Source organism: Staurois parvus, unplaced genomic scaffold, assembly GCF_062004578.1.
Source record: "Staurois parvus isolate SC_StPar_1 unplaced genomic scaffold, SC_StPar_1.0 ptg002841l, whole genome shotgun sequence".
Taxonomy (NCBI): Eukaryota; Metazoa; Chordata; class Amphibia; order Anura; family Ranidae; genus Staurois; species Staurois parvus.
In genome coordinates, this window is record NW_028320637.1 from 1 (window position 1) to 58778 (window position 58778).

A 58778-nucleotide genomic window follows, 5' to 3' on the forward strand; every position below is an offset into this window, starting at 1 on the left:
AGAGAGAGCGAGGAAGAGAGAGAGAGAGAGCGAGGAAGAGAGAGAGAGCGAGGAAGAGAGAGAGAGCGAGGAAGAGAGAGAGAGAGAGCGAGGAAGAGAGAGAGAGAGAGCGAGGAAGAGAGAGAGAGAGAGCGAGGAAGAGAGAGAGAGAGAGCGAGGAAGAGAGAGAGAGAGAGAGAGCGAGGAAGAGAGAGAGAGAGAGAGAGCGAGGAAGAGAGAGAGAGAGAGAGAGAGCGAGGAAGAGAGAGAGAGAGAGAGAGCGAGGAAGAGAGAGAGAGAGAGAGAGCGAGGAAGAGAGAGAGAGAGCGAGGAAGAGAGAGAGAGAGAGCGAGGAAGAGAGAGAGAGAGAGCGAGGAAGAGAGAGAGAGAGAGAGCGAGGAAGAGAGAGAGAGAGAGCGAGGAAGAAGAGAGAGAGAGAGAGCGAGGAAGAGAGAGAGAGAGAGAGCGAGGAAGAGAGAGAGAGAGAGAGCGAGGAAGAGAGAGAGAGAGAGAGCGAGGAAGAGAGAGAGAGAGAGCGAGGAAGAGAGAGAGAGAGAGCGAGGAAGAGAGAGAGAGAGAGAGCGAGGAAGAGAGAGAGAGCGAGGAAGAGAGAGAGAGCGAGGAAGAGAGAGAGAGCGAGGAAGAGAGAGAGAGCGAGGAAGAGAGAGAGAGCGAGGGAGAGAGAGGGAGCGAGGGAGAGAGAGGGAGCGAGGGAGAGAGAGGGAGCGAGGAAGAGAGAGGGAGCGAGGGAGAGAGAGGGAGCGAGGAAGAGAGAGGGAGCGAGGAAGAGAGAGGGAGCGAGGAAGAGAGAGAGAGCGAGGAAGAGAGAGGGGAGGAAGAGGAGATAGAGAGAGAAAGAGGAGAGCGAGAAAGAGAGAGAGAAAAGAAAGAGGATAGAAAGAAAGAGGAGAGAGAGAGGAGAGAGGAGAGAGAGAGAGGAGAGAGAGGAGGGGAGAGGGGGAGAGAGAAGAGAGAGAGAAGAGAGAGAGAGGAGAGAGAGGGGGGAGAGGGGAGAGAGAGAGAGGGGAGAGAGAGAGGGGAGAGAGAGAGGGGAGAGAGAGAGGGGAGAGAGAGAGGAGAGAAAGAGAGAGGGGGAGAGAAAGAGCGCGGGGGAGAGAGAGCGCGGGGGAGAGAGAGCGCGGGGGAGAGAGAGCGCGGGGGAGAGAGAGCGCGGGGGAGAGAGAGCGCGGGGGAGAGAGAGCGCGGGGGAGAGAGAGCGCGGGGGAGAGAGAGCGCGGGGGAGAGAGAGCGCGGGGGAGAGAGATAGCGCGCGGGAAAGAGAGAGCGCGCGGGAAAGAGAGCGCGCGCGCGAGAAAGAGAGAGAGCGCGCGCGAGAAAGAGAGAGCGCGCGCGAGAAAGAGAGAGCGCGCGCGAGAAAGAGAGAGCGCGCGCGAGAAAGAGAGAGCGCGCGCGAGAAAGAGAGAGCGCGCGCGAGAAAAGAGCGCGCGCGAGAAAGAGAGAGAGCGCGCGCGAGAAAGAGAGAGAGCGCGCGCGAGAAAGAGAGAGAGCGCGCGCGAGAAAGAGAGAGAGCGCGCGCGAGAAAGAGAGAGAGAGCGCGCGAGAAAGAGAGAGCGCGCGCGAGAAAGAGAGAGCGCGCGCGAGAAAGAGAGCGCGCGAGAAAGAGAGAGAGCGCGCGCCAGAAAGAGAGAGCGCGCGCCAGAAAGAGAGAGCGCGCGCCAGAAAGAGAGAGCGCGCGCCAGAAAGAGAGAGCGCGCCAGAAAGAGAGAGCGCGCCAGAGAGAGAGAGCGCGCCAGAGAGAGAGGGAGAGCGCGAGAAAGAAAGAGAGATAAAGAGAGAGCGAGAGAGAGAGCGCGAGAAAGAAAGAGAGGGGGAGAGAGAGAAGAGAGGGAGAGAGAGAAGAGAGGGAGAGAGAAAGAAAGGAGAAAGAAAATAACAGTGTCAAATATTAGGTGGTTGGTAATGTTCGTTTCACTTCACCGTCTTCCCGCCAACCTGGTACATACATGCGTCCCTAAGCAGACCCTGTGCTGTGCGCTCTCCCAGCACAGTAACAGGCCGGTACCGGGAAGCTCCTGATGCATACTAGTGATTGAAAGCTTTCTGATCATGTGACTGCCATTCACATGGGTCACATGATCGGAATGCTGGCCTCCACCTCCCGACATATAGGTCCTGATAAAGGGCGGGGAGGTGGTGGCAGGTAGGGGTTAAGTCTCATTTATATACGGAACATAGACATCAGATACAGCCAACGTTATCAGGAGATAGACTTTCCAATTCTTCAGGGATTATAGAACTGTCCTGTCCCACTTACAGGAAAAAAAAAAAAAAAGTTGAAAAATTATAATTTTTGGTTATAAACTAATTTAGGTTATTTTTTTTTTTTACTAAAAAGATAGATGAATAAATTTTGGCCAAGATTTATGAAGGAAGAATATTTATTTGCAAAATTGTACAAGAAAAACACTTTTTTTTCAAAATGTTTGGATTTTTTCATTTATATAGCAAAAAAAATAACAATCCCAGTGGTGAATAAATACCACCAAAATAAAGTTTTATCTGTCTCAAAAAAATGCTAAAAAATTCATATGGGTACAGTGTTGCATGACCGCGCAATTGTCAAAGTGTGATATCGCTGAAAGCTGAAAATTGGCCTGGACTGGAAGGGGGGGAAAGTGTCCGGGCAGGAAGGGGGGGGGAAAGTGTCCGGGCAGGAAGGGGGGGGAAAGTGTCCGGGCAGGAAGGGGGGGGAAAGTGTCCAGACTGGAAGGGGGGGGAAAGTGTCCAGACTGGAAGGGGGGGAAAGTGTCCAGACTGGAAGGGGGGGAAAGTGTCCAGACTGGAAGGGGGGGAAAGTGTCCGGACTGGAAGGGGGTGTTCGTGTCCAGACTGGAAGGGGGGGAAAGTGTCCGGACTGGAAGGGGGTGTTCGTGTCCAGACTGGAAGTGGGTAAGCTGAGCGTCAGCATTACCTAACCACAGTGAGATCTAGCCCCAATCCAGACATTGCAAACTTTGACCTAGATCATGTCACAAGCTATTATTTAATCCCTGAGGGGAGGGGGGCTGGCCCCCGAAACGTGTTGGCTGCATCTGATGCTCTTGCTCTATAAACTTTTTTAAATGAACTTACAAAGAAGAAGACTGTTTTCACTAGGCGCTCCCAACCCCATATCCAACCTAAAACATGGCTGCCTCATGGCTGATAATTGTAATGACATCAGACGCATCAGAATGTAATAACACAGAACTCTAAAGTGTATACAGACAACACATTGCAGGCAGTGGGGAAAAAAATAACTTTTTCTCCTGAATTTCTGCATGATTTCACTTTCCTGGGATGGCAGGCCAGGCAGCCATTGTTGTCACCACAAACACTGCAGACGGGTGTTTACAGTAGCAGCAAGACATGGAGACTTTCCCCCGGCAATGTGCAGCTTTACACCCATTCAGTCCCAGCGCTGAAAAACTAAATATAAAACAGCTGAAGAGTGAATTGGATCGCTAAACTGATGCTGAGCTCACCTTGTCTTTCCTGATAAAGTCGACCTGACATGTGACAACAAACTGCAGCTGTATCATTTTAAGAAAAACTCCAACTCCTATCAATAAACAGTCATCCTTAAACTCCCGTTCTGTGCCTAAGGCTGAGATGATGTCATCAGTGTGTTCCTCAGTCTCCTCCTCCCCCAGCAATCAGACCATTAGGCTGAGATGATGTCATCAGTGTGTTCCTCAGTCTCCTTCCCCCAGCGATCAAACCATTAGGCTGAGATGATGTCATCAGTGTGTTCCTCAGTCTCCTCCTCCCCCAGCAATCAGACCATTAGGCTAAGATGATGTCATCAGTGTGTTCCTCAATCTCCTCTTCCCCCAGCGATCAGACCATTAGGCTGAGATGTCATCAGTGTGTTCCTCAGTCTCCTCCTCCTCCCCCCCCCCCGATCAGACCATTAGGCTGAGATGATGTCATCAGTGTGTTCCTCAGTCTCCTTCCCCCAGCGATCAAACCATTAGGCTGAGATGATGTCATCAGTGTGTTCCTCAGTCTCCCCCTCCCCCAGTGATCAGACCATTAGGCTAAGATGATGTCATCAGTGTGTTCCTCAATCTCCTCTTCCCCCAGCGATCAGACCATTAGGCTGAGATGTCATCAGTGTGTTCCTCAGTCTCCTCCTCCTCCTCCCCCCCCCCCCGATCAGACCATTAGGCTGAGATGATGTCATCAGTGTGTTCCTCAGTCTCCTCCTCCCCCAGCGATCAGACCATTAGGCCGAGATGATGTCATCAGTGTGTTCCTCAGTCTCCTCCTCCCCAGCGATCAGACCATTAGGCTGAGATGAGGTCATCAGTGTGTTCCTCAGTCTCCTCCTCCCCCAGCGATCAGACCATTAGGCTGAGATGATGTCATCAGTGTGTTCCTCAGTCTTCTCCTGCCCCAGCAATCAGACCATTAGGCTGAGATGTCATCAGTGTGTTCCTCAGTCTCCTCCTCCCCCAGCGATCAAACCATTAGGCCGAGATGATGTCATCAGTGTGTTCCTCAATCTCCTCTTCCCCCTAGTGATCAGACTATTAGGCTGAGACGTCATCAGTGTGTTCCTCAGTCTCCTCCTCCCCCAGTGATCAGACTGTATATTGGAACTTTGTAGCGAATCATAAAGGAGAAAGGCTGCAACAGGGGCTGATCTGTGTCAGACATTTGCAAACACAGGCAAAAACTGCACAGGCATCAGGATGTACATGACAGTGTCATCTCTGAGCCAGCATCTCAGTTCGGAAAATAGATGGTGACCCCAGATGATGTCCGAATAGAGATCCCTGATGCAAGCAGCGGGCTGGCTCTTGGGAGGAGTTATGCAAATATCAAAATGCCTTGATGGGTGAGTGTCAGTCTGGAGGAGAGGACGTTCCTAGGCAGGCTGCATTTGTATACAGACCACCCTAAGTAATGACTAAATGTGATGCAGAGCCTCCATGATTGAAAGAACTGAAATCCAAGAGGCGGGGCCAGGAGTCAGGCTGGGGAGGAAAAAAGCTAGATGATGCTGGGCGTCCTCTAGCCAGGAAATGGGGCGGAGCTCTATCTGACTTGCTGCACCTTCTAATGCACATGGTGAGAAGCTCACAGTGTGCAATGAAATCAGAGGAAGCCGTTTCAGTCCAGGAGAGGATTGGACACTGCACGAGTTTGGCGGTGGATTTCAGCCAATTACTTCAGATTAAATCTGCTGATCGACTGTGTCCAATCACATCACAAAGTTCTGTGTGCCAGCCGCTCGGCTTTTCTGTGCAGCAGAATCTGCAGACCCCCAGCAGTCCTACCTGTTCCTCGGTCCAGCAGTGTCCTCACCGTCTTCTCTCCCCGGAGCCGGCATCTTTAGTGTGGGCACCCGGCTGTGACAGCTTGCAGCTTCATGTCCGGATGCCCACTGCACATGCGCGGGAAGCGCTGTGCTTTGTGAATGGCCCCGTAGTCTTCTGAGACCTGTTGCTTGTAACGTATGGGGAGGGAGGGGGAAGGACAACTCCGTGGAAGTGGGAGTGGGTACCTGTCAAATTCGTGTACCCGCTCCCCCCCCTCCTCTCCCGAAAGGTCCGCAGTCTCTGGTCATCTCCTGTACTGTGTCTGCAGTCTCTGGTCATCTCCTGTACTATGTCCGCAGTCTCTGGTCATCTCCTGTACTATGTCCGCAGTCTCTGGTCATCCCTGTACTGTGTCCGCAGTCTCTGGTCATCTCCTGTACTGTGTCCGCAGTCTCTGGTCATCCCTGTACTGTGTCTGCAGTCTCTGGTCACCTCCTGTACTGTGTCCGCAGTCTCTGGTCATCTCCTGTACTGTGTCCGCAGTCTCTGGTCATCCCTGTACTGTGTCTGCAGTCTCTGGTCACCTCCTGTACTGTGTCTGCAGTCTCTGGTCATCTCCTGTACTGTGTCTGCAGTCTCTGGTCATCTCCTGTACTGTGTCCGCAGTCTCTGGTCATCTCCTGTACTGTGTCCGCAGTCCCTGGTCATCTCCTGTACTATGTCCCCAGTCTCTGGTCATCTCCTGTACTATGTCCGCAGTCTCTGGTCATCTCCTGTACTGTGTCCGCAGTCTCTGGTCATCTCCTGTACTGTGTCCGCAGTCTCTGGTCATCTCCTGTACTGTGTCTGCAGTCTCTGGTCATCTCCTGTACTATGTCCACAGTCTCTGGTCATCTCCTGTACTATGTCCGCAGTCTCTGGTCATCTCCTGTACTACATCCGCAGTCTCTGGTCATCTCCTGTACTACATCCGCAGTCTCTGGTCGTCCCCTGTACTGTGTCCGCAGTCTCTGGTCATCTCCTGTACTGTGTCTGCAGTCTCCGGTCATCTCCTGTACTATGTCCGCAGTCTCTGAAAAATACGGTAATTGTCAATAAAAGCCTTTGGCACTTATAAAATTCTTGTCATTATACTTCATTATATCATAGTAACATCTGACAAAAAGATCTAAAAACACTGAAGCAGCAGACTTTGTGACAATTAAGATTTGCGTCGTTCTCAAAACTTTTACAGAAGAATGGCCTGGTCACGAAGGGGGTAAAACCTGCCGGTGGACAATTGGTTAAGCTGAGAAGTGGAACGTACGTCATCTGCGGCTGATGAATTACTAATTATGTTTACGTTTTGCGAATGTTATCATGGAAAGAAGATAGAACCAAAAAAAGAAATCCGAGACCAAAGATTGATGAGTCTGTTTGCTATACAAAGGCTGCTCTGGTAATTATAGAGGCGCGTTCCTCCAAAACAAAATCCATCTGGAGCAGCTCCATCACATACTATCCTATGAGGATTCAAATACAGAAAAATACCGATTTCCTTTATCTTCAGATCTGACAATACATTTCCGACATCCTGAGGTTGTTTCAAAAGTCATATTCCATATATTTAAATCTGCATCTTTCATTAAAGTAGAACTCTAGGAAAAACATTTTTTTTTCCCATTTTGGATAGACTAAGGGAGGGTTATAACAAGTCAGGTTTTTTCGACACTTGTGTCCCATTGCAGAGATTTCCCTTCACTTCCTGTCCCATAGCCCAACAGGAAGTGAGAGGAAATCCCTGCAAATTAAGGGAACTCCTTGGGGACTCAGGTCACCAGAACCAGTGTCCTGGTGGGAAGATTCCCCACTCTTACTTTTCTGGGGACAACCCAAAATTTGGAATTTTCTTTACTTTCACTTTCAATGATAGAGGGGGTGAATCTCCCTAATGGGAGCACAGACAGCAATAAAAACTGACAGGGGGTCTACACCCTCTGCACTCCATCCAAAACTAACAAAAAACATTTTTTCTTTATTTACACTTTAAAGCGGAGCTCCACCCAAAAGGGGAACTTCCGCTTTAAGGACTGCTCCCCAATAAGGATTGGCACCTTTGGGGAGCGGGTACCCGAATTTGACAGGTACCCGCTCCCACTTTCGGTTCGATCGCCTAGGCCAGGGGTAGGCAACCTGCGGCTCTCCAGCTGTTGCAGGACTACAAGTTCCATCATGCCTGTGCAAATCATAGCTGTAGTTTTGCAATGTCTCATGGGAAATGTAGTTCCACAACTGCTGGAGAGCCGCAGGTTGCCTACCCCTGGCCAAGCAGATCGGAAGTGGAAGGTGTCCTCCCTCCCTCCCTCCCTCCCTCCCTCTAGTCTTTTGGGACACGTGACAGGTTCCAGAACACTACAGGACCATTCATGAAGCACAGCGCTACTCGTGCATGCGCAGTGGGTACCCGGCTGTGAAGCCGCAAGCTATTACAGCCGGGTGCCCACACTGAAGATGCTGGATTCCTGCAATCCAGGACGGCCGGTGACACGGGCTGCGGGGGACACACCGAGGGACAGGTAAGTGGCTGTTTTTTTTAAAAGTCAGCAGCTACAGTTTTTGTAACTGCTTTTATTTTTTGACAGAGTGAGTGTTCTTTCATTCTCTATCAGGCACCGCCCACTCCATCAGGCTCCACCCACCCCAGTGCAAAAGTCCTCAGCCATGTGCCGGTCAGTGTGGCAGACGTAGTGGCCAGGGAGAGAGGGCACTGAGGAAGGGGTGTTCAGTATGGACAGTCCAACCCCAGTGCAGACATCGAAAGGCTCATGTACCCGTACATGAATCGGGCGCAAGCGCTAACACTTTTGATTCTGCGCCCTGCAGGAATTCTAAAGGATGTCTAGAATATTCCTTTCCAGAATAGTTTTTGGCGACAGTGCTGATCCTATAAGACATGGGTTCAAAATGAAGCGCCATTCATCCCTTTACCCCTCCACCCCCCACAAGACTTTACCCTGGCTGGATTCTCCCCATTCCGCAAGTATCGTTCCCTTTCGTGGACTTTCTCGGCGATCTCCTGGGCGAGGTGGTACGTGTCATCGTAGATCGATAACCTGCATCCAGAACACAAATAAAACTCGGTCATACACCAATACCTTCTCTACTGAAACCAAAACACGTGACTTAAAGCTGAAGTGTAATATACACATACAGTAGAATACCTGCCTTGGCTCCCCCCTCCCCCCCCAAAAGGCATGCAATAAAAAAAATTTGAATCGGAACCTTTTGTTTTAAAAAAAAAAAAAAAAATACCCCTTTTGAGACCCTGTGACATCAGTACTTGGTCTCTCCCCTGCTCTTTGCTCCGAGGCTGGTGGAAAGGGGTCAGAAGGTTCCTGTACATTTTGCAGCCTCTGATCCCTGACATTCATTTAGATGTGCATACTCCTCCCTGCTGGCCATTGGGTGCTGCAGACTATAACTGTGTAATATGTTGATCAGATTTGTAATCAAGCAACTAATCAGCAGATTGTACCTCTAAAGTCTGCACCACCCAGGGAGCATGCCCATCTAGAGGGATGCCAGGAATGTGTTCTTTCATATAACGTTCAGGAACAAAATGACTGATGGCAAAGATTTGCAATCAAGCAACTAACCAGCATATTGCACAGCTAAAGTCTGCATCACCCAGTGTGCATGCCCATCTAAAGAGATGCCAGGTTTGTGTTCTTTCATATGAGGTTCAAGAACAAAGTGACTGATGGCAAATATTTGCAATCAAGAAACTAATTAGCATATTGCACAGCTAAAGTCTGCATCACCCAGTGTGCATGCCCATCTAAAGGGATGCCAGGTTTGTGTTCTTTCATATGAGGTTCAGGAACAAAGTGACTGATGGCAAATATTTGCAATCAAGAAACTAGTTAGCAGATTGCACTGCTAAAGTCTGAACCACCCAGGGAGCATGCCCATCTAAAGGGATGCCAGGTTTGTGTTCTTTCATAAAAGTTCAGGAGCAAAATGACTGATGGCAGAGAAAACTAACAGCTGTGAGAGGATAATGACATTGATGACAATTGAATTCGATCATAAAGGAAATGAAGGAGAGAGTAATTAGTTTCAACACAGGAAAAGACTTACTACAAGTCACATATATACGTGATTGAGATTAGGAGCGCGCAGAACACCCGTTAAGGAGCACAGTGCGCCCCTCCTGTGACCGCTGTGTTCACCGGACACAGCAGATCTCGATTACCCGGTAACTGGGCATCGTGTGATTGTTATGATTGGTTATAGCGATCACATGATAACAATGTAAGCAACCTGGCATGAACAGCCTGCTTACTGTTGTGATCAGGGATTGGCCCACAGCGATCGCATGGTACCTGGCTACCTGAACCATGTGATTAGCTTAGCCAATCATAGATCCCAATCAAAAGAAATCTGTTCTGAAACCCATTCATGACAGCTAAAGCTATTGCTTATATATATATATATTACACACTATATTGCCAAAAGTATTGGTCGGCCGGCCTTTCCACACACATGACCTGTAATGGCCCCCCAGTCTTAGTCCGTAGGGTTCAATATTGAGTTGGCCCCGCCCTTTACACACACATGACCTTTAATGGCCGCCCAGTCTTAGTCCGTAGGGTTCAATATTGAGTTGGCCCCGCCCTTTCCACACACATGAACTTTAATGGCCCCCCAGTCTTAGTCCGTAGGGTTCAATATTGAGTTGGCCCCGCCCTTTACACACACATGACCTTTAATGGCCCCCCAGTCTTAGTCCGTAGGGTTCAATATTGAGTTGGACCCGCCCTTTGCAGCTATAACAGCTTCAACTCTTCTGGGAAGGCCGTCTACAAGGTTTAGGAGGGTGTCTATGGGAAGGTTGGACCATTCTTCCAGAAGCACATTTGTCAGGTCAGGCACTGATGTCGGGGGAGGGGGCCTGGCTCGCAGTCTCCACTCTAATTCATCCCAAAGGTGTTCTATGGGGTTGAGGTCAGGACTCTGTGCAGGACAGTCAAGTTCCTCCACCCCAAACTGGCTCCTCCATGTCTTTATGGACCTTGCTTTGTGCACTGGGGGCAGTCATGTTGGAACAGGAAGGGGCCATCCCCAAACTCTTCCCACAAAGTTGGGAGCAGGAAATTATCCAAAATGTCGCCTTAAGAGTTCTCTTCACTGGAACTAGGGGGCCAAGCCCAACCCCTGAGAAACAACCCCACACCATAATCCCCCCTCCACCAAACTTTACACTTGGCACAATGCAGTCAGGCAAGTACCGTTCTCCTGGCCACCGCCAAACCCAGACACATCCATCAGATTGCCAGACAGAGAAGCGTGGTTGGTCACTCACAGAGAACACATCTCCCCTGCTCTAGAGTCCAGTGGCGGCGTGCTTTACACCACAGCATCCGACGCTTGGCATTGCACTTGGTGATGGAAGGCTTGGATGCAGCTGCTCGGCCATGGAAACCCATTCCATGAAGCTCTCTACACACTGTTGGGCTCATCTGAAGGCCACACCAAGTTTGGAGGTCTTTAGCTATTGACTCTGCAGACAGTTGGCTACTTCTGCGCACTGTGCGCTTCAGCATGCGCTGACCCCGCCCTGTCATGTGACGTGGCCTACCACTTGGTGGCTGAGTGGCTGTTGTTCCCAGTTGCTTCCACTTTGTTATAATCCCACTAACAGTTGAGCGTGGAATATTTAGTAGCCAGGAAATGTCACGGATGGACTTATTGCACAGGTGACCACCTATCACGGGACCACGCTTGGAGTCACTGAGCTCCTGAGAGCGACCCATTCTTTCACCAATGTTTGTAGAAGCCGTCTGCATGCCTAGGGGCTTGATGGTATCCACCTGTGTCCATGGAGGGGATTGGAACACCTGAATCACATGATATGGAGGGGATTGGAACACCTGAATCACATGATATGGAGGGGATTGGAACACCTGAATCACATGATATGGAGGGGATTGGAACACCTGAATCACATGATATGGAGGGGATTGGAACACCTGAATCACATGATATGGAGGGGATTGGAACGCCTGAATCACATGATATGGAGGGGATTGGAACACCTGAATCACATGATTGGGAGGGCGGGGCCAATACTTTTGGCAATATAGTGTGCGGATATATATATTTTTTTTTCTGTTTTACATACTGTCAGCAGTCAGTATCTCTGATCCCAATGTTTGTGGCCTCTATAATAAAACGCGCCACGTTCCATTCCAAAAGAGGTTCTGGAGCTTCTTTGGGGTGTTTCCCGTACGTGGGGGGGGGGGGGGGTCCTGCCGCACTTGAGTCCAGCCTCAAGTACTATTAAAGGTTTGCCCGAGCATGGCTGGGGGAGGGGGGTGTTGTTATGGTGATGTGGTAGGGGCAGTGCCCTCCCCCCCGTCGTGTTCCCCCGGAAAACTCTGCTCTGTACTTCTGGGTATGGGGAACTGTGCGACTTCCTATCCCCCCCCCCCCCTGGCGCCATGTTTTGTGGTCACATGGGGGAGGGGCGGTCATACCTGCGGTGTAAGCTCTGACACGGAGCGTACACAGGCCCGAGGTCTCGCGACTCACATCCACCAGTGGCTGGCGAGCTTTTACAGCGGCCAATGAGAAAAGGAAGGCGAGGACGCGCACTAACCGCCGTGACAACGTGTCGGGGCAGAACAAACGCGTTGTCAACCCAGTGCAACCCCCCTTGAACTGATTTCCGATAAAACCTGAGGTGGGGGCTTCCCCTGACTCTTCAGCTGCTGCACAACTACTCCCAGCAGGCCATGGTGGGGCTCCCTAAATCAGCACCCGCTCCCCAGCCCCATTTACCCACCAGGGATCCGGGGCCATCGCTCCAGCCACTACACACCGGCGACACTTCCTGTTTGTGTCACGTGACGGACGGCGCGGCCGGAGGGACAAACTTATCCGGGAGAGGAAGCGCGAAGTTGGATCTGTGGTCAGTGTGGGCTGGGAGAGGAAAGGAGGACACCTAGCGGTCACTGGAGGGATTGTCATTATATGTTTTCTGCTGTAGTCCTCATGCACACGGGGCGTTTTACAGCGGCTGGTTTTGGCTTTTGACGTTTTTTCTACAGCCAGTAAACCCCCCCAGCATGTTATCCTATGTGTCCATACACACATAGACTGGAATCAACGTTTTTTGGCTGAAAAAAAAAAATCAGGACTAGTGCAATTCTAGAGGAGTTTTTTTAGCTGTAAAATGCTCTAACGCTGAAAGACACGACAAAATGCGGTAAAACGCAGCAAACCAGCATGGTTGGACTTTTTTTTACCAAAAAAAAAACATTTTTTTGGTGAAAAAAACCTCTAAAAAATGCAAACGTGGAAAAATGTGGCAAAATAATGCAAACCGGCGTTTTTGATGTTTAATTGACCCATAAAGAACCCACCTGCACTCTAGCAACAGAAGAATGCTCTGCAATTGAGAATCCGCCTTCGTCCTAGCAACAGAAGAATGTTAGGAGGTATCATTGAGAACCCGCCTGCATCATAGCAACAGAACATAGTTAGGCAGCGTTACTGAGAACCCGCCTGCATCCTAGCAACAGAAGAATGTTAGACAGCTTCATTGAGAATGCACCTTCGTCCTAGCAACAGAAGAATATTAAGCGGTACCATTGAGAAACCACCTGTATCATAGCAACAGAACATAGTTAGGTAGCGTTATTGAGAACACGCCTGCATCCTAGCAACAAAAGAATGTTAGGCAGCTCCACTGAGAATCCACCTTCTTCCTAGCAATGGAAGAATGTCAGGTGGCATCATTGAGGACCCGTGTCCCGTGTCATTTGCATAACTCCTCCCAAGAGCTTGCCCACTGCCCCATCAGGGTTGATGACTCCCCACAAGAAAAATATACAATATTTGAAATATATTTAAAAAGTATTCTTCCCAAATATAGTGACATATATTTGAAATGCTACAATTTTGGCCGTATTCAATATATTTAAAAAAAATATATATATATATATATACTGCATGCTGAAATGCGTTTTTATTACAGAATATATGAAAAATATTTTAGAAAATACATTTCAAATATACTGTATGTCTTTAAAAATACAAATCTACATTTTTGGAATGCATTTACAAATATATGTAAAAATGACTTTTTTATGTTAACAAAATTGTTGCATTTCAAATATATTGCCAATATATCTGGGAAGAATATTTTAAAAATATATTTAAATATTTTGGTTTTCTTCCATATGGGTCTTGAGAGGGTATACTGAGGCAGGGTGCTGTGATGTTTTCCGGAAGCTATGTACAGCACCCTGCCAGCCCCTCCCACTAGCCATGATCTGCCTGCATTGCATAGAGAAACACAGAGACCCAGCAAGGTATAAAATAAGGTATGTAATGAAAAAGGAAATTTTTTTTTCTTTAAATGTCATTAGCATGTTGATGGTGGGCGGGAGAAGGAACCGGGGAAGGCAAAACATAAACATAATAAACTTCAGCTTTAATTTAAAACGGTCATGTTTACAGAAAATTGCCGGATTTTAAGTGCCAGGTGTGTCCTTGTTGTGACATACATGAAATGCGCTGTGATACCTGCGATATTGCAACACTGCCTGGAAATATCAACACAGCCGGCGAGTATACACAACACGGGGTCATGATCCCTCGCCGAGCACTTCTGTACCGCGGTCCTGCAGCGTCCTGCGATTGCCGGCGGTTACCTCCAGCTGATTGGATCCCATGACTCTTTATTTTTAGCAAATTTCCACTTAGCGTTTGGCACCTGGAAGTGAAGGTCATAGAGGAAGGGGTCAGCGGATCACGTGTGGCTACAGCCACTGCGGGCGATTTACACGAGAAGGGGGAGTCACTGCATCCTTCACATGGATGACTTCCTCGCAGGGGCGGACTGACAACTCATGGGGTCCTGGGCAATAGGGGATCATGGGGCCCCTGTATCCTTGCCCACACTCCAAAAAGCCTATGAAAAAGGTACCAGGGGCATCTCATGGGGCCCCCTATTGACCCCGGGCCCTCGGGCAAGAGGGGATCATGGGGCCCCTGTGTCCTTGCCCACACTCCAAAAAGCCTATGAAAAAGGTACCAGGGGCATCTCATGGGGCCCCCTACTGACCCCGGGCCCTCGGGCAATAGGGGATCATGGGGCCCCTGTGTCTTTGCCCAAACTCAAAATAGCCTATGAAAAAGGTACCAGGGGCATCTCATGGGGCCCCCTACTGACCCCGGGCCCTCGGGCAAGAGGGGATCATGGGGCCCCTGTGTCCTTGCCCAAACTCAAAAAAGGCTATGAAAAAGGTACCAGGGGCATCTCATGGGGCCCCCTACTGACCCTGGGCCCTCGGGCAAGAGGGGATCATGGGGCCCCTGTGTCCTTGCCCAAACTCAAAAAAGCCTATGAAAAAGGTACCAGGGGCATCTCATGGTGCCCCCTACTGACCCCGGGCCCGCGGGCAAGAGGGGATCATGGGGCCCCTGTGTCCTTGCCCAAACTCAAAAAAGCCTATGAAAAAGGTACCAGGGGCATCTCATGGTGCCCCCTACTGACCCCGGGCCCGCGGGCAAGAGGGGATCATGGGGCCCCTGTGTCCTTCCCCAAACTCAAAAAAGCCTATGATAAAGGTACCAGGGGCATCTCATGGGGCCCCCTACTGACCCTGCTTCCTCGCTAATGAAAATGAACTCTTGTGTTCGAACACTTCCATGCCGGCGATCCGCGCCGTGACATACAAAAACAATTTAGGGCTCAAGCTGTACCTGCGTGTGTTTCCTCCGGGTACTCCAGTTTCCTCCCACACTCCACAGACATGCTGGGAGGTTAACCAGAGGATTCCCCCCCCCCCCTTCCTGACGAGGTCATTTTTTGCGATACGGCGCTGCGTTACTTTAACTGACAATTGCGCGGTCATGCAACGCTGCACCCAAATTATATGTACGTCCTTTTTTTCCTCACGCATTGAGCTTTCTTTTTGTGGTATTTGATCGCCTATACATTTTTTATTTTTGCGCAAAAAAAAAAAAAGGCCGACAATTTTGAGGAAAAAAAACTATATTTTGAACTTTTTGCTATTAAACATGTCCAGTAAAAAACGGAAAAAAATCAAATTTCGTCATAAATTTAGGCCAAAATGTATTCTGCTCCGTGTCTTTGCTGAAAAAAAATCCCAATACGTGTAAAATAATTGGTATAGCGTTTACAAATGGCGGTATAGATACTGGGATTTTTTTTTCTACTAGTAATGGTGTCGATCAGCGACTTTTATCCGGACTGTGGCGGACATTCTGACACTGGGAGGAACTGACTTGGTGATCAGTGCTAAAAAAGAAAAAAATGACACTGTACTAATGGCACTGGGCAGGAAGGGGTTAATGTGAGTGGCGATCAAAGGGTTAACTGTGTATAGGGAGTGTTTTACTAGGGGGCGGGGGAAGGTGTGCTTCACTGTAATCACACTGATCAGGATGGCTGTGCACAGCACAGCCATCCAGAGCAGTCTGCCCGAGCCAACAGGGAGGATCCCCGTCGGAGATGCTCGGTAATCACCGGGTGCCGGTGGGTAATTACAGGCATTGAAGTAAAAATGGCCACCGCCCAAGTCTATAACTGTCTTATGTAGCAAGGACGCATAAACAGGCAACGCACAGCGAATAAAGGGGAGAGAACAATGTTCCTGGACAACTTACAGGCAGGGACCCGGTGATTGACAGCCGCGGCCACAAACAGCAGCGCGGGTAGGGCGCATGTACGGCTCACGTACGGCTCACCTGGAAATGCATAATCACATTTACAGTATATATGTGATTTTGCGCACCCATGTCACCGTGTAGCAGTATTTCTGGTGGTCGGGAAGCAGTTAATTGGCTCATGTCTAAATTGTCCCTAGTATTTGTATGTATGTAGGGACCTTAGATTGTACACCCCTTGAGGGTTAGGGACCTTAGATTGTACACCCCTTGAGGGTTAGGGACCTTAGATTGTACGCCCCTTGAGGGTTAGGGACCTTAGATTGTACGCCCCTTGAGGGTTAGGGACCTTAGATTGTACGCCCCTTGAGGGTTAGGGACCTTAGATTGTACACCCCTTGAGGGTCAGGGACCTTAGATTGTACGCCCCTTGAGGGTCAGGGACCTTAGATTGTACGCCCCTTGAGGGTTAGGGACCTTAGATTGTACGCCCCTTGAGGGTTAGGGACCTTAGATTGTACGCCCCTTGAGGGTTAGGGACCTTAGATTGTACGCCCCTTGAGGGTTAGGGACCTTAGATTGTACGCCCCTTGAGGGTCAGGGACCTTAGATTGTACGCCCCTTGAGGGTTAGGGACTGATGTGAATGTACAATATATATGTAAAGTGCTGCATAAACTGACGGCGCTATATAAGTACCTGAAATAAATAAATAAAGAGTACACCGGTGCGAAGGGCCGCATTCACACGGGTGTTTCTGCGCATCCCCATGCAGGCAGTCCCAATCGTGACCATTAGAGGGCAGCGGCTGCATGGACACAGCTGCTGCTCCCAATGTGACATCCATGTGGCATGCACCCATAAGGACGTCAAATTGGGAGCATCAGCTGTGTCCATGCAGCTGCTGCATCCCAATTGAAAGGAATGGGGGTGTCTGCACAGGGATGCAGAGTGCAGGCAGACACAGCCCATCGCAGGGACGTACGCATTAGTGCCCCTGTGTGAACGAGCCCTTACATTGTTCAATATTTATTTTAAGCTGGGTAAACATTAATATATCTTTGAATGAACATTTTAGTTTTAAGAACCTCCATTTGTTTTTCTAATCATTAGTGGCATGAAATAAACATTCGTTTTTGACCATAGTGACTGCAAAATTCAAACCAGCAGGATGGAAAATGGCCAAAAAGTGCTAAAAGCAGAGATCATTTATGTAACAGTCCTTATAGGACCCCTTCTAGGTCTTCCAGGATTTACAAGATTTTTCAGACCTCGAGTACTCACAGGATCCCTGACAAGTATTTCAGGATTTTCAGGATTCATAGGACCTCTAGTACTCACAAGGTCCCCACAAGGTCTTCCAGGATTCCTAAGACCTCAAGTACTCACAGGATCTCTGCTGGGTTTTCCAGGATTCACAATACTCACAGGGTTCCCTCAAGGTCTTTCAAGATTCCTAGAACCTGCAGAACACATAGGGCCACTGCAAGGTCTATCAGGATTTATAGGACCTCCAGAACACAGAGGGCCCCTGCAAGGTCTTCCAGGATTCCTAGGACCTCAGGTACTCAAAGGATCCCTGCTGGGTCTTCCAAGAGTCATAGAGCCTCCAGCACCCACAAGATCCCTGCCTGAGCTTGTAGGATTTTCCAGCATTCTTAGGACTTTCAGTTCTCAGAGGATCCCTGCCAGGTCTTCAAGGATTCCTAGGACCTCCAGTAGTCACAAGATCCCTGCTTGGTCATCTAGGATTTTCCAGGATTCTTAGGACTGTCAGTGCTCTGAGGATCCTTGCCAGGTCTTCCAGGATTTTCAGGATTCCTATGACCTCTAGTACTCACAGGATCTCTGCTGGATACTCACAGGGTTCCCTCAAGGTCTTCCAGGATTCCTAGGACCTTAGGTACTCACAGGGTCCCTGCTGGGTCTTCCAGAATTTCTATGGCCTCCAATATTCACAAGATCACTGCCTGGGCTTCTAGGATTTTCCAGGATTCCTAGGACCTCCAGTACTCACAAGATCCCTGCTGGCTGTACTAGGATTTGCCAGGAATCCTATGATTTCAATGTTTAGAGGATCCCTGCCAGGTCTTCCAGGATTTACAGGATTCCTAGGACCTCTGGACCTCACAAGGTCCCCACAAGGTCTTTCAGGATTCTTAGGACCTCCAGTACTCACATGATCTCTGCTGGGCCTTCCAGGATTCCTAGGACCTCCAGTATTCACAAGATCCCTGCTGGGTCTTCTAGGATTTTACATGATTCCTATGACTTTCAGTGTTTAGAGAATCCCTTCCAGGTCATCCAGGATTTACATTATTCCTAGAACCTCTAGTACTCACAGGGTCCCCACAAGATCTTCTAGGATTCCTAAGACCACAATACTCACAGGATTCCCTCAAGGTTTTCCAGGATTCCTAGGACCTCCAGAACACAGAGGGCTCCTGCAAAGTCTTCCAGGATTCCTAGGACATCAGGTACTCACAGGATCCCTGCTGGGTCTTCCAGGATTCATAGGGCCTCCAGTGCCCACAAAATCCCTGCTGGGTCTTCCAGGATTCATAGGGCCTCCAGTGCCCACAAGATCCTTGCTGGGTCTTCTAGGATTTTTCAGGATTCCTATGACTTTCAGTGTTTAAAGGATCCCTGCCAGGTCTTCCAGGGTTTTCAGGATTCATAGGACCTCTGGTACTCACAAGGTCCCCACAAGGTCTTACAGGATTCCTAGGACCTCCAGTACTCACATGATCTCTGATGGGTCTCCCCGGATTCCTAGGATCTCCAGGTCCAAATCCAATCATCCCTACTACCACAAATCCCCCCTCCCCCCTCCAAATCCCCTCTCCTAGCACTAATCCTCTCCCAATCATCCCTACTACCACAAATCCCCCCTCCAAATCCCCTCTCCTAGCACTAATCCTCCCCCAATCATCCCTACTACCACAAATCCCCCCTCCCCCCTCCAAATCCCCTCTCCTAGCACTATTCCTCCCCCAATCATCCCTGCTACCACAAATCCCCCCTCCAAATTCCCTCTCCTAGCACTAATCCTCCCCCAATCATCCCTACTACCACAAATCCCCCCTCCCAAATCCCCTCTCCTAGCACTTTTCCTCCCCCAATCATCCCTACTACCACAAATCCCCCCCTCCAAATCCCCTCTCCTAGCACTAATCCTCCCCCAATCATCCCTGCTACCACAAATCCCCCTCCCCCCTCCAAATCCCCTCTTCTAGCACTAATCCTCCCCCAATCATCCCTGCTACCACAAATCCCCCTCCCCCTCCAAATCCCCTCTCCTAGCACTATTCCTCCCCCAATCATCCCTACTACCACAAATCCCCCCTCCCCCTCCAAATCCCCCTCTCCTAGCATTATTCCTCCCCCAATCATCTCTACTACCACAAATCCCCCCTCCCCCCTCCAAATCCCCTCTCCTAGCACTTTTCCTCCCCCAATCATCCCTACTACCACAAATCCCCCCCCTCCAAATCCCCTCCCCTAGCACTAATCCTCCCACAATCATCCCTACTACCACAAATCCCCCCTCCCCCCTCCAAATCCCCTCTTCTAGCACTATTCCTCCCCCAATCATCCCTACTACCACAAATCCCCCCTCCCCCTCTAAATCCCCTCTCCTAGCACTATTCCTCCCCCAATCATCCCTACTACCACAAATCCCCCCTCCAAATCCCCCTCTCCTAGCACTAATCCTCCCCCAATCATCCCTACTACTACAAATCCCCCCCTCCAAATCCCCTGCGTTTTTGCAGAAAATGCGTAGGTGTGAACCTAGGGTAACATATCAGTAACCTATGCAGGTTGCGCTTGATGCGTTTCTGCATTGTGTTTTGCTTTTGTTTACAATTTATGCCATGTTTTTGATGCGTTTTTCTTTTTTGCAGAAAGGTGTCGCACATCATTAAATGTGTTTTTTAAACACAAGCAGTGTAAGTGCCTAACCCTGACCCGGTATCAGCCTTGCAGTCCCTGTACAGCAGGGCTGGCACGTGAGAGGAAGAAGCTGCAAAAGGAGCAAATCAGTTCATGACAAGAAGCATGCTGATAGGAGGAGAGAGCAGAGTGACAAAGAAATGAGCTCAGCGCTGTGCTGCTTCTCCTTTCATTATCCAATCACGGGTCTGGGCTCAGAGATCATGGCCTGAACACTGCTGGTCATCAGACTGAGGACACCTAGTGGCGGAAAAAGGGGTATTCAGTTTCCTTGGAGTTCTGATTTAAGTCGCCTGCCTTGGAAACCTCGGAACCTCCTGCGCTCTTCTGGTCATGAAGCCGTTCCAGAGCACAGAAGGGTGAAATTGCGAAACAGGAGAGCGGGCCAAGAAGAGGCTCGGCTTGCGGTTGGAGTCGCTTATCACGGCGTTCATCCTGAACTGCGATGCGTTTGTATTTCACCGGCTGTTAATCGTCCCTGAACGTCCTGGCAGGCTCCTCGCTCGCCCTGGATGTCGCATCGGTTGGATAGAATGCGGCCATTGTTCCTCGTTTATTGCCTCTCTGTCATCGTTTCCTCATTGCAGCGCTAAAAGGAAACAAAGCGGTGACAACAAACAAAACAAAACCGTCGTTTAACCGCTTCCGTGCCGCCCTACAGAAGAAACACTGCCACGGGGCGGCGCGGGTGCGCAAAATCACGTGTATATAGGTGATTACGCCGTTTCAGGTAGGAGCTGCGCACCCTCCCCGCGACGCCATTCGCGGCCTCGGCTGTCAATCACTGGGTCCTGGCAAGTGATTCCCTGCCGGCACCCGGCGATCTCTGAGTGTCACTGACGGGGGAGAGACCTGTATGCATTCAACACAGATCTCTCCCCTGTCAGCTCCTGCACACTGCTTTGTATGGCTCTGCATAGCAGCATGCTGACAGTGTTAGCCCGGGTTTACACTGACGCGGTGCGGAATTTGCAGCGTTTTCTGTGTTAATTCCGCACCGCATTAGAATAGCAACCCGTTCATGCGAACCGCTGCGGGTGTGTATGTTAACAACACCCCGAAATCAGTCCGCAAAATGCGGTGCGATGTGAAGAATCGGATCGCATAGGTGTGAATACCGGTGTGATCCGATTCTAGTGCGGAACAGGGGCGGACTGACAACTCATGGGGCAATAGGGGATCATGGGGCCCCTGTGGCTTCGCCCACACTCAAACAACACCCAAAAAAGCCTATGAAAGGTACCAGGGGCATCTCATGGCGCCCCCTACTGACCCCGGGCCCTCGGGCAGTGCCTGAGAGCCCAAATGGTCAGTCCGCCCCTGGTGCGGACCCAAAAAAGACCCAGAATATATGGCTCCAATCGCACCGCACACAAATTGCATGGAATTCGGCGTGGTTCCTGTATGAATCACATGCGATATGCCGCACCATAAAGCACATTCCCAGCACTTAACCCTTTGATCGTCCCACATGTTAACCCCTTCCTGCCCAGTGCCATTAGTACAGTGTCAGTACAGAACAACCATCCCGATCAGTGTGATTACAGTGAAGCACACCCCCCCACCCCGCCCCCTAGTAAAACACTCCCAGCACACAGTTAACCCTTTGATCACCCCTCATGTTAACCCCTTCCTACCCAGTGCCATTAGTACAGTGTCAGTGCTTTTTATTAGCACTGATCACTGTATTGGTGTCACTAGGGATGTCAGAGACACCAAGTCAGTTTCTCTCCCAGTGTCAGAATGCCCGCCGCAGTCCCGCTATAAGTCGCCGATCGCCGCCATTACTAGTAAAAAAAAATAAGAAACTTACAGCATTTATACCGCCATTTGTAGACGCTATAACTTTCACGTAAACCGATTCATTTACACATATTGGGATTTTTTTAAGCAAAGAAATGGAGCAGAATACATTTTGGCTGAAATTTATGAAAAAATAAGATTTTTAAAAAATTTTTACTGGACATGTTTAATAGCAAAAAGCCCAAAATATTGTTTTTTTTTTTTCAAAATTGTCGGTATTTTTTTGTTTAGAGCTCAAACAATAAAGACCGCACAGGAGATCAAATACCGCCGAAAGAAAGCTCAATTTGTAGGGAAAAAAGGACGTAAATTTCATTTGGGTGCAGCGTTGCATGACAGTTCAATTGTCAGTTAAAGTAACGCAGCGCCGTAGCGCAAAAAATGACTTGGTCAGGAGGGGGGGGGGAATCCTCTGGAGGCTGTAAAACGCGGCAAAATGCCACAAACCGGCGTTTTCTGACTTTTTTTGACAAAAAAAATACTTTTTGGTCAAAGAAAATGCTAAAAAACACAAAAAAATGCAACCATGGCAAAATGCCGCTAAACGCTAATGCAAAAACAGTCAAAAACACTGACTTTACACAGCTAACGTTCCTAGCGTTATCAAATCGCCCCGTGGACATGGAGCCTACATCGCGGCAAACCGGCGTTTTTGGATGTTTTTGGTCAAATTTTTACATTAACGTTTAGCAGCGTTTTTCCGCTTTTTTTCACGGCAATTTTTTTGTGTTTTTAGCAGGTTTTTTTTTACCAAAAAAAATTTATTTGGGTCAAAAAAAGTCCAAGAACGCATTTACCGCATTTTTCAAAGTTTTTAGAGTTGGTAAGCTGCGATATAATCAATGTTTGCTTTGGCGTTGAACGCGGCTTTGGCTTTAAAAAGTATAAATATTCCGGAACTTTCCGATTCAGTTTTATTTGTTACAATTTACTGTGTGTGTCGCTCGGGAACATTCCATCTCAGAGGTAGAAGGAGTGTCGGTTGTGAGTCATTCCTCGATGTTTTCCCCATCGCACATGATCGGGGAGATGCGATTCCATCCTCGAAGGCTTTGTCCTTGAGAAGTGACAGTTCTGCTCCTGGCATGGAAGAAAACCGTTCTCCATCCACCCCCCCCCCTCCCCAAAGATCTGAGCCAAAACAAAAACATGGCTCGGCCTTCCGGTTGGGCCAGGCGTGGACAGGTGTGACATCACCTGGAGGCGGGGCTTACCTACCTGCCCTTCATAATGGATGAGTGACAGTTGAGAGCAGGACACACACAGAGCTCCTGGGCACTGATTTCGGCTGAGAGCGACCGAGAACATCAGTAACATTGTATCAAGTAAGGAACATTTTTTTTATGTCATGTTTTTCTATTAGACCCCGGTCACACCGGATGCGAATTGGCATGCGATTTGCATGTCATGCGACTTATTGTCCACAATTACAGTGGTCATGTCAGTGCGGTTTCAACTTGGGCACTGATTTTGGCTGAGAGCGACTGAGAACATCGCAGAGAGCACTGGAAACATTGTATCAAGTAAGGAACATTTTTTTATTTCAGGTTTTTCCAGTAGACCCCAGTCACACTGGATGCAAATCGCATGTCAAATCGCAGCCTGTTGTACGCAATTACATCATATCAGTGCGATTCACTGTAAGTCACACGATTTCAAAGTCAGGCTTGATGTGAACGGGGGGGGGGGGTGTTAGTGGGAACCAGGGCTAAAGAGTTTGCTAGAGTCTGGCTTCAATTGGTTAGTGTATTTCTATCTGCTAATACATTTAAAACTCCCCTCCTCCCCCAGACTGACAAGGCTGCTGTGCCTCCTGTGTTCATTCCTCCAGAGTGGTGGGGGGGGGGCTCTAATTATTATTATTATCCAGGATTTATGGCGCCAACAGTTTGCTCAGCGCTTTACAATATAACGGGAGACAATACAGCAACAATACAGTTCAATACAAGAGGGTTAGGAGCAGGGGCAGACTGACAACTCATGGGGCCCCCGGGCAATAGGAGATCATGGGGCCCCTGTGTCCTTGCCCAAAATTTAAAAAAGCCTATGAAAAAGGTACCTCATGGGGCCCCCTACTGATCCCGGGCCCTTGGGCAGTGCCCGAGATTCCAAATGGTCAGTCCGCCCTTGGTTAGGAGGGCCCTGATCCTGTAAGCTTACAATCTAAGAGGGAGGGGCTGGTTATACAAAAGATAGTAACTGTGGGGGATGGACTGGTTGGAAGAGTAGAAGATTCCAGTATTAGCTGAGGGCAGGATAGGCTTCCCTGAGCAGAGTAGGCGATAGTCTGATAGATTGGGGTAGAGAGTTCCAGAGGATGGGGGAAGCTCTGGAAAAGTCCTGGAGATGAGCATGGGAGGAGGAGACAAGGGAGCTAGAGAGCAGGAGGTCATGCGAGGAGCGGAGAGGACGGTTTGGGTGATATTTGGAGACAAGATTGGTAATACAGGAGGTGTGTTACTGGCCAGATCTCCAGGTGAAAACAGAGGGGGAGAAAAGCCTAAAAAAAAGAAAACTAATGCAGCCGCCACATCTAATGTCTGGTAAGCTGCCATATATATAGCATTTTTGGGGTTTTCGGTTTAATACTGCTTTAAGACAAGGCAATAAAATCATTCTCTGGGAATGACGTTCATTCACACTGTCGTCCCGTCATACTTGCACGGGTTCTAGGAGTACAGAATAAAAAATCTAGAGGGAGCTATCAGGGGCGGACTGACCATATGGAAACTCGGGCACTGCCTGAGGGCCCGGGGTCAGTAGGGGGCCCCATGAGATGCCCCTGGTACCTTTTTCATAGGCTTTTTTGAGTTTGGGCAAGGACACAGGGGCACCATGATCCCCTATTGCCCGGGGGGCCCATGAGTTGTCAGTCCGCCCCTGGGAGCTATAGAGCCAGGTAGGCAGTCCAGCAAATATTAACCGCTTGCTATGCTGGGCAATTTTTTTAAATCTGTCAAAATCAGCAAAAAAATGACTTAGAACCCCCAAACATGAAGCAGGAGCCCCTGGAGAATAAAATGGTGGCTGCTGCAATTTGTTTCAATGTCGCATGATAGTTGCACAGCCATTTATAAAATTGCTTACATTTTTTTTAGCAGCCAATATACTAAAATGAATCTCAGTGACACAAACAAGAAACACCCATTTTTTTTAAATGGTAAAATATAAAAGAAGATGTTGCGTTGAGTATATAGATACCAAACGCCTCCAGATTTCAAATTGGCAAAAAAACTACGGTACCTAGAACTGTCCATAGGTGGCGCTTTAAAAGCCTGTATGGGTCATCATGTTAGAGGTAATCGTGGATTATGGCCCTGCAATGATCGCTCTCGTTCTGACATTCGTGGCAATACCTCACATGCGTGGTGTGATTGCTGATGTGTGCCGGAACGACGGGAGATCGGGGAATGAAAGTTCTTCCATCTCCTCTGTGTGAAGACGGCCCGGCTGCCTACGGCCGTCCTGAGCTCCCCGGAGAAGCAGGAGACCCCAGGAACCACGGCGACCTCAGAGATCGCTCAGAACAATGGAACTGATCACAATCAGCACAGACAGGGGGATCATACGACTGATGGCGGGATGAACAGACAGCAATTCTAGAACAGACAGAATGAAACATTTCACATGAGAAATGTACCAAACCGACACGGAGGAAATAGGAGGCGTCCATTGTCAGGGCTTACAGACTCTACTGCCTCCTTAGAGCAGTGGATTCCCGGAATCAGTCCACATGGAGTTTGTGTGTCTGGAACAATGACACACTGACACTTGAGGGTCCAAGAACAATGACACACTGACACTTGAGGGTCCCAGAACAATGACACACTGACACTTGAGGGTCCAAGAACAATGACACACTGACACCTGAGGGTCCCAGAACAATGACACACTGACACTTGGGGGTCCCAGAACAATGGCACACTGACACTTGGGGGTCCAAGAACAATGACACACTTTGACCTTGGGGGTCCCAGAACAATGACACACTGACTTGAGGGTCCCAGAACAAAAAATTTGGGGGGTCAAAAAAAGGCTAAAAAACGCAACCGCGGAAAAATGTGGGAAAATGCTCCTAATTGCGGCAAACAGCCGCTAAACGCTAATGCAAAAACACTAAAAAAAGCTGAAAAACTCACATTTTTAATGGCCAAATGCGGTAAGGCACGGTAGAACACAGCAATCCGGCATTTCCTGACTTTTTTAACTTTTTTGGGGGGTCAAAAAAAGGCTAAAAAACCGCAATCGCCGAAAAATGTGGGAAAATGCCGGTAAACGCTAATGCAAAAACGCTAAAAAAAGCTGAAAAACTCGTGTTTTTAACGTGACTTTACACAGCTAACGTTACCAGCGTTATCACAACGCCCCGTGTGCATGAGGACCTATGCAGGCCATACTCGGGTCGAATTCCGAACTAATTTCCTTTAGAAAATTGGACATTTTGAGCGTTTTGTAATCCGATGGCGCCACCATTGATTTTGAAATTGGACCAACCCAGTCTTTCATTTCACTTTGTCGCTGCAGAAAGGAATTTTCGTGGCCAAGAATTTTCTATTCTTTCCTGGTCATGGCTCACGCTCACTTCTTTTTCGATTACATCTCTCGCACGATTCTCCCACCATTGATTAGAAAATCGTTCATTTTTCAAAAAATTTCCAACACGCCGGATCACCAAATTCGATGGTCACTCGAAAATCGTCCGTTGCTGTGGCCCACTAATGGTGTGAAATTCGAATGAAAAAGTTTTTAGAAATAAATTTCTTTCGGAATTCGAACCGTGTATGGCCGGCTTCAAAGGTTCCCCCGCGCTGTCCCTAGGGGCCCCAGAACAGAAGTATCAACTGGTTGATGTAGAGCCCATAGACAGAATGTTATAAAAACAAAAACATGAGAGATAGCGTTCGTTCTCTACCCTGCCAGCCGAAAACAAGGTCAGCCCATTCATTTACTGTAAACAGACGCAAAGTGCTTTGTTGTGAGGAACACAAGAACATGACATGTTTACCTCCTTACCCCGATCCCTCTTCCTCCACGTCTTCCAGAGGTTACGCCCTCCGCCCTACAGCAGGATACACACGCACACGTATACTGGTCATGTGTACAAAAGTGTCACCAACACATGAACAGTGCAAAAAAAAAACACATGACACTCAATCTAGTGATAACCTGCAACATACTGTAAACATACATCAATCAATACATTGTAACATCCCAAGAAAATACACAAAAATAATGGGAAAAACCTATGTGTACCAACCACCGACACCATCGCAGGCTGGTCAGTGGGAAGAATGTCCCTTACATTGGTGATCAGTGGGAAGAATGCCCCTTACATTGGTGATCAGTGGGAAGAATGCCCCTTACATTGGTGGTCAGTGGGAAGAATGTCCCTTACATTGGTGATCAGTGGGAAGAATGCCCCTTACATTGGTGATCAGTGGGAAGAATGCCCCTTACATTGGTGGTCAGTGGGAAGAATGTCCCTTACATTGGTGGTCAGTGGGAAGAATGTCCCTTACATTGGTGATCAGTGGGAAGAATGCCCCTTACATTGGTGATCAGTGGGAAGAATGCCCCTTACATTGGTGGTCAGTGGGAAGAATGTCCCTTACATTGGTGGTCAGTGGGAAGAATGTCCCTTACATTGGGGGTCAGTGGGAAGAATGTCCCTTACATTGGTGGTCAGTGGGAAGAATGTCCCTTACATTGGGGGTCAGTGGGAAGAATGTCCCTTACATTGGGGGTCAGTGGGAAGAATGTCCCTTACATTGGTGATCAGTGGGAAGAATGCCCCTTACATTGGTGGTCAGTGGGAAGAATGTCCCTTACATTGGTGATCAGTGGGAAGAATGCTCCTTACATTGGTGGTCAGTGGGAAGAATGCTCCTTACATTGGTGGTCAGTGGGAAGAATGCTCCTTACATTGGTGATCAGTGGGAAGAATGTCCCTTGCATTGGTGGTCAGTGGGAAGAATGCCCCTTACATTGGTGGTCAGTGGGAAGAATGCTCCTTACATTGGTGGTCAGTGGGAAGAATGCCCCTTACATTGGTGGTCAGTGGGAAAAATGTCCTTTACATTGGGGGTCAGTGGGAAGAATGTCCCTTACATTGGGGGTCAGTGGGAAGAATGCTCCTTACATTGGTGATCAGTGGGAAGAATGTCCCTTACATTGGTGGTCAGTGGGAAGAATGTCCCTTACATTGGGGGTCAGTGGGAAGAATGCCCCTTACATTTGTGGTCAGTGGGAAGAATGCCCCTTACATTGGGGGTCAGTGGGAAGAATGCTCCCAATGCCTAAACCATAGTTAGGAGCTGTGGTCATGTGAAATCAACATTAAGGCACTTGGTATAGAAGCAAGCACTTGCACGGTTAACTCTTTGTAATGCATGGCCAGACGTCTTACACTGTTTTTTTTCCCTGAAAATAAACATTTGATAAAAAGCTGTGCAAATATATTGTGACATTTCAGTTGGACACAACTTCTGTTAGAGAACACCTCCCCCTCCTGGTGTGGAACATTTCTGAGCCAGCACCATGGAGCATGTGCCGGTCTCTACCAACTTGGTGGTCCCGTCACCTTGCTCCTCTTGACCATGTCCGTATGTTGCCATTGGAAATAGGAAACACTCTATGCTTGGTCTTCTCCTGAGGACTTACTACACCATCCCTGACTCCCAGACTAGGTCCCTAGGTAGTCTGTGCCACGAGGTTGGTCTCAGTATGTGGGGAACTGGTTGCTAGTGAATGGACCAAGCATAACACCCCTTTATTACCGGAGTATCTGTTATCTATGCAGTGTCACCCATTTCCTGGCTGGTTGTCTGCTTTAGCGAGTGACACAAATACGGTAGTCATTAGCAACAGTAATATATCCTCCTCTAGACAGATCTATGTTTGGTAGCCTTCTGTACTGTATCTTCTCTAATGTCCTCAGTCCCCTGTTGCCCTGTTCTTTGGATGCGCCGCGCATGCATCTTTTTAAAGACTTCAAACTAGGCAATTTAGATGAAGAATAAAGATCTTTTACACACAAACAGTTCTCAACGACATCTTCCATACACTTTCCTGTACAAAGTTCTCTCGTGCCCCTGAGTAGTGCCCCTTGAGGTAGTCAAACCTGACTAAATCCATAAAGTTCCTTTCTGAAAGCAAGAGTCCATAAAAGACAATAAATTCACAAGAGGTAGCAATAATCCATAACATGATCCAGCTTAAGGTAGCACAAGTCCATATAAGTCCATACGTTCCAGACCCCACTGGGAACCCCAACTGGAGGGTAGTTGGAAGAAAGATCATTGGTTGTGGGGAAGTGCAGCATGGTGTGGCGGCAGCAAAGACACAGAGTCTAGTTTAAATAAAACTTGGAACTTGCGGGATAGTGCCTCTTGGGAAAACTACTCACAGTTCAGTTCAAATGCAGAAGAGTAGCAGGAAGAGATGCACAGACAGCGTCTGTTTCAGAGAGAGGAGTGAGGCCTGGTTGGTCTTACCCCAAAGGAGAAGCTTCCTTGACGATAGTAAATACGTAGACTGTCCTTACTCACCAAGAACCTTTTGTCAGATGGTGTCTCTCTCCCTACTCTACCCACTTTACAAAAAAAAATGCGCAGCAAAACCCTGCTGACCCAAGATGGCCACCAGGGGTCACATGGACGCAGCATAGCCAACAGGGAAAGCTGCTCCATGACCCAGGAAACTATAGAGAAACCAGGTTTCTCTTGACTTCCTCTCCAGGCTGTGGTGCCACTCGGTTGAGCGCCACCTGCAGTGGAGAGAACAGACTGCACCTGCCTACATTGTGTTAGTGAGGAACCCCTAGCAACCTCTGAATGAGCCATAGATGAGAAAGGCTTCCTTAAGCTGGCCATAGATGGTTCTTTTTTATTTATTTATTTTTTTTGATCAACCAGAGGGCTGATTGAAAAAAAAAAACTGTATTCCCTCATCTACACAAGTGAGGTGGATGGTAGAATCCTTCCCAATGGGACATTTTATTCTGACAACAAGATTCCTCCAATTGGTTGCAGCCAATCTGTGAAACAGAGATGTCACTTGTGTCTGCTGAAGTATTAGGTTGCATAGGTTGTGTCTTTGAACTGTCTAGAAGAATTGACTACTCCAGGAAGAGCCAATTCCCTAGTACAGCCCTTTCCTCCTTACACGTCAAAGCCCTCTCTTTTTCTGGGAGTGTCCAGTTTCTGTAAGCTTTTGCATGTAACTGCCTGGGGAGGAGTGAAATGGAAGACTATAGGGTCACTTGAGTGACAGCTTTGAGTCTGCTGGGGATGCTGACATCACATACAAGATTGTGGTCGTGGTCCTTGGTTGAAGGCCAAGTTTATGAGAGGGCTTCCCTTGCAGCTCTGGTCTGAGCACCCTTGAATGTGGTGACAGTGGTACAAGGCTCAAAGAAGCACGGGTGCTGATAGCTTGATAGCAGGTGACCGCCACAGTCAAGAATGCAGTCAAGGTGAGCCAGGGTAATACACAGTGAGACAGCAGCGTGGTCAGGAGGCAGGATGGGGTCAGTACCAAGTTAGCAAGCAGAGCGAAGTCCAGTAGCAAGCCGAGGTCAGCACCAGGAGATCAGGCAGAGAGTAGTCTAAGGCAAGCCGAGGTCAGCACCAGGAGATCAGGCAGAGAGTAGTCTAAGGCAAGCCGAGGTAAGCTCCAGGATATCAGGCAGAGAGTAGTCAGAGGCAAGCCGAGGTCAGGAGCAGGAGATCAGGCAGAGAGTAGTCTAAGGCAAGCCGAGGTCAGCACCAGGAGATCAGGCAGAGAGTAGTCTAAGGCAAGCCGAGGTCAGCACCAGGAGATCAGGCAGAAAATAGTCTAAGGCAAGCCGAGGTCAACACCAGGAGTTCAGGCAGAGAGTAGTCAGAGGCAAGCCGAGGTCAGCACCAGGAGATCAGGCAGAGAGTAGTCTAAGGCAAGCCGAGGTCAGCACCAGGAGATCAGGCAGAGAGTAGTCTAAGGCAAGCCAAAGTCAGCACCAGGAGATCATGCAGAGAGTAGTCAGAGGCAAGCCGAGGTCAGCACCAGGAGATCAGGCAGAGAGTAGCCTAAGGCAAGCCGAGGTCAGCACCAGGAGATCAGGCAGAGAGTAGTCTAAGGCAAGCCGAGGTCAGCACCAGGAGATCAGGCAGAGAGTAGTCTAAGGCAAGCCGAGGTAAGCACCAGGAGATCAGGCAGAGAGTAGTCTAAGGCAAGCCGAGGTCAGCACCAGGAGATCATGCAGAGAGTAGTCTAAGGCAAGCCGAGGTCAGCACCAGGAGATCAGGCAGAGAGTAGTCTAAGGCAAGCCGAGGTCAGCACCTGGAGATCAGGCAGAAAATAGTCTAAGGCAAGCCGAGGTCAGCACCAGGAGATCAGGCAGAGAGTAGTCTAAGGCAAGCCGAGGTCAGCACCAGGAGATCAGGCAGAGAGTAGTCTAAGGCAAGCCGAGGTCAGCACCAGGAGATCAGGCAGAGAGTAGTCTAAGGCAAGCTGAGGTAAGCATCAGGAGATCAGGCAGAGAGTAGTCTAAGGCAAGCCGAGGTCAGCACCAGGAGATCAGGCAGAGAGTAGTCTAAGGCAAGCCGAGGTCAGCACCAGGAGATCAGGCAGAGAGTAGCCTAAGGCAAGCCGAGGTCAGCACCAGGAGATCAGGCAGAGAGTAGTCTAAGGCAAGCCGAGGTCAGCACCAGGAGATCAAGCAGAGAGTAGTCTAAGGCAAGCCGAGGTCAGCACCAGGAGATCAGGCAGAGAGTAGTCTAAGGCAAGCCGAGGTCAGCACCAGGAGATCAGGCAGAGAGTAGTCTAAGGCAAGCCGAGGTCAGCACCAGGAGATCAGGCAGAGAGTAGTCTAAGGCAAGCTGAGGTAAGCATCAGGAGATCAGGCAGAGAGTAGTCTAAGGCAAGCCGAGGTCAGCACCAGGAGATCAGGCAGAGAGTAGTCTAAGGCAAGCCGAGGTCAGCACCAGGAGATCAGGCAGAGAGTAGCCTAAGGCAAGCCGAGGTCAGCACCAGGAGATCAGGCAGAGAGTAGTCTAAGGCAAGCCGAGGTCAGCACCAGGAGATCAAGCAGAGAGTAGTCTAAGGCAAGCCGAGGTCAGCACCAGGAGATCAGGCAGAGAGTAGTCTAAGGCAAGCCGAGGTCAGCACCAGGAGATCAGGCAGAGAGTAGTCTAAGGCAAGCCGAGGTCAGCACCAGGAGATCAGGCAGAGAGTAGTCTAAGGCAAGCCGAGGTCAGCACCAGGAGATCAGGCAGAGAGTAGTCTAAGGCAAGCCGAGGTCAGCACCAGGAGATCAGGCAGAGAGTAGTCTAAGGCAAGCCGAGGTCAGCACCAGGAGATCAGGCAGAGAGTAGTCTAAGGCAAGCCGTGGTCAGCACCAGGAGATCAGGCAGAGAGTAGTCTAAGGCAAGCCGAGGTCAGCACCAGGAGATCAGGCAGAGAGTAGTCTAAGGCAAGCCGAGGTCAGCACCTGGAGATCAGGCAGAAAATAGTCTAAGGCAAGCCGAGGTCAGCACCAGGAGATCAGGCAGAGAGTAGTCTAAGGCAAGCCGAGGTCAGCACCAGGAGATCAGGCAGAGAGTAGTCTAAGGCAAGCTGAGGTAAGCATCAGGAGATCAGGCAGAGAGTAGTCTAAGGCAAGCCGAGGTCAGCACCAGGAGATCAGGCAGAGAGTAGTCTAAGGCAAGCCGAGGTCAGCACCAGGAGATCAGGCAGAGAGTAGTCTAAGGCAAGCCGAGGTCAGCACCAGGAGATCAGGCAGAGAGTAGTCTAAGGCAAGCCGAGGTCAGAATCCAGAATCCACATAACAGGGTCAGGAGCAAGCAGGGTCAGCAATGGAAGATCAGTCATTATAAACACGAACACAGGATCACGGATCAAAGGAAGCTGAAGAACATCCAGTGACTGGTACACAGCAGAGTCTCCTTTAAATAGGCAGCTTGGCACCAATGCGGGAAGATATGCGCCTAAGTGTCGTGCATGCTGGATATTAGCCTGCGCTTGTCTGTGCTAGTACATGTGCATGAGCATTAGCTGCACGGGAATGAGCAGCAGCTGAACAAAAAGAAGAATAACATTGGCTGCACTCGTTTCCTGAAAACGGTGATGCCGAGTAGCAGTCTTGGGGCTTTTGGATGTCTACACAAGGGAGGATTTTGCAGGTAAATAGTATGCAAAAAATATGTTAACTGCATATAATCTTATGGGAAGATCTCTGTTGAATAGTCTGGTGACAGGGTCTCTTTAAATATTATGTCATATGCAATGGCAGAATGATGTTGTTTTCTTGCTACTCTGTGCTCATATAGATCCATAACTGGAAGACCTTTCGTGGGTTAAAGCACTAACACAGATGATTGGTGTACAGCCACTCGATGTATCCTGCCTTGAAGATCCTTCCTTGCTCTTACTCTTCCTGTTATGGGTTGACAACTACTCCCCCCATCATGCTCCTATATTGTCACTGTGTCCCATGTGCCTCTGATGGGGGCAAGCAGCCATGCCAAAACATTGGGTGGGAATGGTCCACCATTGTCACCATTATGAAGCCGGTCCAGAGCTATGATGCTTAACTGGAGTGAGCACATGTAGACAGGAAGTGGATGAAAGTTTTTTTTCTGAAAGATTAAACAAGGCACTTATTTACATCACAATGCTTTAGCAAACTAAATGTCATACAGTTTGGGTTCATATCATTAAATATGGCGGAAATAAGTACTAATTTTATGTATATGAATAATGTTTCTATTTTTATCCCATTGGACAGGTATGAGTGACTTTTGCTCCCCACCAATCATTGTTACCCCAGAAGATGATGCCTGGGATATTGACACTTCTTCCTATGCTGACTGTGGGCATTTTGTGGACTGGGATCAGTTCCCCACCAAGCCTCAGAAGAAGAGTCCTTCACATCTGGAAATCCCCTTCTCTGCCAAGGAACTAAAGCGGATGGCCAGAGAAGGTACTTGGACTGGCCATCGAACCCTGAGAGCAGAGGCCTACAATAAGATCACCAAGAACATCAGCTGCCGGATATTCACACCGAATGCCAAGGTTTATCATGATGTAGCCGAGAGGCTCTTCGGTCCTGATGGCACAATTGACCATCCTTTGCCAGATTTTGTGGATGGATGTCTTCTGCCCATGTTCTGCCTTAATGCTAGAGGAGAGAAGGCTGTGAAGAAGGTACTGATCTGTATTGCTAATCAGTATCCAGACATCACCTATTCCCCTGCCTTGCCGGCAGTGGTGGCGCTCTTGATGCACTTCAGTGAAGATGAGGCAGAGTGTTTCGAGAAGACTTGCCACCTCATCTCCTGCACTGATCCACACAAGTCTTACATTGAGCAAAGCTTCTTGTCCTACGAAGCCTCAAGCATGACTTTTGGTGACTTGGCCAAGAAATATTGTCAAGCTGGTCATAAGTTAATCGTCACCCACAGTGAAAATTCAGCAGAAGTCTTTTCTGACTGGCAAACATGGATCTTTGGTGACTTACCCTTTGAGTATGCCATTAGGGTCTTTGACGTTTTTCTTCTTGAGGGCAACAAAGTTTTGTATCGAGTGGCTCTAGCTCTGCTCAAACAGTACAAACTCCAAACTGATTATGTAGGACAAGACATCAGGGCCGACATCCAGAATTTTGTGAAGAACATCTCCCAATATGTTTGTGCGGAGAAGCTGTTAGATAAAGCTTTCAGCATTCGACTTTTCACCCACAAAGAGATCTGGCTGTTGCACATGGCCAACAGGAAAGCCTTGTCCCAAAGTGGGATTACTGTAATGCAGCCAAGGTACGTGGAATATTAGCTGTCCACCAAGTATTCCATTAACAGACAAAATCATGATACGCTCATCAGAAATTCTCTGTTCCTCGAGGTTCCTCCTTTGTACTCAGTGTTTGTGTACATTGGCTTTTTCCTAACTTTGTGAAGCATTCTCAAAGGTTCTGAAAAGCATTGTTTGAATTTCTAGTTGGTAAACTCATCCCATTAGCGATCTGAGTTTTGCTAAAAGCACCATGCTTTCTGTTTCAGGTCAGACACTCATGTACACAAGATCCTTCCTGCTAGTTTTAATTAATATATATCTGAAGCCCAAACTTTTCTTCAAGTTGGGAACCGGGGTTCTTTCTGTCCCATTGGGCAGATTTCCATTCCTGTGAGAGGAAATCTCTCTAGAGTGGGTTTGTCACTAGAGATGGGCTAGATGTCGACGCTGGCTGTGAACACACAAAGGGGCTATTCGCCCGCTGCACCCCACACAGGGCGGACTGACCATTTGGAAACTCGGGCACTGCCCAAGGGCCTGGCGTCAGTAGGGGGCTCCATGAGATGCCCCTGGTACCTTTTTCATATCCTTTTTTGAGTGTGGGCATGGATACCGGGGCCCCATGATCCCCTATTGCCTGGGGGCCCCATGAGTTGTAAGTCCACCCATGGCCCCACAATGCTCTGTGCCCTGACAGTGCATTGTGATTGGCCAAAGCAATGCACCTGATCAAAGGTCAGTTGCAATGCTTTGGCCAATAACAGCATATGATGACATCACAAGGGGGCAGAAGTGACCCTGCCCGTTGTAATGTCATCACAGCATATAGGAACTGTCATCCCAGCGCAGCTGTAATTAAAAAAAAAATGTTGATGTAGGGGCTCCCCTCAAAATCCATACAAGACCCGAAGGGCTTAGTATGGAAGGGGGGGGGGGCACCACCCTTTTTGTTTTCTAAATTTTAACTGCTGGACAATGAGAGGCAATCGGATATTCCCTGGATCAACTTTCCCTATAAATTATATCCAGTTATTTTCTGTGTATCCAAGAAAGAATCCAGGACTTTCCTACAGCAATCCACTGAGCTGGCCAGAACAAACTCTTGAGGGAGTCTATTCCACATTCTCACAGCTCTCACTGTAAAGAAACCTTTCCGTGTTTGGAGATTAAATCTCTTTTCCTCCAGACATAAAGAGTGGTCCCTTGTCCTCTGTGATGACCAGTTAGAGTCAACTTACCTAAGTGGCCTATAAGGAGACTCTGGCCACTCCTGGCTGGTGCGTCAAAAACTATTATGGATTTTTCTGGCTGAGATGCTAGAAAAAAAAAATGCAATTGCAGAGAACAAATATGTTGCAAGACACCCAGCTCTTTCAGTTTATCCATTCTACTGGGTTTATTATTGCATTTTATACACAAGATAAGAAAAGGGGTGGTGTGAGATGGTATTAACCTCCCTGGCGGTATGATTCTTTCCGATTTTTTTGTGCGGAAAGCGGTAATATTTTGCATGGAAATATGTACTTTTTTATTGTAGGCTGTAATTTTTAGGAATAACTCACTGAAATCTGTCCGAACAAGAGTCTAGTAAACATTCCGGGGAGGATAAAATTTGAAACACGAAATCATAAATTATAATTTAATAAATAATCATAAAAAATAATAATATAATAATAAATTTAATTCAATAATATAATCAAACCAAAAACACTGAAATGTGAAATACAGAGGCAAATTCGCACATCACTGAGCTCAGTCGCAAAATCGTTTTCAGTGTCTGATGATGAATTTCCCCCACGAATCATTATCACTCAATTCTGCAAGTGGTTCTGATTTACTATCGCTGTTCTAAAACCGCTTTTGACGCAAAGGGATGCTTTTTCTAAGTTTCCAGGCAGAAAGAACATTCAAAATGCAGGCAGGGCGCAGGACAAAGCAGTAGGGACAAATGCATTGAAACAGCAATGACAGCAAAAATGACATTTTTTAAAAATTTCAAATTTCCCGCCGGTTCCGGCGCCCGTACGTCCCGACGTCACAGGGACCGAAACACAGAAGCCGGATGCCGGCATCGGCCGGAGGAGATGGCCGGGGACGCTGCAGGGGACACATCGCGGGAGCGAAGGACAAGGTAAGTGCTGCAGGGACCCCCAGAGCAACGCCGCATGGTAAGCCTGAGTGTAGCTCGATGTTACCGCTCTTGGTATAGAAATTTTACCCCGAGCTACACTCGGGAAAACCGCTAAGGAGGTTAAAAACCAGAAAATAGAATAATGTCACATTTCACGTTACCAGCTATCTCTTAGATCTCATGTACACTGGAGGGACGTTTAATAACAGCGTTTTTGCATTACCGTTTAGCAGCATTTTGCCGCCAATAACAGCTTTTTCCAGTGTTTTTTCCGCATTTGCGTTTTTCAGCGTTTTTTTGACCCCAAAAAATTTTTAGGGTCAAAAAAACATCCGAAAACGCCGGTTTGTGTCATTTTACTGCCTTTTGCTGCGTTGCAATGTTTCTACAGCTAAAAAACTCCTCTAGAAACCCACTAGTTCTGTTTTTTTTCCAGCCAAAAAATTTCCCTGTCCAAAAACGTTGATTCCAGTCTCTGTGTGTATGGACACATAGGATAACATGCTGGGGGGTTTACTGGCTGTAGAAAAAAACGCCAAAAACGCCAAAAGCCAAAAACAGCCGCTGTAAAAACGCCCCGTGTGCATGAGGACTAAAAGTTGCAAACCTTAAGGCCCCTTTCAGATGGGGCGGATCCATCAGTGGGATCCTCCTGCTCACTGGGTGATCTTTCCGCTGATCCCCGATGAGCAGGCAGGTGACAGGTCTGTGTCCGCTTTGCTGCTGCAGAGCGGACACAGACACAGCCTACTGATTTCAATGGGATGGACGGATGAAAACAGGACCGCCAGTCCATTTCCACCCCGATTGTCATCTGATTCGATCTGCTGGATGAATGGGGAACGGATCCCCATCTGTCTGTTTTTGGTGTGCAGGATCGGATCGGATGATGGTGAGTGTCAGTCGCTGACAGGGCCGCAGATAAGGGGGTACCACTAGTTCTCCTGTACAGGGCCCAGGCCAGCGGGGGGGTCCAGGCAGCTGGTTGAATCAGATGTGGGCAGAGAAGGTGGCTTCTCCTTTTCTCCCTCCCTCTGGCTTTCAGCTGCTGCAGAAAGAGCCATACGGGGGATCGGTTCCAATAATTGCCCCCCTTGCCACACCATCACCCTCCCTGTGCACCATATGTTTCCCCCTGCTGCCCAAGCTCCCCTGTGTGCCCCCACAGTACTTCCGGCTTCCCTCCTTTCCTTTCCACTGGCATCTGCAAGCACACAACAGAATCCTTCAGGATGGAGAGTGGGGGAAGGGCCCGTAAATATGTCACATTTACTAGCCCCAGGGGCGGACTGACCATTTGGACACTTGGGCACTGCCCGAGGGCCCGGGGTCAATAGGGGGCTCCATGAGATGCCCCTGGTACCTTTTTCATAGGCATTTTTGAATTTGGGCAAGGACACAGGGGCCCCATGATCCCCTATTGCCCGGGGGCCCCATGAGTTGTCAGTCCGCCCCTGACCAGCCCCTTCATTTCCTCAATGAACACAATGAGTGATTTGCAACAATCACTCACTGTTTTCATTTAGAACTGAAGCATAGGAAACTGTGTGTTTCTTTTGCTGGAGGGGCCCCGTCAGGTTTGCTGTATGAGGCCCTGTAGTTTCTAACAGCAGCCCTGGCCGCTGACACCCACCGGTCCATAGAAGTCTATGAATGGATTGATCAGGTCCGCCTGAAAAACGGACAGGTGGACCCCGTGTGTCCGCTCGTGTGAAAGGACCCAAAACCTTGAGAAGGGAGGGGGTGAGAGAGCATTCTAGTAGAAAGTCCAGACCAGGGGTGGACTGACCATTCGAACACTCGGGCACTGCCCGAGGGCCCAGGGTCAGTAGGGGGCCCTATGAAATGCCCCTGGTACCTTTTTTGGGTGTGCTTTGAGTGTGGGCAAGGACACGGGCCCCATGATCCCCTATTGCCCGGGGGCCCCATGAGTTGTCAGTCTGCCCCTGGTCCAGACCGTATAAAAAATGGAATGAATTTCTTCTTTGTCATCATATACAATCAGTATCTTGAATACAAGTAGGGAACCGCAGTGCGGCCATGCAGGAGGGGGGTGGGGGTGGGGGGGGGGGGGGTGCTACGTCCCATCAATAGTTACTGTGTCTCTATAAACAGTAATTATTACAGCTTTTGTAACTATGTGTGATGCGTAATGACCTGATAATAGATACTTCATGCTGATGATAAAATATTTATCACGGTCATCGCTGATGGAATGACATTGAGCCCGGGTTCACACTGACGCGGTTACGGAATTCGCAGTGTTTTGTGTGCGCATTCTGCACCGCATCAGAATCGCTCCCCGTTCATGCGTTCCACTGCGGGGGTGTATGTTAAGTTAGCAACACCCTGAAAGCGGTCCGCAAAATGCGGTGCGATTTGCAGAATCAGATCAGATAGGTGTGAATACCTGTGCGATCTGATTCTAGTGCGATCTGATTCTAGTGCGATCTGATTCTAGTGCGATCTGATTCTAGTGCGATCTGATTCTAGTGCGATCTGATTCTAGTGCGATCTGATTCTAGTGCGATCTGATTCTAGTGCGATCTGATTCTAGTACGGACACAAAAAAGGGTCCTGCACATTTTTGTTGCGGGTGCGGTGCGATTAGAGACATACAAAATGTACGACTCCGATCGCACCGCACACAAATCACATGTGATTGGCACTGGAATGCGGCACGGTTCCTGTGCGAATCACATGCGATATGCCGCACCGCATGTATGTGAACCCGGGCTAAATGTACAGTATGTAGCAGGGGTGGACTGACAACTCATGGGGCCCCCGGGCAATAGGGGATCATGGGGCCCCTGTGTCCTTGCCCAAACTCAAAAAAGCCTATGAAAAAGGTACCAGGGGCATCTCATGGGGCCCCCTACTGACCCCGGGCCCTCTGGCAGTGCCCGAGTTTCCAAATGGTCAGTCCGCCCCTGGTATGTAGTTAGGTACGCTGTTTTATGCAGATTTTATTTGAAGTTTAACAAACATATTGGGTTAACTGCTTCCCAACCGCCCCATAGCAGAACTACTGCTACAGAGAAGCAGGGCTGCGCAAAATCATGTATATATATATATGTGATTTTGTATTTCTGGGTAGGGGGGCACCCACGTGCATCTCCCTACCCCATGCTGCCACTGCCTTCTACAGGTGTTGATGACCGGGTCCCGGCCAGAGATTCTCTGCAACCCTAGTACTGCCAGGCAGAAGTGCTAACCATTTAGCCACTGTGCTGCCCATAGATTTACTGAGAGCTGATTTTGGAGTGCACTGCTCTAAGCCCCCATTCACACCTGAGTGTAGCACATTCCCACTTAAGTTTTTTCTTTTTTCACACATTAACAAGTGTCACACCTAGGGCAGCCAATTCACTTGAAGGGACTGCCCTTAGTGACAAATGCCCCAAAGTAGCTCCAGAACCTTTTTTCGTTCGCGGAGCGATGGGCCTTTTTCAGAGGGCATTTTGGTGTGCTTGTAGCTCATGCAACGCATGTCTGCTACCTTTGGGTACCATTAACAGTTATTGGCCCTGCAAGAGTGACCCGTGGTTGCAGCGCGCTTTCCGAAACGCGTGGAAAGATACACATTTTTATGTTTATTGTTGCGTGAGCGCTGCATTTATATTTGTTATTCCAAAATATTATTTTTTGTTACAATTTTTGTTCACAATAGAAAGTAGCAGCTATATATAGTTTTATCATTTTGTTATTCACTTTTTTATTGTTTTGAGCGCAGTTTATATTTAGAAAGGTGGAATTTTTTATATACTGTATACTGTATATTTTTCACCTAGAGATAAACGGTGTGTCATGCAGCCTTAAACTTGTTGGGCTCAACAGTCATGTTTAGTTTCCCCGCGCAACTGCTATACCAGGGAATTAGAGGCTGTAATGCAGGCCATAGACGGGTCGAAAATCGGGCGATTTTTCAGCCTAAAAAAAAATCGGCCGATTTTCGCACAGTTAGTGGGTTAATTCGTCAGCCATTTTTCTGAGTTTTTGCACATTTTTTTTATTGGTAAAGTTGGAAAAAAATCAGCCGATTGCCCGATTTTCCCGGCAATGATGGGCAAATCGGCCGATCGTTTTACCAATAAAAAATCTGCGCATGAGCCGTGACCTGCAAGAAGAAGAAAGAGAAGAAGAAGAAGAATAAGAATTCCAGTCCGCTATTATATTTGACATGAAAAAGTCTTGCGGTTGCAACAATGTATCCATTTGTATCTGAATAAATACATTTGTATACATTGTTGCAACCGCAAGACTTTTTCATGTCAAATATAATAGCAGAGCTCTCTGCAGTGACAGAAGTAATTAAATGCCGGCCGTAGACGGGATGAAAATCGGCCGATTTTTTTACCGTTGGTGGTAACGTCGGCCTATTGAACGACCAATTTTTGTTTTGTTTTTTTTTTAAAATGGACGGTTTTCAACCCGTCTATGGCCTGCATTAGTACATATACAGTATATTGACTGTAGAAAAAAACAGCCACTGTAAAAACATCAAGTGTGCACGAGGACAGCGGCTGTTTTTTGCTTTTGGCGTTTTTTTCTACATGCAGTAAACCCCCCCCCAGCATGTTATCCTATGTATCCATACACACACAGACTGGAATCAATGTTTTTTTGGCTGGAAAAACCCCCCAGAACTGGTGGATTTCTAGAGAAGTTTTTTAGCTGTAAAAATGCTCTAATGCTAAAAAGCGAAAATGCGTAAAAACGTGGCTAAACGCTAATGCAAAAACGCAAAGAAAAGCTGAATACCTCATGTTTTTAACGTGACTTTACACAGCTAACATTACCAGCGTTATCAAATCGTCCCGCGTGCAGGGGGGGGCTCATTTTATTCTGCGTTCCTGTACTGTATATAGATGTTACGCTGAGGTTGGCACAGTCCTGCCACCCCGATAATCATGTAATCACAATGTTGTATCTCTCGGCAGGCAGCCTGCGCATATGTCAGTGGACATCTCGAATTTCAGCTCTGAAATTGTCACAGCTCAGGAAATGAGGGTGGTTTGGTCCTGGATACCGGAACGGTTTTCCTTGTACCCCCCTGTCCTGCTCTTCTCTACGCTGGAACATGGCTACAGCTTACAGAGGTCAGTGGTCAAATATCTAAGGGCTGCATAACTTTTTCTCCAAAGCAAAAACAGCCACGGTCGCTGCCTCTGCAGCTAAAGAGCGAGGTGGTGGTGGTGGGGGGCAATAAAAGCATGACTCGACCGCAGCGTTTTACCACTCCCAACTGCTAGTGTGAAGAATCCCTTACCGCCAAAATGTAAATGTTTTGATTCCTGTACTAATTTGCCATTTTGTGTTTTCACGTAAAAAGTGATCTCTGCGTAAAAAAATAACACTTTTGCGCACAGTTTAGAAATTATTCCAAAAATGATGCAAAAGAGAAGCATGAAACTAATCTCACAAACGTAGATCAAAGACGCTGCACTCCCCCCCCCCCAAATGACACCAAATGATTGTGCAAATGTATGCTACTGGTTCAGAATGATCCAACGCCTGGTCGTAGCCTCAGAAATAGCCCCAAACTACCACAAAAAGGAAAGAGGATCCATAGCGCACTATCACCAAGCCAATAAATAAATACGTGCTCACAAGGGGAGATATTACAATTGCATATAAGAATTCGCCATGCCCCGACCCTATGCGTTTCGTCCACGTAGATGTCCTGAGGATGTAGATCCTATGGATCCTCTTTCTTTTGTGATGTTTTGGGGCTTACAAATAAAGTGCAGTGCTGCACTTTATTTGTATTTATTTTGCACCAGAGGTTTTTACGTGGTTACCTGAGTGTATCAGCTGCTATCACAGAGAGCGCTCACTATTATTATTACTGCATGTTTTGGGGCTTGTTTTGAGGATATGACTGGGCATTGGATTGGTCAAAACTGGCAGCAGTTAAAGTGTCACTAAACCCACAGCAGTACAATCAGTCTGTGTATGCAGTAAGGGATGCTTTTTATACTCACTGTGGGACCTAAGGGGTTAATCCTCTGCATTGTGTAAAAAGTCTGTTTGATCCTGTCTTCTCTGATCCTCCCCTTCTCCTACTGTCCACAATCCATCTACTGCTAGTACAGAGCCTTGGATGCAAGCTGCACATGCTCAATTTGGTCTGTATTGCTAGAGAGTATTTTCTTTTCTTCGGAGGGTGCATGTGATTAGCACAGGGCCAATCAGCACTGTCCAGACAGAGGGTCAGGGGTCCTGCAGCCTCATTGGACAGTCAGAAGAGAATGAAAACGCCTACAAGCTTTAATCAGTGCTCTGTTGGACACTGATAGAAGTCACAAGAATGCTATATACTGCTGATGAGAAAAGATATTTAGCAGTTTATATTTACTAAAATAATTGCATTTCCATGTTGTGTGTACTGTGGGAGACCAGATATAGTGAATGCGGGGTCCGGGGGGACCAGATATAGTGAATGCAGGGTCTGGGGAGACCGGATATAGTGAATGCAGGGTCCGGGGAGAGCGGATATAGTGAATGCGGGGTCCGGGGGGACCAGATATAGTGAATGCAGGGTCCGGGGAGAGCGGATATAGTGAATGTGGGGTCTGGGGAGAGCGGATATAGTGAATGCAAGGTCCGGGGAGAGCGGATTTAGTGAATGCAGGGTCCGGGGAGAGCGGATATAGTGAATGTGGGGTCTGGGGAGAGCGGATATAGTGAATGCGGGGTCCGGGGAGACCAGATATAGTGAATGCAGGGTCCGGGGGGAGCGGATATAGTGAATGCAGGGTCCGGGGAGAGCGGATATAGTGAATGCAAGGTCCGGGGAGAGCGGATATAGTGAATGCAGGGTCTGGGGAGACCGGATATAGAAAATGCGGGATCCGGAGAGAGCGGATATAGTGAATGCGGGGTCTGGGGAGAGCAGATATAGTGAATGCGGGGTCCGGGGAGAGCGGATATAGTGAATGCGGGGTCTGGGGAGAGCGGATATAGTGAATGCGGGGTCCGGGGAGAGCGGATATAGAGAATGCGGGGTCCGGGGAGAGCGGATATAGTGAATGCGGGGTCCGTGGAGAGTGAATATAGTGAATGCGGGGTCCGGGGAGAGCAGATATAGTGAATGCGGGGTCTGAGGAGAGCGGATATAGTGGATGAGGGGTCTGGGGAGAGCAGATATAGTGAATGCGGGGTCCGGGGAGAGCGGATATAGTGAATGCGGGGTCTGGGGAGAGCGGATATAGTGAATGCAGGGTCTGGGGAGAGCGGATATAGTGAATGAGGGGTCTGGGGAGAGCGGATATAGTGAATGCGGGGTCCGGGGAGAGCGGATATAGTGAATGCGGGGTCCGGGGAGAGTGGATATAGTGAATGCGGGGTCCGGGGAGAGCGGATATAGTGAATGCAGGGTCCATGGAGAGTGAATATAGTGAATGCGGGGTCCGGGGAGAACAGATATAGTGAATGAGGGGTCCGGGGAGAGCGGATATAGTGAATGAGGGGTCTGGGGAGACCGGATATAGTGAATGCGGGGTCTGATGAGAGCGGATATAGTGAATGCGGGGTCCGGGGAGAGTGGATATAGTGAATGCGGGGTCTGGGGAAAGCGGATATAGTGAATGCAGGGTCCGGGGAGAGCGGATATAGTAAATGCGGGGTCCAGGGAGACCAGATATAGTGAATGTGGGGTCCGGGGAGACCAGATATAGTGAATGTGGGGTCTGGGAAAAGCGGATATAGTGAATGCAGGGTCCGGGGAGAGCGGATATAGTGAATGCAGGGTCCGGGGAGAGCGGATATAGTGAATGCAGGGTCTGGGGAGAGCGGATATAGTGAATGCAGGATCTGGGGAGAGCGGATATAGTGAATGCGGGGTCCGGGGAGAGCGGATATAGTGAATGCGGGGATGCAATTAAAGTTCATGTGCGTGTGAAGGCTGGCATCCAAATACTTTTGGCAATATAGTGTATATCTGATACAAGCTCCACTTTTCCACTCCCATGATGCCTTGGAAACCTACCTGAACAGAAACAGTGATACTTGTATATCTAATTGCAGATTTTATTCCCGCTGTGAAGGGTGTGAACCTACCGTCTTGCTCATCAAGACAACTACAAGCAAGGTAATCAAGAGCTCCTACACATAACTAAAACATTTTTATTGATTTTTTTTCATTTAGTGGCAACAAATTATACAGACAGTAAAACAGTCATAGTACTGATATTTATCCACCGTGTCCTCTGGTCTTCTGGTCTCCTAGGTTTGGTTCTCCCCCCAGATAATGTCTACATTGTCTACATTGAGTTTGTATGATCTTGTCTTGGTTGGGTTTCTCTAGAAATCCACTACCCTACTTGCAAGGTTAACTGGCTTATGTGCAAACTGTCCCTTTTTTTTTTTTTTGGTCACGGGTACATGACTGTGATGGGGAGATTGGATAAACTTCTTCAAGGAAAGCTTCTTTCAACAGAAGATGTATTATATGCGCCTCTCTGTCCTTCTGCTCCTATGTTGCAACTTCCGTCAGTATCTTCAGCAATCGGGGACTGTTCAATACCTGTGTTTTCCACCTCATGTTCCTTCCTCCAACCCCCACATCAGTACAGGACCCAAGGTCAGAGGAAGGAACCACAGTAAGTGGTGCGGAACATAGACATCTGACAGTCCCAGAAGTGTTGAACACCAAAGGGTCTGACAGAGGCAGCAGCTCTGTAATGGTGGTAAGGTCCCAGAAAGGTGAGTATTACACCTCTATTTACTTTTTGTTTTTTAATTTAGTGCCAACAAATTCTGCAGACAGTAATTCTGCCAAAGAATTGGTGTTTATCCACCATGTTCTCTGGTTTTCTTGTCTCCTGGGTTTTGTTCCCACCACTGATGTGTATATGGAGTTTGTACGGTCTCATCTTTGTTGGGTTTCTCTCAAAATCCCATCATACGCATGATAGCCCCTTTATGGGTGGAAGTCAACCTGAAACGGTGACACCAGATAAGGACAAATAGGGATCCTGTTGGGAAATAAATCTGGGACCTTGGTGTAGAAAAGAAACGTCCAACCACTTTGTCGCTGTGCTGTGTAAGCAGGTGCAGTTAGCTAGTTTTCTGCTAGGTGCCTCTGTTGCAAAATAGTGTCTGGTTACAGAAAGCAGTGTCATCAGGTGCTAGGCCTGTTTTAGTTACAGCCAGGGCCGGACTGACCATTCAAGCACTCGGGCACTGCCCGAGGGCCCGGGGTCAGTAGGGGGCCCCATGAGATGCCCCTGGTACCTTTCATTGGCTTTTTCATATGCTTTTTTGGGTGTGGGCGAGGACACAGGGGCCCCATGATCCCCTATTGCCCGGGGGCCCCATGAGTTGTCAGTCCACCCCTGGTTAGAGCCCTCCTGTAGTGATATAATAGGTTAGTCAGAGTCCAGTTATAAGCTAGCTTGAGAGGAACCCTAGTGCAGTTGGCGCATGGGAGCCAGAGACCTCACTATCAGGCAGATGTAGCCAACAAGTCAAGGCCTTGGACACGGCTGGAGGCTGGAAGACCCCCATCCAGAAGAGTCAGCTGTAGCCATCCTGTCTCTTACGTAGGTGGGGGCTAGGGTGGGTTGCAAAAGACCTTTTAGCCAGGCCAAGAGTTCCCTGGAGTGCAGCTATCCCCCTGGAGGGTATGGGGAGGGGTGTAGCGACTGCAGAGATCCCATCTCAATGAGTACTAATGACCCCAAGTGGAGAGAGACTGTTTAAGGGAAGACAGCTTACTAAAACGTGCTGCACAAAGCTTTCACATATGACTACTGCGGACCGTCCACTAAATATAATTAAAAATATACTGTCAAGTGACCCTGGAGAGTATGTCAATATGTGATGTGATAGTTTCTGCCATCTTTCAAGTACCACCAGTAAAGTGCAGCAGCCCTATTTGTGTGTGGACATTCCCTCCTTAGGGGATCTAAAGTTTAACAGCCAGGAATATCAGGAGGAGGTCTCTGTCATGAACTGGGGGGTTACAGCCTCAGCAGGAGGTTGCTGTTCTAGCAGGAGAGGGACCCGGGGCAGGGACCTGTTCTGTTGGCACCAACATATAGCCAATCACAAGCCCCTTATATGGCTGCCCATTTTTTTCACTCATATGGACATCTAAGGACCCATTCACCCTTTATGGTAGTGTTGTGTAGTGTTCACAGATGCATGTTAAGTTAAGGAAGTCTATTCTGCCAACGCACCATAACACAGCCGAAATCAGACGTGTCCAATTTTTAGTAACGCAGTCACGGGATGTATGTTGTGGTATACAGCAGTGCGGGTGCGTTGCCCACTACTATTTATGGACAACTTGGTTTGCAGTAAATGCAGGTAACGCATGCATGTGAAGGGCCGTAAGGGAAGAATACTTCATATATTTTCTGTTTGGAGAGATCTGAAGATGGTATCTCTCTGTGTGTTTCGCAGGTGTGCGGAGCCTACCTCTCTACTGACTGGAATGAACGGAGGAAATGCTGTGGACAAGTGGCCACTTTTTTCGGTACTGGAGAATGCTTTGTGTTCACTGTAAGTTGTCCCAGATGTAGATAAAGGAGACTGAAAATATGTTTTTGTATTTAAATATATACTGTATATGTATATGTCGCAGTCAAAGTTGAAAATGAAGCCTTGAGATACCTAGAAGAAGCATATCCTGCATGATCAGCACTTCAGGTTACATCCAGTGTTGTAGGACATGGGGTGGATGAAGGAATCCCCCATGTGGAATATTGTATTCTGACAAAATTTGGACAGTTCATGCTGGACCAGATGAATTTCAATCAGTCTATAGATAGCTTAACCCGGCCTTTCTCAACCACCCTGGGGTGCCTTGAGGTTTCTTCACGGGTGCCTTGGCAAAATGTCTAAAAATTGCCCAAAACTTGTATACAAGCCAGCGGGTGGAATGAGCCCGCCTTTTAGCTACACAAAGTCACAGGTTTTCATTGTGCACCATGTCGACCTTCTAGCCGCCAGTATCCTAACAACCAATGACATCATCAGTTGATAAGGAGGATGTCATCTGCCTGCACAGCATCCTAGTTTGACTCTCCCCCGCCCCTCTCCATCAGTGCTGGGGTCACATTAGCTCAGTGATGGAAAAAAACTGAGGGAGAAGAGAAACAATGGAATACTAGTCAGTACCAGTGTGAAAAAGTGTATTTGCTTTGGAAGAATAAATCACCTCTAATGTTGGGTGTCCTACATGTGTGGATGTTGCTGTGTTATATAAAACTATTAGAATAGTTTTTCACATTTTAGAATGGGGTGCCTCAAGCCTGTCCATAATTTGTAAGGGTGCCTTGACTGAAAAAGGTTTAGAAACACTGGCTTAACCCATTGCCTCCCATGTAACACATATGTGTGGCGGCAAGAGGGTGGGCTTCAATGCCCACATGCTGCACATACAGTATGCATTGCTGGGCATCATCAGTCCAGAGCACCTGCTGCCATTTTTCTGCACCTCAGTTCCTATATTTTCATGCATAGTTGAGTCGCTTAGCCTTGTTTCCATGTCCTATGCATGAAAACATAGGAAATGGGATTTAGAAAAATGGTGGCAGGTGGTCTGGACTGAAAATCAAAATGTGAAATATTTGGCTGTAGAGGAGGCAGTTTGTTTGCGAAAGACTGGAGAGTGGTGCAATAATGAGTGTCTACAGGTAACTGTGAAGCATGGTGGAGGTTGCTTGTAAGTTTGGAGCTGCATTTCTGCAAATGGAGTTGGAGATTTGGTTAGGATCAGTGGTGTCCTCAATGCTGAGAAAAACAGGCAGGTATTTATCCATCATGCCATACCATCAGGGAGGCGTGTGATTGGCTTACTTGAAGAGCCACTGTTAGTTTTTGAGGCACAGGACCCCAATGTAGAACGATACACAAAGGTTGCAACAGCTGTTCAGAATGCCATCCAGTGCTACAGAGTCATCTATGATGAGAAAAAAAGAGCTACTACTCAGACATCACTGGATCCATTTTTCCAGAGGGTAGAGAGAATTGAATCCATCAAAAAACCTGTCAACCTCATCAACATCAGATGTGAGTGACATTTCATCTTGCCCTCTATCTCCTATTGCTGATGATCCTTCAGCTCCAACAACATCAAGTGTGAGCCAAATTCCATCTTGCCCTCCATCTCCTATTGCTGATGATCCTTCAGCTCCGTCAACATCAGATGTGAGTGACATTTCATCTTGCCCTCTATCTCCTATTGCTGATGATCCTTCAGCTCCGTCAACATCAGGTGTGAGCCAAATTCCATCTTGCCCTCCATCTCCTATTGCTGATGATCCTTCAGCTCCATCAACATCAGGTGTGGGCCAAATTCCATCTTGCCCTCCATCTCCTATTGCTGATGATCCTTCAGCTCCATCAACATCAAGTGTGAGCCAAATTCCATCTTGCCCTCCATCTCCTATTGCTGATGATCCTTCAGCTCTGTCAACATCAGGTGTAGGCCAAATTCCCACCTGCCCTCCATCTCCTATTGCTGATGATCCTTCAGCTCCATCAACATCAGGTGTGAGCCAAATTCCCACCTGCCCTCCATCTCCTATTGCTGATGATTCTTCAGCTCCATCAACATCAGGTGTGAGCCAAATTCCCACCGGCCTTCCATCTCCTATTGCTGATGATCCTTCAGCTCCATCAACATCAAGTGTGAGCCAAATTCCATCTTGCCCTCCATCTCCTATTGCTGATGATCCTTCAGCTCCATCAACATCAGGTGTGGGCCAAATTCCATCTTGCCCTCCATCTCCTATTGCTGATGATCCTTCAGCTCCATCAACATCAGGTGTGAGCCAAATTCCCACCTGCCCTCCATCTCCTATTGCTGATGATCCTTCAGCTCCACCATCTCCCACTTACCCTCCCTCCTCCAGTTAGTAACTCTCTTCCACTATATGCCAGTTGTGGTACTGTACCAGGGGCGGACTGACCATTTGGAAACTTGGGCACTGACCGAGGGCCCGGGGCCAGTAGGGGGCCATGAGATGCCCCTGGTACCTTTTTCATAGGCTTTTTTGAGTTTGGGCAAAGACGCAGGGGCCCCATGATCCCCTATTGCACGGAGGCCCCATGAGTTGTCAGTCCGCCCCTGTACTGTACTGTACTGTACCACCATTTTAAGTAAACTATAAAAGTAAAAATTGTTTATTTACAGTATTTTTGTGTGTTTATCTCTTTTTATGCTTTACATTGTATATTTGTGTCAAAGGTGTATAAGACTCACTTTGTCAGACATACCAACAAATCCGATTTACAAACGTTCTCCCGGAACGGAACTCGTTCGTAAGTCAGGGGCTTACTGTATTAACACTTCTATTTCTGAAAGCATTCTTCATTACAGCATTTTTTTCACACCTGCCTAATACTATTGCACAGTAATTAATGCATTATGGCCACTAGATGTACTTTTAATGGAATGCACTGTTTTTGTATTTTGTATTGCCTGCTTTTTATTTTTAGGTAAAAATTTGGCTTAGTGAAATTCTTTAAAGTTCTTAACTGATTTAAATGTCATTCATTGTAGGAAGTGTGGGGGAATGTAGTGTGTTTCATTAACCCCTTCACGCCGGCACCTCCCGGCCCTTTAAGGGGTTTCTGATGCCGGGAGGCAGGGCAGGGTTTAGTGTCATGTGACCGCCGTGATTGGCTGTCACGGCAGTTACATGATCAGAAAGGTTCCGATCGCAAGGAGAGATCGGGACCTTTCCGTGGGACGCCGACACATGGGGAGCGATCAGGGTGCACTCTTTTGTTTCTTTATCAATGGTATGCAAAAATGCAGCCACTCGGTGTCAAGCAGGGGCGGACTGATAACTCATGGGGCCCCCGGGCAATAGGGGATCATGGGGCCCCTGTGTCCTTGCCCAAACTCAAAAAAGCCTATGAAAAAGGTACCAGGGGCATCTCATGGGGCCCCCTATTGACCCCGGGCCCTTGGCAGTGCCCGAGTTTCCAAATGGTCAGTACGCCCCTGGTGTCAAGACCCAGCCACTGAGAGGCCGCATATTGCGTATGCTTGGCGTGAAAAGGTTAAAATGTCTTTTGAGACATATTAGATTTACAGTTTTTGTTTTCTCTTCCCCAGATCCACCCAGAAATGGAGAGGTACGAGTGGGTTGTGGTGAAGAAGCCAGAGATGGTAAAGGTAGCCCCACCTTCCCCACGCTCCAGACCTCGCTCTTACTCCCATGGTGCCCATCTCCCTCCGCCCCCTCAGCGTCCTCATTCACCTATGATGTTCTCTGCGCCCAGTAGCCCCTCACAGTCCTCCAACTTTTTGACTGTCCCCGTGGAAGGAAACCCAAGTCGATTATCTCCATTCCTGTCTGTACGTCACTTCCAGCTGCCTTCCAAAACAGCCTCCATGTTTATGTCTGGCAACAGCCAAGGTTTTATTATAGGTAAGGTTGGTGGAAACCATTATAGAGGGCAAAAACACATACCAGGCAAAAGAGGACTAGGAGAACCATTTTGGATAGATGTGTTTCCTGCAGTATGACCTGTAGTGGTGTTAAAGGGCTGGACCTCAAAAAAAGCAGTATTTTAGTGTATGGCAGATGCTGGAGAGTTAGGCTACTTGGTGGCTTCTTCTTTCTTTTGGGGATTCCAGAGGTGGGATTTCTGCTGTGACTCCCCAGATCTTCACATTTGAGACAGCAACTCCATCTATCTGTTGGATTATATCCAGAGAGTGCAAAGAGTAGACATGGACCCTAAGGTGGGAAGACCAAGATAAATAGGAACACATGGAACAGCTTTCACTCTCCCAGATCGTCACATTTGAGGAAGCAACACCACCTATCTGTTGGGTTATATCCAGAGAATGCAAATGGTAGACATGGGCCCTAAGGTGGGAAGACCAAGATAAATAGGAACACATGGAACAGCTTTCACTCTCCCAGATCGTCACATTTGAGGAAGCAACACCACCTATCTGTTGGGTTATATCCAGAGAATGCAAATAGTAGACATGGGCCCTAAGGTGGGAAAACCAAGATAAGTAGGAACATATGGAACAGCTTTCACTCTCCCAGACCTTCACATTTGAGGCAGCAACACCATCTATCTGTTGGGTTATATCCAGGGAATGAAAAAAGTAGACATGGGCCCTAAGGTGGGAAGACCAAGATAAGTAGGAACACATGGTACAGCTTTCACTCTCCCAGATCTTCACATTTGAAGCAGCAATGCCATCTATCTGTTGGATTATAGCCCGAGAATGCAAGTGGTAGACATAGGCCCTAAGGTGGGAAGACCAAGATAAGTAGGAACACATGGTACAGCTTTCACTCTCCCAGATCTTCACATTTGAAGCAGCGATGCCATCTATCTGTTAGATTATATCCTGAGAATGCAAAAATTAGACATGGACCCTAAGGTGGGAAGACCAAGATGGGCAGGAACAGATGATACAGCAAGATGGGGGGCACACATTGTGTGTGTAGATAGAGAGAGAGAGAGGCAAAAACACATGGCAAATCAAGGTGGGTGGGAGCATGTGGCACAGCAGTGTGGGTGGGAACATCTGCATACCACGGAGGACATGAAAACAAGTCAAACCGATGTTGATGGGAACATGTGGCAAACCAAGGTGGTCAGGAACAAATGGTACACCAAGGTGGACCTAAATAATGTCAAGGGAGATCTTGCCATTGCAGGCCTCCAAAGACATAACAAACCAGCAAGAAACTAAACCTCCTAGACTCTACCTTCAACTGACATATCATCTTTTTGGGCCGACCCTTTTACAGAGCTCATAACATTGTTGCTGAAAGTGAACATATGCATGCCAGTGGGACCATACTGTATTAACTTACATTCTGCGGCTCACTATATGCAATATTTTGTGCTTCTCGATTTATTGTTCTTTTTTTCCCCTGCGATACTGCTACTCTCGACCTGCCTCCCATGCAACTTGTGCTTTTCTGTTTGTGACTGAAGTTCATCACATTGCATTGAGGCATGGGGAAGGTGGCAGAGCTTGACTTTTCAGGTAGCAGCCACTACTTCCCAGGGCTACTCAAGAGGATGACTATAGACAGACTCCTTTGAAGGCATCAGGGCATCTATTCTAAACCCAGAGCTTGACTTTTCAGGTAGCAGCCACTACTTCCCAGGGCTACTCAAGAGGATGACTATAGACAGACTCCTTTGAAGGCATCAGGGCATCTATTCTAAACCCAGAGCTTGACTTTTCAGGTAGCAGCCACTACTTCCCAGGGCTACTCAAGAGGATGACTATAGACAGACTCCTTTGAAGGCATCAGGGCATCTATTCTAAACCCAGAGCTTGACTTTTCAGGTAGCAGCCACTACTTCCCAGGGCTACTTAAGAGGATGACTATAGACAGACTCCTTTGAAGGCATCAGGGCATCTATTCTAAACCCATGGACATTTTTATGGAGCTAGTCTTGCTTTGCTGCTATGTTGGCCTCAACTTCTCTGGGAAGGCTTTCCACAAGTTTGTGAAGTGTGTCTGTGGGAACTTATGATCATTCAGCCAAAAGAGCATTTGTGAGGTCAGGTACTGATGTTAGAACGAGAAGACCTAATTCAAAATCAGCGTTCCAAATAATCCGAGAGATGTTCAAAAGGCTTAAGGTCACGACTCAAGCCTAGAGAGGTCTGCCCTCCATTTTCTTCACACCACACTGGTCAACCCATGTCTTAATGGAGCTGGCTTTGTACACAGTGGCACAGTCATGCTGAAGCTGGCCTTTCCATAACTGTTGCTTCAAGGTTGGAAGTGAGAGCTGTCTGAAATAGTCTCTCAACTAGAGTTGCTTCAAGGGTTGGTAGGGGTTTCGTGAGCAATTTCTGATTCTCAGATAAACAACCACTACCACCAATTTTTTTTTAAAGCTATCAGTAAAGAGTATTTTTCTACTGACCTTCACACACTGATCAACTATGTAGGGAAGCATTTATTGACCACCATGATAAGATGACACTGACCACCAGTACAATGGGGCATTTCATTGACCACCAATGTAAGTGATAGACATGTGTGATTCGTTTCGTTATGGAATTGAAATTTGGCCAAAATTTTCACTACTTGGAGATTCAGATATAACCAAATCTCCGAATCTCAATAGTAACGAACTTCAACGAATGCAAAATTAATTACAATGGAACAATAAATTAATTCATATCCATTTGTTTTATTTGGATGACATGATGCGATAGTTTAGGCCTTTTGTTAATGTTTGAAGCATCCAAAATAACATAATGACCTAACGAATGATTCAAATTGATTTGGCTCCATTTAATTTTTATTTTGCATTAACATAATTCATTATTATAAAAAAAATGCAGCACATATGAAATAGACACATATTGCAATAAGCACAGTAAGGTATAAAAGTGAAATAAAATGATTCATATTTATTGTGTTTGCGTTGGATGGAGGTGAATCCATTAGAATCTCCAAATCATACCATAACAAATGAATCCACAATTAATTTTATTCCACTTGCTACTCCAGTCAATATCATTCAATCATCTCATTCCATTGGTTTTGTGGGCTGGACTCGCACGGATGACTCGGAGTGTATAAGTAATCTCCCAAATTAACAAATTAAAACTAATAAAGCCAATCTTCCAAAATAACTTCTGAAAGTATGAATCAATTCGGAACAACGAACGTACAAAATGAATCCGAATATACAAAACAAATACCAAAAACAAGTCATTCTAGCATAACAAATACGATGAAATAAAATTATTTACTTAAAGTATGATTAAAGGCAAACCTTTTTTTTTTTTAGAGTTGGATAGAGTGGAGAGGGATTAGAACCCGTCAGATTTTTATTGCTGTCTGTGCCCCGATTCATCCTATTTGTCCTGTTTACCATTATCATCGAAAGTGAAAAAAAATCCCACATTTTGGGTTGTCCCCAGAAAAATAATAGAGGAGAAATCTTCCAATGGGGAACCTGGGAGTCCCCAAAGAATACCCTTAAGTTGCAGGGATTTCATCTCACTTCCTGTTTGGCTATGAAACAGGAAGTGAATGGAAATCTTTCCAATGGGACACAGATGGAAAAAAAAAAACAAATCTGGCGGGTTATAACCTTTCCTTGCGCTATCCAAACCGGAAAAACATTTTTTGTCTACAGTATAGTTCTACTTTAACGTATTGCTCCAAAACAAAACAAATGTTTTCGTCATGCAAACCTCTAGTGAGTGAACATTTCGTTACTTACCACCAATGTGAGAGAACACTTACATTTTCACTGCGTTTTTTTTGTCATATAGAACGGCTTTGGGTTTAAAATGTGCTAAGCACCCAAAAATTTTTTTTTTTATCCTTATATCTCAACGTATCGTTCAACCAAAGTGTACTGAGCTGTAGATATTACCAGGTGTTATTCAAGACCTGAAAGTCAAAGGCTCCTCTATGTTAAAGTTGAGAAGAACTGATCTAAAATTTCTTTGACGGTTGAGAAGGACTTCTGTAAAATGTCTTAGTATGCTGTGGCACTGACACAACCATTAATTGGAAACACCTGAGACATGGCTACATCCATTTGGCCATACAGTTGTAGATGTGATGGCCACGTGCCACATACCCTTGGCCGTATAGTGCAAATTCTGTTGTCTTTTGAATATTTGTTTTCCAATTGACCAATCATTCTCCTTGTTTGTGCCATTCCTGGTGGTGGTGGGGGGGTCAAGCCTTGAACATTGTAATTTAGGTGTGATGGCCACGTGCCTACATACCTTTGGCCATATAGTGTAAATCCTGTTGTCTTTCGAATATTTTTTTTCCAATTGACCAATCCTTCTCCTTGTTTGCTCCATTCCAGGTGGTGATGGGGGGGGTCAGGCTTTGAACACTGTAATGTAGGTGTGATGACCACGTGCCCACATACCCTGAGCCATATAGTGTACATTCTGTTGTCTTTGGAATATTTTTTTTCCAGCTGACCATTCTCCTTGTTTGCTCCATTCCAGGTGGTGGTGGGGGGTCAGGCCTTGAACATTGTAATGTAGCTGTGATGGCCACGTGCCCACATACTCTTGGCCGTATAGTGTAAATTATGTTGCCTTTCGAATATTTTTTTTCCAACTGACCAATCATTCTCCTTGTTTCCTCCATTCCACGTGGTGGTGGAGGGTCAGGCATTGAACACTGTAATATAGGTGTGATGACCACGTGCCCACATACCCTGAGCCATATAGTGTACATTCTGTTGTCTTTAGAATATTTTTTTCCAGCTGACCATTCTCCTTGTTTGCTCCATTCCAGGTGATGGTGGGGGGTCAGGTCTTGAACATTGTAATGTAGGTGTGATGGCCACGTGCCCACATACCTTTGGCTGTATAGTGTAAATTCTGTTGTCTTTCGAATATTTTTTTTCCAGCTGACCAATCATTCTTGTTTGCTCCATTCCAGGTGGTGGTGGGGGTCAGGCCTTGAACATTGACGCAGATCTGAACATCGGGCGGACGGAGCACTGTGAGACCTTTGACAACCCGCCACTTTGTGAGGAGAACTTTCACATCCAGCACCTGGAGGTCTGGGGCTGCCAAAATTCCTAAATGCCCAGATGAGCCACAGGAAAAGACAATTGTTTAAATTAAAGATGGGCGACTGGAGCTGGCACCACGCTCTTATCCATACAAAATGACTACACATTTTCCTGCGTCTCTGCTGTCCATCCAAATTTTTTACTTAGACTTTGAAGACACAGTAGATTGAAAGACCAAGAACAAGCAACTGTGTCAAATAAAGACGTGATATTAAAACTGAAAAAAACCTTTGCCATGAGCAGATAAGGCAGCCATATTAATTTCGGGAGCAGAATTCTGAAATATGGACTGTTTGTGCTGCAAAAGCCCCTTTACACAACTACTGTATATAAAAAAAAGTTTTTATGTACACATTTTAGTTTTTCTATGTATTTTGTGCATTTCAAACTTGTTTTTCAAACTAGCCTTAGTGGATACGGACAGTACTGCAATTGCACCACAAAATGGCCTCTAGCACCTAGTCCAGGGGTCTGCAAACTTTCTAAACAAAGGACTAATTTATTGTTCATCAGACTTTAGGGGGCCGGACTTTGGCCAGCAGCAGTGGACATTTTCCTGGCATCAGTGGGTGTAAACATTGCCACATTTGGTATTAGGGGGAGGAATACTGCCCCATTGATGGTATCATTGGAAGGAATACTGCCCCATTGATGGTATCATTGGAAGGAATAGTGCCCCATTGTTGGTATCATTGGAAGGAATAGTGCCCCATTGATGGTATCATTGGAAGGAATAGTGCCCCATTGATGGTATCATTGGAAGGAATAGTGCCCCATTGTTGGTGGGAGAAATGGTGTTCCAACATTGGTGTCAGTTGGCATAATAGTGTCTCAGTGAAAGGAATAGCGCCCCAAGGGCTGGATAAAGGCAGGCAAAGGGCCACATCTGGTCCCAGTGTCACAGTTTGGAAGGAATTGGAATTTAAAATGGTCCGGAGCTTCATTTAAAATGTCCCTCCCAGGGCATCATTTCATCTTTAAATCCCACAGTGGAAGGAATAGTGCCCCATTATTGGTGTCCCTGGGAGAAATGGTGTACCAACATTGGTGTCAGTTGGCAAAATAGTGTCTCAGTGAAAGGAATAGTGCCCCAAGGGCTGGATTATTATTATTATTATAATACAGTATTTATAAAGCGCCAATAGTTCGCTCAGCGCTGTACATTACAAAGGGGGACAGAACATGTGACAGAACAATACCAATACAAATCAAAACATGAGGGGATCGAGGACCCTGCTCTTTCGAGCTTACAATCTAGGAGGGAGGGGATGGTGGCACAGGAGGAGATAGCTGTGGGGGATGGAGTGGTAGGAAGAGTGGAGGAGGTCGGCAAGTTAGCAGGGGGTGGGGTAGGCTTCCCTGAAGAGATGGGTTTTCAGGGTGCACCTAAAGGAGAGGAGAGTAGGTGATAATCTGATGGGTTGGGACAGGGAGTTCCAGAGGATGGGTGACACCCTGGAGAAGTCCTGGAGGCGGGCATGGGAGGAGGAGACCAGGGAACTAGAGAGAAGGAGGTCTTGTGAGGAGCGGAGTGTGCGTGTTGGGTGGTACTTGGATATTAGGTCGGTGATGTAGTTCGGGGCAGTATGGTGGATGGCTTTGTACGTCAGCGTTAGGATTTTGAATTTGATCCGTTGCGCAATCGGAAGCCAGTGGAGGGATTGGCAGAGGGGGGTGGCGGAGATGGAGCGGTTGGAAAGGTGAATGAGTCTGGCAGCCGTATTCAGGATGGACTGAAGCGGGGATAGCCAGTGGCGAGGCAGGCCAGTGAGGAGGGAGTTGCAGTAGTCGAGTCGTGATATGATGAGGGAGTGGATGAGCTGTTTAGTGGTTTCTGGGGTTAGGAACGTGCGGATTTTGGCGATGTTGCGGAGGTGGAGTCTGCATGAGTTTGTTAAAGATTGGATTGGGGCTGGAAGGATAGGTTGGAGTCCAGAATGACACCAAGTACTCTGGCCTGCGGGGTGGGTTTGATGGTGGCGTTGTTGGATGTGACAGAGAAGTCAATGGGGGGTGGTGTCGATACACACAGGCAAAGGGCCGCATATGGCCCCAGGGCCACAGTTTGGGGACCACTGACCTAGACGAAGGTCTACTCAGCTAATGGGACATGAGCATAATAAAGCAATAAAGTACTTTGAGAAAAGTTCAGAGCACTTTAACACGTTAAATAACTTCTGCTTACTGTCCATGGGTTGTGCAGTTTGAACTGTTTTGCTAAGACGGAACTGCGGCTAAATTTACTTTGGATAACGTAGGGAAGGGTCGATTTTTTTGCAGGCTGTGTCCCTGTTGTAGGGCAGGTATCCCTATTAAAAGACTCTTCCTATCCTGGTGACAACTAGTTTATTCTGTTTTTATTTTGCCTTTCCGTGGCCCCCCCTCCCCACTAACTTGCTAATAAAATTTTTGAATAAAATCTTTTTTTGTGTTCATTATAAACCCTATATTAGACCCAATAATGTCATCACCAGGTCTCTGTGGTTCTATATACGAGTATGTTCCAAGCAAAGTCTTACAGCGGCACATCTAGGCTGGAGGGGGAGGCTGAATGCAGTAGTATGGTTCCATCACACACATACACTCACCGGCCACTTTCTTAGGGACAACCTTGCTAGTACCGGGTTGGACCCCCTTTTGCCTTCATTCTTCATGGCATAGATTCCACAA

The 58778-nt window shown here is 47.6% G+C and overlaps 1 protein-coding gene across 1 annotated transcript; it reads left to right on the plus strand.

Annotated features, from left to right (window-relative positions):
- The first annotated feature begins 33448 nt into the window (after nt 1-33448).
- LOC149429050 (TBC1 domain family member 24-like) lies at nt 33449-58527 on the plus strand. Its single transcript, XM_089666778.1, has 6 exons — nt 33449-34473; nt 41522-41680; nt 44610-44673; nt 46992-47090; nt 50659-50974; nt 55973-58527. Exons 1-6 carry the CDS (start codon nt 33449-33451, stop codon nt 56116-56118), a joined length of 1809 nt encoding a protein of 602 aa, XP_089522904.1. The 3' UTR covers nt 56119-58527.
- The last annotated feature ends 251 nt before the right edge of the window (nt 58528-58778 follow it).

Bases quoted from the DNA above. Each gene is read 5' to 3' on its own strand.
- LOC149429050 (XM_089666778.1), top strand. From the start codon at position 33,449: ATGAGTGACTTTTGCTCCCCACCAATCATTGTTACCCCAGAAGATGAT. The intron at 47,091-50,658 runs GTAAGTTGTCCC...TCTCTTCCCCAG, and splicing joins GAGAATGCTTTGTGTTCACT to ATCCACCCAGAAATGGAGAG. The intron at 50,975-55,972 runs GTAAGGTTGGTG...GCTCCATTCCAG, and splicing joins CAGCCAAGGTTTTATTATAG to GTGGTGGTGGGGGTCAGGCC.